We start from the raw sequence: 71,626 nt of genomic DNA on the forward strand, positions 1-71,626 counted from the left end.
GGAGACTGTGGAGGGTGTATTATAATACATGGATAGAGATGGGCAGAATCGCAGATATACCTGAGATCGGCGGATCCAACCGGATTTAAAAAAAAACAAAAACCTGGTTTGGGCCGGATATCTGGCCGGACACTGGCCCCCATATGAGTCTATGGGGACCCAAATCAGGTGCTTAAGAGTGATTGTAGAAGGAATAGGGGTATCGGAACAGGCGCGTTATATTCACAGAGTCTCTCGTGCGGCTCTAACACTACTTTCAGGGCCACTCATTGACCTCATGCATATGCACTGCTTCCCCTGCCCACTGGCAGTCCTCGCATCTCTGGTTGCAGTCAGATGCGCCCTCACCCTGTGTGACCGCGTTTTTGACAGCTTTCAATCAGAGATACTGTATGTGTGCGTCTCTATTGCTGTAAAAATAAATAAAATTTGGGCAGGGTCCCCCCACATTATGATACCCAGCGCAGATAAAGCATACAGCTACAAGGCTGCAGCCTCCAGCTGTACGCTTAACTTGTCTGTGTATCCGATTGAGGGACCACGTGTCTTTTAAAAAAAAAAAAATATTTAAACAATGAAAAGAATCTGGCGTTCGGTCCCGTCCCCCCCAATTTTGATACCCAGCCATGATAAAGCTGACAGCTGGGAACTGCAATTCTCAGCCTGGGGATACCCAGGCTTATTGTCCCCTCGCAGTCTAAAAATAGCAGCTTTCAGCTGCCCAGGATTGTCACATCCATTAGATGCAAAAATCCCAGCACTTTACCCGGCTCATCCCGATTGCCCTGGTACAGTGGCAGTCAAGGTAATAAAAGGTTAACAGCTCAAACCTGCCACTAAACCCAAGATTAGTAATGGGAGGTGTCTGAGACTCCCCCATTGCTAGTTTGTAAGTGAAAAGAAATAAAGGATTTTTTCAGTGTTTGTGTTTATTTGAAATAAAGTACAAAAAAAAATCATCCTCTTTCACCCCTTTATTAACCCCCAAAACACCTAGGTCTGGCGTAATCCACACAAGGTCTCACTATGATTCCAGCTCTGCTACATCTGAAGTGACAGCACACAGGCATAGAACATGACCGCCCTCTGTGAGCTTCAGGGAGAGAAGCAGCTGCAGTGGTGACATCACTCAGTTTACTTTACAGCGGTTACAGCTGAAGGAGATTCCCATGGTCCTCCAAGTGATCGCAGGTGACCTGACCTCAGATGGCCTCATTGATCTGAGTAACTTCACCTCAGATCATGTTATCATAATTTATATTCCTGTAGATAGGATATAAGGCTGTGTGCACATGTTGCAGATTTGGTTCAGAAATATTCTGTTTGAAATCTGTACCTTCTGCCAGAAAAACGCACCAAAAAAAATGCACGTTATTCTGCGTTTTAATGTCATGCATTATTTTTTTTTTACTGAAGTCAGTGGGTGCAAGGGCTAAAAAAATGCAGGAAAAAAACAATTGACATACTGCAGATTTTTATTCTGCACCAAATCTGCAAGCAAAAAATAAGCAATGTGCGCACAGCACTTCAGAATTCTCATTGACTTTGCTGGCAGCTAGACCTGCAGATTTGGGTCATAATCTGCACCAAACCTGCATCAAAAAATGTGCACACCAAGCCTTATAGTTATTACATTCGTGCACATACGAGGCGGTATTATAGTAGTTATATTCTTCTACATATGGGCAGTATTATAGTAGTTATATTCTTGTACATAGGGGGCAGTATTCTAGTAGTTATATTCTTGTACATAGGGGCAGTATTATAGTAGTTATATTCTTGCACATAGGAGGCAGTATTATAGTAGTTATATTCTTGCACATAGGGAGCAGTATTATAGTAGTTATATTCCTGTATTATAGTCGTTATATTCTTGTATATAGGAGCAGTATTATAATAGTTATAGCCTTATACATAGGGGCAGTATTATAGTAGTTATATTCCTGTACATAGGGGCAGTATTATAGTAGTTATATTCCTGTACATAGGGGCAGTATTATAGCAGTTATATTCCTGTACATAGGGGCAGCATTATAGCAGTTATATTCTTGTACATAGGGGCAGTATTATAGTAGTTATATTCTTGTACATAGGGGCAGTATTATAGTAGTTATATTCTTGTACATAGAGGCAGTATTATAGTAGTTATATTCTTGTACTTAGGAGCAGTATTATAGTAGTTATATTCCTGTACATAGGGGCATTATTATAGCAGTTATATTCCTGTACATAGGGGCAGTATTATAGTAAACAAGATAAATAACTCCAGCACTCTTGTGGTATCCAGTAAAATTGTAAAAAAAAGTCTTTATTCAAAATTCATTAAAAATCCAGCACAAGGGACAGGAGAATGTACAGTGACGCATTTCGAGCATGTAGTGTGCTCTTAATCTTAGCAATTGACATATGATACAATGCCAGCTCCCCATCATATGTTGTGCACAGGCTAAGGAAAGACGTTTCAAGACTATTCATCAGTCCAATTAAAATCCATGTTGACATGCAGAAAAAGAATTGACTACTTAGTCGTAATAGCACAATACATAGTGATGCAACTTAAATAGTGAAACATTTTTAATTATTCACTTAGTTATGTTGCACTACTATTCATTTGTAGTAATATTCATACATTCATTCCTACATTGTATCAGGCCCCAGGTTTATGTAAAATCTTACATGAACATGAGTATTAAATGTATCTCTCGTTGGGGTCCAACACATGTGAGTAATCTGTCTCTGAGTACATCCAGCAATAATGGTAAAAATAAAAACCAACGATACTTGGATTCCACTTATAACTACTGTACACTAAAAACATCACACCAATATATGAGCTGAACAATAAATGAACCTGCAGCAAGGGAACTATATTTCTTTATCACTCTAAAATGGTGTATAAAGGCAGACATGAATCGTATTTTTCGTTTTATAAGACGCACCCCAAATTTAGAGATAAATAAAGTTGAAAAAATTTAGGTCTGTCTGATACTCCGGTGTTGTCTTACCAGAGGGGGGCGGTAGCAGTGGTGGAGTGGAGGGGCGGTGGTGCTGGTGGGGTCTGTACTGGCAGCGGTGGGTCTGTACTGGCAGCGGAAGCTGTAGTGTCTGTGTGGAGCAGGCCGGTGTGGCACGTGCCCCAGGTGCTCTGTCGGTGGTCCAGGCTTCAAAGAAATGGCGCCCGGAGCCGTGTGTTCGCAGATGGAGCTCTCAGCCAAGAGCTCCATCTGCGCACACGCTGACTCCAGGCGTCATAATTTGAAGCCAGAGCATCTGGGACATCTGCCGCACAGCCACCGTAGCTTTCGCTGCCAGCACAGCCAATGCAGCCTGTACAGCCAGCCGGCTGCCCATATAGAGAGGAAGCCAGCCGCCTGCCCGTACAGAGACAGCTATCCGTGAACCCATACAAAGAGGCAGCCGGCCTCCCCTACAGAGAGGCAGCCAGTCGGCCTCCCCTACAGAGAGGCTGCCAGTCGGCCTCCCCTGTAGGAGGGGCAGCCAGTCGGCCTCTCCTACAGAGGGGCAGCCAGTCGGCCTCCCCTACAGAGGGGCAGCCAGTCGGCCTCCCCTACAGAGGGGCAGCCAGCCGGGAACCCATACAAAGAGGCAGCCAGCCGGCCTCCCCTACAGAGGGGCAGCCAGCCGGCCTCCCCTACAGAGAGGCAGCCAGCCGGCCGCCCGCACAGAGAGGCAGCCAGCCGGCCGCCCGCACAGAGAGGCAGCCAGCCGGCCGCCCGAACAGAGAGGCAGCCAGCCGGCCGACCGCACAGAGAGGCAGCCAGCCGGCCGCCCGCACAGAGAGGCAGCCAGCCGGCCGCCCGCACAGAGAGGCAGCCAGCCGGCCGCCCGCACAGAGAGGCAGCTAGCTGCCCACACTTACTGCCCCCGACGCCAATTCTCCACCTCCCGGTAAATTATATTCGGATTTTAAGACGCACCCCTCATTTTCCTCCCAAATTTTTGGGAAGAAAAGTGCATCTTACAATCCAAAAAATATGGTATCATTAGTGCTTGCACCATAAGATAAATTGGAGTAATGTGCGGAATGTGTAATATTGCATTTGGGTCATCATGAATATTTTTGGGGGATCATCCTTTAATTTCTTAACCTGATCCACCCGTTCTCATACACAACAAACACTGCATGAAGGGGCTGTGTGAAGGCAATTGTGCTGGTGTGGATGTGGGTGATGGGGTCACTCAGCTCATAAAATGACACCTTTCCAGCATCATAATTAAGATCTATTCTGATTTGTTCACACACAATTGTGTGATCTATTTTGCTTTCTCTACCATTGTGTCTTATAGAGTATTTGTCACCATCCCTCCGTAGACCCAAAGATTTCATATTGTTGCCAATAAAAGATTTGGGCCCTCTCCTCTCCACATTGGCATAAGCTACACCAACTCTCCACCCCCCTGACTTGCAAGTATCCATATCCCAGTAATGTCGACCTGACGTAAAACTCCTGGTGCTTAATATTTTGGCATTATCAAATCTTTCAGGTGTTTCCGGACGGTTCTGGTGGACTTCTGCACACGATACAGTTTTCAGGTCTCCAGACACACAGATATTGTTGGAAGCAGAGTTGATGTCTAACCATATCTCAGTAGCTTTGTTAGCTGGGAAATATTTTGTCTGGCCCACACCATCCATGATTTCAGACAAACCCATGTCTATCATCTTTAACACCCAACTCTCATCGATGTCTCCAGAATTGGTGATTTTATCAACTCTCTCATACAAGTCCGTCATCTTAAGGTCAGCAAAGTAATTTCCGTCAGTTTTTTGGTCATGTAAGAGATTTAGTGGATCGGCCGAGTTGCACAATTTCTCCATATGACGCATCTTCCTGGACAGTTCCATCCTTTTTCCGTCCAGTTGGCGGTTCAGATCGGAGATTGAGAGTGATGTCTTCTCTTTCTGCCTGGCAATCTCACCCAGGACTCTGTTAGTTATGACATCCAGCTGTCTACTGATTTCCTTAAATGTGATGTTAACAAATTCTGTTAAAGTTGATGATTTTGCCGTCCTGTCCTCATTGTGCGTCTGAAGATTTTGGATCTTTTCATCAACTTCATCCCTCATTAAAGTTCCTTTTGCTATTAAACTTCTCAGTTTGTCCATTTTCTTCCCAGATGCTTCATTGATATTGATCACCTGGTGTTCTCTGTGTTCCCCATTCAGTAAGCACGAAACACAGATACAAGACTTTTCATCACAGCAATAATATACGAGGGCTTTCTGGTGAGAGGGACATTTCTTCATCCTTAGGGAGCAAGAGGGCTCCATCAAGACATGTTCTTGAGACTTGCTGTGGACTCTCAAGTGGTTCTCACAGAGTGAAACCTCACAATTCAGGCAGCATATAACAGCGGGCACAGGCGCGTGTATACAGCTAGAGCAGAATATTTCCGTCTCCGGTTGTGCTGGTTGAGTAGAATGGTAGGTTTCGGCTATGTTACATAGCTTTAGGTTGCTTTGCAATGCAGGACGCTTCAGATATTCTCTTCTGCAGTCAGGACAGCTATAAAGTTCTGTCTCCTCCTGTGATTCCAAAACCCGATCAATGCAGACCCGGCAGAAGTTGTGCCCACACGTCAGCAATACCGGATCCGAGAAGATGCTTAAGCAGATAGAACACGTTAGCTCGTCTTTCAGGGCTGCAAACGCCATTGTAGAAAACAGGGTAGTAATCTTGGTGAGGCGGGTCCTAGTTGGTTTGTTCATGAACACGTCATTCTAAGGCCTCTATTAACTCTTTGTTCACCTGAGTGTCTTCACTTCTCGAAAACATTGATATATGGAATTTTACCTTGATTTGGAGAAGTACACAACATCAAAATATACCTGAAGTAAACCATATTAAAAAAAAAAAATTGTGTATGTATAACACACAGACATATTACAGTACTGTTCAAAATCTTTAGGCTGGTGTGGGGAAAAATGATGCAAAGTAAGAATGTGTTAATAGTTTATTTTTTAGCAACAAAATGCAAGGTGGGTGTATTAAAGGCAACTTGTCACCAGTTTTTTCACTATTAAACTAAAAGAATCCCCTTCTGCAGCTCCTGGGCTGCATTCTATGAAGGTGCACCTTGGCCCTGACTCCCCTTGAAGACCCCAAAAATAACTTTTTATAAAACATGACCGTTAGGTATACTAATTACCTGTGTGGCTCAGATGGGCATGCTCATTTTCTGCTCCTGTCCCCCCTCCTGCCGCTGTTCGCCGTCCTGCCCACTTGATTGACGTGATGACGCCTCCGTCATCATCCACGTTGCTCTTTCAAATCTCGCGCCTGTGCAGTTATGTCCGCTCGTGCAGGCGAAGTTCGCTCTGCCATATCGCGCGAGCAGAACAGAAAGCATAGCTGCCCTCGGGCGTGCTGGTGAGCTAAATGTGCAGGCACGAGGATTAGGTCGGATACGAGGATGACGCAGTGACCCCATGTGTGGAGCCCCGAGGCTCGGTGTCGGTGCAGCGGCGCATTACCTTCAGAGAATCCACGCGGCTGGATCTTGTCACAGGTAGGAAATCCTCTATTTTGATTGTCGTGACGCCACTCTCAGAATTGCGGTCAGTGGAGACCGCCACTGCAGGTTAGGGGTGCCTGGGGCTGATAGTAGGTGCAGTCAGTTGTAATAGCCTCCTGAGAGTGAGGCATGCCCCAGGGTCCCATGTAGGTGTGTGGAACTACAAGTCGCAGAATGACTCACACGCACAAGCAGGATGTCTTTCAGGGGTTTTTACTCACTGATGGTGGCTGGGTGAGTAACCCGGGCGTAGCTGGGATGAACCAGGCTGGAACCAGGTGTCCTTCAGGCTGACTGGTGAGGGTGGCTACCAACTCGCCTTCCTTAGCCCGTTGTGTTTTGGGGTAACCCCTGCTTGAAGCCCTGCTGGGGTCGCCCAGGGAAGTTGCTGGTGCCTCTCTCCCCTTCTTTTGGCCCGTTTGCTTGTAGCCTGGACCAGGTCACTCCGGCTGCTTGCCTCCTGTGAGCTATGGGCCCTCACTTTGGCTACGTGGCTGCGGACTCTGTGGTGTTGTCTTGGGGGTGTAAAGTGCCCCCTCATGCAGGTTTGACAAAGGACAGGTGGATCTATCCCTGCACCGGGACCTGTTACCCGTTTGGGCCTGGTATCTCCCTGACAGTCTCCTTACTCTCCACTCCGTTGCTCTCTCTTTAGTCGTGGGTGGATTTCGGGCAGCACTACCAGGTGACCGATCTCCCCCGTCGGTAGTCACTGCGCGTACGTTGTCAGAATTGTGTAGAGCTACAGGGTCTGCTTCTGCCCTCCCTGAACTTCACCACTCAACTGTCTTCGGCTCACTCTTCCCTCCTCTCCTGTTCTTGCCTACGTCACCTAGCAACCAGGCTCTCTACCACACCCCTCGAGTGGAGATGGAGGCTTCGCCCCCTCCTGGGATCCCCAGGGGTCCTCTCAAAGGTAAATGTGTGAGACCTGATCACTATGCGCCTGTGTAGTCACACCTCGGTCAGCCTTCTGGATTACCTGTTTTGTACTGTCCCCAGCATGGGTGCAGTACTCAGTGGTGCCTGACCAGGTCAGGGGCGCCACATTCCCCCTTAGTTATCACCAGCACGTCCTCGGGCTGCAAGACAACATTTTAAAATGCGTAAAACAGTAAAACATGGTAAAGCGTTTTAAAACCATCAGGTACCATACATCACCACCCTCCACCCACAAGTCCGTTAACCCACCCTAAACCCTCTCAGGCGGCAGGTCACCGGTTTCTTTTGGTAACCAGGTCTGGGCCATCAGCTTCCCCAGACCTTTCTTCCCATCTGCCTCTCCCGTTGGCCGCGCCTTCAGCCACTTCTGGCAGGATGTAAAGGCGGCTTTCATGGTCTGGTGGTTTCAGGGTATACCTGGCCTGGTGGAGCCGCGCCTTCAGCTTCTTCTGGCAGGATGCAGAGGCGGCCTCCACAGTTGGTGCTGACCAGGTACCCTCTTTGTGGTGGAGAGCCAGGCCCCATAAACAGGCGTGCTCCCTGGTAGTGGTTGTACCTCTGGGGTAACTATAAACACTGCGAGAGTTTGTGGCTATAGACAGTTCATAGCCTATGGTCCATACACGAGGTGCAAAAGGATTTTCTCACATCAGTTCATGTGGGCACATTTCTTAAACTTTTCTATAACGTTGCAAACTTCAAACTTTAACTTGCTGTACTTTCGTATTTAACTTTACTTTTGTTTACCAGGGCTCTTGCCTATTGGGCTTTGGCACCTGTCGTCATCATCTGTTGTAGAGATAGCAGGATCTCTGTAGGGGTTCCTGGTACATGGTATGACATCCAGTGCGTACCACCCTCTTTCTCCTTGATGTTTTGTGAACTCGACCAAATCTCCCTTCCGTAGGTCTCTTCCTGGGTGTCCTCTGGGCAAATGGGCTCTAACGTCTCTCCTGCTTACAAATATGCCCTCCTTTACACCAGATGCTACTATAAAGCCATATCCAGACCTTAGACTGAAGTCTTCTACAACTCCTCGACAAAGTGGGCCTCTGACCTGCGATTTGGCTCTTCTCAAGGACCGCTTTTCCTCTAAGTCTCTGGCCGTGACCTCGTCCTTCTCCTCGGGAGACTGCTGTGCAGGTGGATCCCTTGTCCTGCTGCGGCGCCGTGTCCTGCGGGCTGGGTCCTGCCTGGCTGCCACCTCACCGCTTGCAGGCTCCCAGGTGAGGTATCTGGACAAATCTTCCTCAGCGGAGGATATCGGGCCCTCTTCATCCCAGCGGGAGTACGGCAGCATCTCTGGCTCTTGGACTGGTGCTGCATCCACTGCTGATGGCTCTGGGGTCAGCTTCTCAGCTTCCTGGCCTCCCCTCCCCCTTAGTTCTTCTGGGCACTCCTCTTGTGGCAGCGCTAGGGATGGATTTTCATCAGCAGGCCAGGGCGGGGGACCCTTTGGCATGAATGTTGCAGGAGTCTTCCTGTGAGTATGCGGAGGGAGCAGATACCGGTCCACCATCTCCTTTGGGAAGTGGGCCTCTAGATCGGCCTTCAGCCTCCAGTATTCGGGGTCCTCCCCCAGCAGGGACTTCCTAGCAGGGACTTCCTTGGGCTGGGGAGCGGTGTCTGCTCTGACCTGGCAGGCCGGGGTAAATAATGGTACAGTCTTGTCTTGGCGGGCCGAGCCTGGCGCGGCAGCGGCCTGGTCTTGGCGGGCCGAGCCTGGTGTGGCAGCGGCCTGGTCTTGGCGGGCCGAGCAGGGCATCGCTGCGGCGGCCTGGATTGGCGTCGCAGCTGCGATGGGATCTGTGCGGGCCGGGCTGGGCGCTTCTGCGGCCTGGATTGGCGTCGCAGCTGCGATGGGATCTGTGCGGGCCGGGCTGGGCGCTTCTGCGGCCTGGATTGGCGTCGCAGCTGCGATGGGATCTGTGCGGGCCGGGCTGGGCGCTTCTGCGGCCTGATTCAGCGTTGCCGCGCCGGGTGCCTCTTCAGGGACCGCGGGCGTGGCAGCAGGAGTCGGGGCACTCGCGCTGGCAGGGGCAATATAGGACTCACCCATCAGCGCCACCATCGGGACCTGAGCCGTCCTGTGGGGCACTCGTAGCGCGGCTCTCTCCTCATAGGCCTCAACTGCCTCAGCGATTTCCTGCAGCTCCGCACGTCCTTCCCGGATCTGCTGCACGATCCTCGCTTCCAGTCGGTTACTGAACTGGGCAAGCTCCCAGGACCACCAGGCAGCGGAACCTGGCTCTGGGCTCCTATCTTCAGACGCCATCTTCACCGTGTCGTCGCTGCTCTGCAGATCTTTCCTCAGCAGCAGGCTTCCGGCTCCCTTTATTTTCCGACGTCTCTGAACGCCTCCGCTCTCATCACTCGCGAGGCCAGGACCCTTCAGGGGATCTCTGGGTAGCCACACCTCTTCGTGGGCGGTAACTTCTCCCAGCGCGGGCTGCTGTTGTTTTTCAGCGCGCTTTTCATGGTGGCAATATGGCGGCGCTTCCAATTTTCCAAGCGGACCGCCCAGGCACATGGTCACCTGTCTGAACAGGTCTAGTCCTTATCCTGTTCGTGACGCCAGAAGTGTGGAGCCCCGAGGCTCGGTGTCGGTGCAGCGGCGCATTACCTTCAGAGACTCCACGCGGCTGGATCTTGTCACAGGTAGGAAATCCTCTATTTTGATTGTCGTGACGCCACTCTCAGAATTGCGGTCAGTGGAGACCGCCACTGCAGGTTAGGGGTGCCTGGGGCTGATAGTAGGTGCAGTCAGTTGTAATAGCCTCCTGAGAGTGAGGCATGCCCCAGGGTCCCATGTAGGTGTGTGGAACTACAAGTCGCAGAATGACTCACACGCACAAGCAGGATGTCTTTCAGGGGTTTTTACTCACTGATGGTGGCTGGGTGAGTAACCCGGGCGTAGCTGGGATGAACCAGGCTGGAACCAGGTGTCCTTCAGGCTGACTGGTGAGGGTGGCTACCAACTCGCCTTCCTTAGCCCGTTGTGTTTTGGGGTAACCCCTGCTTGAAGCCCTGCTGGGGTCGCCCAGGGAAGTTGCTGGTGCCTCTCTCCCCTTCTTTTGGCCCGTTTGCTTGTAGCCTGGACCAGGTCACTCCGGCTGCTTGCCTCCTGTGAGCTATGGGCACTCACTTTGGCTACGTGGCTGCGGACTCTGTGGTGTTGTCTTGGGGGTGTAAAGTGCCCCCTCATGCAGGTTTGACAAAGGACAGGTGGATCTATCCCTGCACCGGGACCTGTTACCCGTTTGGGCCTGGTATCTCCCTGACAGTCTCCTTACTCTCCACTCCGTTGCTCTCTCTTTAGTCGTGGGTGGATTTCGGGCAGCACTACCAGGTGACCGATCTCCCCCGTCGGTAGTCACTGCGCGTACGTTGTCAGAATTGTGTAGAGCTACAGGGTCTGCTTCTGCCCTCCCTGAACTTCACCACTCAACTGTCTTCGGCTCACTCTTCCCTCCTCTCCTGTTCTTGCCTACGTCACCTAGCAACCAGGCTCTCTACCACACCCCTCGAGTGGAGATGGAGGCTTCGCCCCCTCCTGGGATCCCCAGGGGTCCTCTCAAAGGTAAATGTGTGAGACCTGATCACTATGCGCCTGTGTAGTCACACCTCGGTCAGCCTTCTGGATTACCTGTTTTGTACTGTCCCCAGCATGGGTGCAGTACTCAGTGGTGCCTGACCAGGTCAGGGGCGCCACACATGCACAGTGCCAACCATAATCTTGCGCATGCGCAAATAGCTCACCGGTGAGCGCGAGGGCAGCTATGTTTTCTGGTCTGCCCGCGATATGGCAGAGCGAACTGTGCCTGCGCGAGCGGACATGACTGCAATTCTGGTGTTTTTGATTATTTTTTATTTCTCATTATGCTGTTTACCAATCAGGTTAATTTTGTATTTTTATGGTTTACACTTTTACAAACTCAGCGATACCAAATGTGTATTTTTTTTTTATCAATTTTTTATGTGCTAAAAAGGTGTGATTTTAACTTTATTTATTTAGTTTATTTATTTTTTAGATATTTTTTTAAAACCTTTTTTTTTCAATTTTACACTGTATTTAATAGTCCCCTTAGGAGATTTGAACCTGCAATGGTCTGATCACTTGCTCTATATACAGTAGTGCCGCAGTATTGTTGTACTGTGGAACCTTGGTTAACGAGAACAATCCGTTCTGGGAGTGTGCTTGTTAACCAAGTTACTCATTCAGCAAAGCAAGATTTTCCATAGGAAATCATTGCAATGCTGACAATTCGTTCCACAACTTGTTAAATGTCCCATCCTGGTCCCCTATTGTGCCATTCCACACACGCACACACACGTACAAACACACGCAAACTCACACACACGCACACACACATATTATGCTCACCTTCCGTTCCATCGCCGGCCTGCTGGGACTTGCTGTTCGCTGGTACGGGCTGTGAATCAGGTAACCATCACGACGAGGGAGGAACTTCCGCACCCAGAGCGCTGACGTCAAAGGCAAGAGCCGCTTGCCTCTCATTGGCCAGCACGCTGCCTTTGAGTAGCGGCTGAAAGCGGAAGTTCCTGCCTCGTCGCGATGCTTGCGGATACACATCATGGAGCGGCGAACTACAGGACCCAGGAGGCCGGCGATGGAACGGAAGGTACACATGTTATGCTCACCTTACCTTTCGTTCCATCGCCAGCCTCCTGGGTCTTGTAGTTCGCCGCGAGGATTCCTCCCACGTCGCAATGCATCGGCGAACTACAAGAACCATGAGGCCGGCAATGGAACGGAAGGTCAGGTGAGCATAATACTGTGTGTGTGCGTGCGTGTGTGTGATTGTGTGGACTACAACAGCGGGTCAGAGCGCGGTGGATGTACGGAACCGGAAGTGTGTGCGGTGAGGATTTTGCTGATACAGCAAAGCTTTCTCGTAAAGCGGGTTACAAATTTACAGAAAGCTTTGCTTGTTAAGCGAAATTCTCGTTAACTGGGTTACTCGAGGTACCACTGTATATCAAAGAAATCAGTCTCCTATGATTGCTGGTCAGTGGTTTGTCATAACAACTCACCGATGAGAGCTAGGAACATTGCGCCCCCCCCTACACACTTTGAATGCCGTTAACAGCCGCAAGCGGTGCTCCGCTGCACCCGCGGCTGTTAGAGACAGGTGAAGGCAGAATGATTCAGCCCTCATCTGTAGGGAAAGTATGGAAACAACTCATGACAGACATAGCACACATGAGTCTTATAGGGAATCTGTCATTTGGTTTTGAAGTGCAATACTAATCTTATCTTTAACCCCTTAAAGACCGCGGGCCGTAATATTACGTCCTAGCGGTCACAGTGTTAATCTCCACGGGCTGCTGCAAGCAACCTGCAGCGATCAGCGCACATATCAGCTGTTTTGTACAGCTAAAATGTGTGCCTGCAAAGACACGAGTGGAATCATGTTCCGCTCATGCCTTTTAACCCCTTAAATGGCACTGTCAGTATGTGACAGCGCCATTATAATCGCGATCGGCGCTAAAGCTTTACTTACAGGCCGACACCAGAAGTCATGTGACGTGATCACATGGATCTGGTGGTTGTCATGGTAGCACAGGGTCATCTGATGACTCCTGTGCTTACATGACTAAAGTTCTGTAAGCAGCAGCCGAGTACTGCTTATTACAAGAGATGATCATTTCTCCCGGTCTGAGCGATGCTGCTCTGATCGTGAGAAATGACAAGCGATCACACAGCTGATCTTTATAGCCCACTAGGGGAACTATTAAAAAAAAAAAAAGATTTGAAAAATTATTGAAAATTAAAGGGTTAAAAAATATACACACATTTGGTATCGCAGTGTTCAGTAATGCCCGATCTATCAAAATATAAAATCAATTAATCTGATTGGTAAATGGCGTAGCGGCAAAAAAATTGAACCGCCAAAATTATGTTTTTTGGTCACCACAAATTTTGCACAAAATGCAATAACAAGCGATCAAAACAAAACATCAGCTCGAGACGCAAAAAATAAGCTGTCACTGAGCCCCAGATTCTAAAAAATGAGAATACTATGGGTTGCGGAAAGAGGGCTCAAAACGTACACCACTTTTTTTGGAGAAACGTCTGATTTTTTTAACCCCTCAGATAAACGTAAACCTATACATGTTTGGTGTCTACAAACTCGTACCATCCTGAAGCATCACACCAACACATCAGATTTACTATATAGTAAACGCGGTGAATAGAATATCCCAAAAACATTTGTGCAATCACACTTTTTTTGCTATTTTTTTGGCAGTTTTCCAGTACACAATATGGTAAAACTCATGATTTCATTTAAAAGTACAACTCATTCCACAAAAAATGAGCCCAGACATGCCTATATTGACGGAAAAATAAAAAAAGTATGGCTCTCGGAAGAAGGGTGGCAAAAAAACAAACTGGAAGCGCAAAATCGTCCAGTTGTTAAATAGGATAGGATTAAAGGTACAGTCACACTAAAGGCCCTGTCACACACAGAGATAAATCTGCGGCAGATCTGTGGTTGCAGTGAAATTGTGGACAATCAGTGCCAGGTTTGTAGCTGTGTACAAATGGAACAATATGTCCATGATTTCACTGCAACCACAGATCTGCCAAAGATTTATCTCTGTGTGTGACAGGGCCTTAAGCGAAGCTCCAGCGATCCCACCAGCAATCTGACCTGGCAGGGATCGCTAGAGTGTCGCTACATGGTCGTTGGTGAGCTGTCAAATATGCAGATCTCCACAGCGATCAGAGATCAGCCACCAGCGACCCGTGTAACGACGCTATGCTTGGTAACCATAGTACACATCGGGTTACTAAGCAAAGCGCTTTGCTTATAGTTACCCGATGTGTACCTTGGCTACGTGTACAGGGAGCAGGGAGCCGGCTTCTAGAAGCTGCGGATGCTGGTAACCAAGGTAAATATCGGGTGACCAAGCAAAGCCTTTGCTTGGTTACCTGATGTGTACCTTGGTTACCAGCGTCCGCAGAAGCCGGCTCCCTGCTCCCTGCACATTCAGTTCGTCACTCTCTCGCTGTCATACAGAGCGATGTGTGCTTCACAGCGGGAGAGCAACGACCAAAAAATGGTCCAGGACATTCAGCAATGACCGGCGACCTCACAGCAGGAGCCAGGTCGTTGCTGGATGTCACACACAGCGACATCGCAAGCAAGATCGCTGTTGCATCACAAAACCTGTGACTCAACAGCGATGTCGCTAGCGATGTCGCTTAGTGAGACGTGGCCTTAACATTAGTATTATACAACAAAATCACCTGACAGATTCCCTTTAAAGGGGTTAAAGCATGACACACCAAACAGATACAAGAAAAGTAGTGTCAAAAACACAATAAAAACTCATCAAATACTGATCGTGGGAACGTAGCCCTAGAGTACCAAATACCACAGCCGAAAGTGAGTGTAGAAAGGGGGGAGGGAATAATTCAGGCGCTGACTTATTTCTCATGAAGCTAGAACTCCATCTATGTAAGGCAAAGGTTGCAGAGGTAGAAGTTTCGATTCTCTGTAATGGGTGTGTAGGTGTTGACCAATGAGATGATTTTGCAGCGTGTTTTTTTTTATGCTTTTAACTCTTGATGTTGTTCCCTAAGCGGTACTGAATGTATCCAGAGGTTTCAAGCAATGGCAAAGTAGTGATCCCTATGCTGCTCTCTTGGTTTTTAGGACCAGTTGGTTTATAATCTATACTTGACTGCGTGGAATAAAGGCTACTTTACACACTGCGATATCGGTCCCGATATCGCTAGTGTGCGTACCCGCCCCCATCTGTTGCGCGACACGGGCATATCGCTGCCCGTGCCGCACAACATCGCCCAGAGCCGTCACACATACTTACCTGTCCGGCGACGTCGCTGTGACCGGCGAACCGCCTCCTTTCTAAGGGGGCGGTCCGTGCGGCGTCACAGCGACGTCACTGAACCGCCGCCCAATCGCAGCGGAGGGGCAGAGATGAGCGGGACGTAACATCCCGCCCACCTCCTTCCTTCCGCATAGCGGCCGGGAGGCAGGTAGGGAGACGTTCCTCGCTCCTGCGGCGTCACACGCAGCGATGTGTGATGCCGCAGGAACGAGGAACAACCTCGTTACTGCTGAAGTAACGATAATTGGGAATGGACCCCCGTGTAGCCGATTAGCGATTTTTCACTGTTTTGCAACGATGCAAAATCGCTAATCGATGTCACACGCAACGGCATCGCTAATGCGGCCGGATGTGCGTCACGAATTCCGTGACCCCAACGACTCCGCATTAGCGATGTCGTAGCGTGTAAAGCCCGCTTTAGAGTGGATATTTCTAATCCACCTGGGGTTTTCTTCAACACTTATTTGTACCTTGATAAAGAGCGTTGTACAGCGTCGGACTGGAGTACCCTGGGCCCACCAGAAAAAAAATCATTTTTGGAGCCCACCATGTAGCTACATAGAAATAAAGACAAGACCGTCAATTATGTGGTAAAACGTGCTAATGTGACGCCCCTGGCCTATCAGGGTGTCACAGGGTATTGTGCAATCTGCCCTTCTGTGCAATAGCCACCTCCTCCTAAGTTATGGGTCCCCAACTGTATGGTGTTGCCAACATCAGTCAATTAAAGTCCTAGGTACACTCTGCACCACACCCACCAGACACAGCAGCGGACGGCCTGAGCGGAATAGGGTCGCCCACTTGGGGGGGTTGGTAAGGGGAGGTCAGGAGTGTCAGGAGTAGGCCAGTGTAGTGTTGGAGGTGAAGGAGAGAGGTAAGGAGCCGGGCTCCTTGGAAGTGACTAGTTGGCAGATGGTGGTCTGGGCCTGGTAGGAGCTGGACCCCCGGTCGCAGGGGATCGTGACAAGGGGCACGGAACTGTCGAGGAGGTCAGCCGGTGGCCTTGTACCATCACCGGGCTGGGCCCACGGCACGACGGGGTACGTAGACCCTAGGTCAGGGAGTAGCTTCAGGCAACCTGACAATTTACCCGACGAGAACGGAGCCTTCAAGATCTGCTCTCCTCCCGCTCCAAAATCGGGGTACTAGCGCAACGAGGGGGATAGGACTTTCCACTAAAACAGTCCAGGAAATGCCAAGCGTGAACCCTGAGAGCAAGCTCCCTTAGTTAGCCACACTGAGTAGCAGGACCCGACTAGTTCTATGCTACCGGGGCCAACAAAGAAGTGAACTAAGTGCCAGGAGGAAGGTGACAGACCATCAGGCAGCACCATCGAGGACGGGACCCAAACTAGCTCCCCCAGCGGTAGCGGTGTCCAGAACTTTGGTTTATCCAGTTGTCGGTATCAGCTTTATGGACTGAGTGAGTATGAAAGTGACCCCCTTCGCTCCCCAACACCATCACCGAGTCCCGGGGCATCCCCCCCTTCCATCACCCTCGGGTACTCCCAACGGCAGCGGTGGTACTCCAAATTACCAGATACCACGGGTGGCGTCACAAACTCTTTTACTAACCCTTGTAAATACCCCCTTCATTTGAGTGGCCGCACGACCCCCGGGTCCGGAGACCCTCGAGCCACCGAGCACCCGGATCCGAGCAGCCCGGCTGCTACTACGAGGGCGGCACACTAATATCAGCATATAATACAAGGTAGTACGCTTCTTAAAGCACATCTCCAGATTTTTGATTATTCTATTGCTGGAGTGGTGCTTCTAATCTAAACTCCCTAATCTGTCCTTATACACACTCTCTGCTGTCTTCACCCTCTATTGCCGAAACTCTCATCGGTCTCCAACAGTTTGTGACCTGCTGACAGCTCCAGTGTTTCATGGCTCTCATAGACTTGTATTGAGTGCTTGTGATGTAACTTCCGGCTTCTGGCCAGTTAAAAGATACTGGGACTGGATGGAGCTGCGGGACTGGAGTGGTGCCGAAGAAGAGAGAAAATACTGGAGTGTAAGAGTAAGACCAGGGGCCGGGATACTCGGTGAACAGCAACATCACTGCTTGTGTGTGAGTTCTTCTGTGGTACTACACACTTACCCTGGGCCCTGGGGCCAGCCTCACTCTCGGGAGGCTACAACATCTAACTGCATCTAACCTCAGCCCCAGGCATCCCTTGAACTGCAGTGGCGGTCACCCCCTGACCGCAAATACCGAGAGTGGCGTCACGAATTCCCCATTGAAGTTAACCTACCTGTGACCAGAAGATTTCCAAACCTGTGGAGACCCTGCGACGACCTGCACCTGAAGGTAATGCGGGGCTACACATCAGCGCTACACATCGAGGGACATTTATCATTGAGTTTGCATCAAAGTACGGGAGCCAGCTTATTCCTTAACATTAAAGCATCACTCCAACGTTGCTGTTTTCTTTTTGTCAGGTACCAGGGCTCCTACCTCGGCACCTGCTCAAATTGGGTTCTCTCCTCTGCTGCAGCTGCACACAGCTCCAGCCCACACACCTCTCCAACTTGAACTCTGAAACTGTTGTGTTTACTTTCCTGCTTCAGGCTGTATGAACTCCTCGGTGGGCGTCTTCCAACCGCCTGGTTCCGCCCCCTGGTGTGTCCATCAAACCCTGAGGGGGGTGACTAGGGTTTAAGGGGCACTTTGCACACTACGACATTGCAGGTGCGATGTCGGTGTTGTCAAATCGAAAGTAACGCACTTCCGGCGTCACTCTCGACATCATAGCGTGTAAAGCACTTTTGATACGATTAACGAGCACAAAAGCGTCGTAATCGTATCATCGGTGTACCGTTGGTCATTTCCATGAATTGGGAAAGACCGATGTTACGATGTTGTTCCTCGTTCCTGCGGCAGCACACATCGCTGTGTGTGAAGCCGCAGGAGCAAGGAACATCTCCAACCTGCGTCCCGGCCGGCTATGCGGAAGGAAGGCGGTGGGCGGGATGTTTACGTGCTGTTCATCTCCGCCCCTCCGCTCCTATTGGCCGCCTGCCGTGTGACGTCGCTATGACGCCGCACGACCCGCCCCCTTAGGAAGGAGGCGGTTCGCCGGCCAGAGCGACGTCGCAGGGCAGGTGAGTGCATGTGAAGCTGCTGTAGCGATAATGTTCGCTACAGCAGCTATCACCATGATATCGCAGCTGCAACGGGGGCGGGGACTATCACGCTCGGCATCGCAGCATCAGCTTGCGATGTCGTAGTGTGCAAAGTGCCCCTAAGTGTTTGGCTGTATGTTACCTATGAGGGACAGGTGTAATGCGGGGCCCTATCTGTGACTACCTGGCCCGGCCAGGGCGTCACAGATGCTCAGTCAGTTAGAGGTAATATGGGAAAAGGGGATCAGTCAGGGGTAATACAGGGAGAGGGGCTGAGTCAAGAGGAATACAGGAGGAGGGGGCTCTGTCAGTCAGGAGTGATACAGGGAAAGAGGGTGCAGTCAGGGGTGATACAAGGGGAGAGGCCTCTGTCAGTCAGGGGTGATACGGGGAGAGGGGATCAGTCGAGGGTGAAATGGGGAAAGGGGCTCAGTCAGTCAGGGGTGACACAGGTAGAGGGGCTCAGTCAGCGGTAATATAGGGTGATCGGGCTCTGTCAGTCAGGGGTGATACATGGAGAGGAGCTCAGTCAATTGGGGTGATACGGGGAGAGGGGCTGATTCTGGGTGTAGTATTAGGGTCAGAACACACAGCGAGTAATATAGAGCGAGTAGAATGCGATAAAAAAAAAAATCGCATTCCACTCGAACCAATATTTCTCTATGGGGTTGCTCGCATGAGCAATTTTTTTCTTTCTCAACCCTAATTGGACCGAGAAAACAATCGCAGCATGCTGCGGGTAGAATGCAATTCTGTTTCACTCGCACCCATTCAAGTCTATGGGGCGAGAGAAACATCACATTGCACTCGCATTACACCGGTGTAACGCGAGTGCAGTGCAAGGATTGCATCAGCCTGCAACGCAGGAGATAGGGAGATAAATCTCTCCCTCCCCTCCGCCACTGTGGTCTCGTTGCACGATTTGACCACAGTCACATGACAGTCGCATGATACTCGGCTCCAGCTGTGCTGCGAGCGTGAGCCGAGTGTCATGCGAAGACTTGCACAAATCCCCGTTTGGCCTCAGCCTTAATAAGGAAGTTTAAAATGAAAGAATACCTAAGTAAGGCTGCGCGCACATCAGCGGTATTGTGCCGCACTGCCGGATCAAAAAATATTCCTGGCTTGTAAAGCTAGTAAAAAGAAGGATTTAGGCTGCTCTCACATCAGCGGTATTCTGCCGCACTGCTGGATGCGGCACAAATGCAGTACAGTTCTATACAGTTCAATGGAACCACGGCAAGCTAAGGTCACATGCGGCTTTGACAGCATGTGACCTTATCTTGCCGCGCTTCCATTTAACTGTATTGAACTGTACCACATTTGTGCCGCATCCAGCAGTGCGGCAGAATACCGCTGATGTGAGAGCAGCCTAAATCCTTCTTTTTACTAGCTTTACAAGCCAGGAATATTTTTGTCAGACCAGACTTGTCTTTCCTTCTTGACCCTCTGCATTCAGAAAGTTAAGTGGACTTTACCCGCTACAATTTATCTAACGATGTGTCGGCGGGGTCACGTCGTAAGTGACGCACATCCGGCATCGTTAGTTACATTGTAGCGTGTGAAACCTCCGTGCAATTGCGATTGAACATTAAAACGTTTCTCGCATGCACGTCGTTCAATTACTAAAAATTGAACGTCGGGTTGTTCAATGTTCCCGAGGTAGCACACATTGCAGTGTGTGACATCCCGGGAACGATGAACTGCAGCTTACCTGCGTCCCGTGGCTCCCGGCGGCAATGCGGAAGGAAGAAGGTGGGCAGGATGTTTACGTCCTTCTCATCTCCACCCCTCCGCTTCTATTGGCTGGCTGCCGCGTGACGTCGCTGTGACGCCGAACGTCAATCCCGCTCCAGGAAGTGGATATTTGCCCCCCACATTGAGGTCGTGTGTAAGGGTAAGTACGTGTGACGGGAAATAATCGTTTGTGCGACACGGTCAACAAATTGAACGTGCCGCACATACGATGGGGGCGGGTACGATCGCATACGATATCGTATGTGATATCGTAAGGTGTAAAGCAGCCTTTATCCTTTCCTGGGTGTAGGGGAAGTTTTTCCCCCAAAGCAAATGATGCCATAAACATGGTTTTTGTCTACATTCATCTAATTTTAAGGCTCGTTTGATATAGTTAATAAGGAGTTAATGGAGGGAAAATCATGAGCCTGACACACAAAACTTGAACACTCCTTGCGGAAGCTTTGTGTCTCTCCTCCCATCTGCACACAACTATGGCCTCTGCTGATCTGAAGGACGAGTTGACATGTTCCATCTGCCTGAACCTCTACTCCGATCCCGTAACACTGAAATGTGGACACAACTTCTGCCGGGAGTGCATAGAAAGTGTGCTGGATACACAGAAGGGATCTGAAGCCTATTCCTGCCCTGAATGCAGAGCGAAGTTTCAGGAACGTCCTGTCCTGCAGAGGAACACCACGCTGTGTAACATAGCGGAGCATTTCCTTTCTCAGGAGGAGCATGAGGATGTGTTTTGTACATACTGTATTCACACACCAGTGGTGGCTTCTAAAACGTGTCTTATGTGCGAAGCTTCTCTGCTTGTAGGTAAAGTAAAGGGTCAATGATGCGACACAGTTCCTCTATAGAAGATAGTTTCCTTGACAGACTGTCCTCCTTTATTTCGAGCTGTTGAATCAGATTGGAGACCGACAGTGACACCTGCTCTTGTTGCTTCGAGATCTCATTCAGAACATGTTTCTCCAAGTTATCCTGCTTCATCTTGAGGTCTTTTAACTTGGCACAGACTCTCTCCACAATACTCAATCCTTTTTCTGGGATGTGCTTTAGATGGTTCTGGAGACATTGGACTTTCTTTTTAGTCTCCTCTCTTTCTTCGATGAGACGTCCGTGAACAATCTGTAGCTTTTCTTTTTTCTGTTTACAGGCCTCATTTAATAAGTCAACTTGGTGTCCTCTGTGCTTTTCACCCAAGCAACAGGAAACACATAAACACTCCGCATCCTCAGTGCAGTAATACGTGAAGACCTTGTTGTGATGAGAACATCGTCTGTTCCTGAAGGACTTTGTTGGTTGGATTAAGACATGTTCTGGGGACTTGCTGTGTACGGTCAGGTGAAGATCACACAGACAGGGATGACTTTGCTAATAATATGGGGGTTAATGACAACCTAAAAGAGATTAAAGCTGATGATTTGGTTGAAGATCTGATAATCAGCACCTTGAATTCTGGTATGGTGGACATAATGTCGGGCCTACAGAAAGGTTATTACGTTCAAGAGGCTTCTGGTGTATTATTGGATGTGAACACTGCTTCTAATAATGTGCACATCTCAGATGACCTGAAAACTGCGTCTTCGTCAAACATAAAACATGATCGCCCCAAGACCGATCCCAGAAGGTTTGAGGATTCTACAGTTTTAGCCATGAAAGGATTTTCTACAGGAAGAGTTTTCTGGGACATAGAAGGAAGTAAGGAGGGAGCCTGGAGAGTGGGGATGGCCTATCCAAGCATAAGTAGAAATGGAAAACAGGCTTGCATTGGAAATAATAACAAGTCGTGGGGTTTGCGCAGCCTTAATAAGCAGTATTCAATAAGACATGGCGAGAAAGAAATCAAATTATTATTCCAACCTTCCTGCTACAAAGTGAGGATCTATCTGGATTATGCGGCTGGACAGCTGTCTTTTTATGAACTGGGAAATTCAATGAGACATTTATATACTTATGATGCCACCTTCACAGAAGCGCTCTACCCAGTGATTGTTGTGTGGGATAATGGTTGGGTGAGGGTGCTAAATTAATCTTCTTGACTGCTCTCTTATGCAAAAAGCAATATTAATACTATGAAGGTCAAATGACAATGAGATTAAATCTGAATGCTGTGGCCAACACATGGTGCAAAATATGTTTAATTTCTTACAGCTTAAAGGGGTTGTCCACTACTTCAACAATGAGGGCCTACCCTAAGGATAGGTCATCAATGTCTAATTGGCCGAGGTCCGGCACCCGCACCCCTCGTCGATCAGCTGTTCTCTGTGCCGCCGGCAGCAGGTGGCCGTAAATGCTTAGTTCCGGAGCTGCCCTGTCTGTGGATAGTGGCCGGTTACTGCACATCCGCCTTGTATTGATCTGTATGGTTAGCGGATGTGCAGTACCCAGCCGCGGCTTTAGTTAACAGAGTAGCTCCAAAACTGAGCATTTCCTGCTGCCACCGCCGCCACTGAGGACAGCTGGTCGGAAAGGGTGTGGGGTGTCAGACCTCAGCCGATCAGACATTGATGACTTATCCTAAAGATAAAAGTAATGGACAATCTCTTTAAATCATATAGTGGATGAATGTGTGAAATATCAAGTGAAATCCATCTAAAAAGTTAAAGGGAACATGTCATCAGAAATTTAGCTTTAAACCTAAAGGTTTCCCCCTCTGCAGCTCCTGGGCTGCATTCTAGCAAGGTTCCTGTACTTTTTGTGGCCCCTTTTAAACCAAATTAAATAATTTATAAACTTCTACCTTTTGCTATGTAAATTTTGTAAATTGTCCATGAGGGCGGGCTCTCTGCTGACCGTTGCTGTTCCTCCAGCAGATTTACGCCGCCCCCAACTCTGAATTTCATATCTCAGGACGCCGCCCCTTGGCGCCCGTGGTCCCGCGCATGCGCTGTGCGACTGTAGCGGGACTGTGCACTGTGTGCACGTGTGACCGCTGGTGACGTTTTGCGCAGGCACGAGGTTATGGGCGGCGCTGTGAGTGTCATCAGCAAGTGGCGCCCATAACCTCGTGACCGCACTTTCCCCTCTTCCTCCAGCGTTCTGCGCAAGCGCTTGCTGGCCACATGACCCGACGTCACCTCTTTCCCATCTTGCCCTGCTGCAGGGTAAGATGGGAAGGAGGTGACGTCTGGTCATTTGGCCGGCGAGCGCTTGCGCAGAACGCTGGAGGCAGTGGGGGAAAGCGCGTCCACAAGATTATGGGTGGGCACTTGCGATGCAATCACAGAGCCGCCCATAATCTCGTGCTTGTGACACACGTCACCAGCGATCCTGGCGTGGGCGGCACCTCGGGCGCAGTGGGCGGCGTCCTGATGGATGAAATGGAGCGTGGGGGGACGGCGTCAATGTGCTGGAGGAACAGCAACGGTCACCTGAGAGCCCGCCCCCATGGACGATTTACAAAATTTACATAGCAAAAAGGTACAAGTTTATAAAGTATTTAATTTGGTTTAAAAGGGGCCACAAAAAGTACAGGAACCTTGCTAGAATGCAGCCCACGAGCTGCAGAGGGGGAAACTTTTAGGTTTCAAGCTAATTTTCTGATGACAGGTTCCCTTTAAGTGACTTTATATTGCTTTAAATTGCTTTGTTTTGCACTACAGTCATAGCATATATTAAAGTTCAGAGCTAAATGAAAACAATCAGCAAGTTTGTCATTAGGCTTGCTGCTTACAGCCATTTAGAGCGTCTTTGATTCTGGGATAGCTAAGGCCCCCTTACATCTAAGGCTGCTTTCACACCTCCGGTTTCTGCAATGCGGCACAATCCGGCACTTTGCAGGAAAATCGCAACCGTTTTTTTTTTGCTGCCGGTTGCGATTTTCCTGCATATACTTTAATTAGTGCCGCATTGTGCCGCATGGCCTTGCGTTCCATCCGTTTTTTTCCGCATGCGGCAGATTTAGCCGATGCGGCGGCCGGATGGAACGTTGCCTGGCACGTTTTTTCGTGCAGCAAAAAAAAACGCATTGCGCCGCATCCGACCGATGCGGCGCAGTTTTCAATGCATGCCTATGGCGGCCGGATGCGGCAAAAACCGCATCCGGCCGCCGCATGCGGTTTTTGCCACTGCGCATGCTCAGTAGCATGCCGCAAGCGGCAAAAAACGGACGGGCCGCATGGGAAAAACCTATGCAAAGGATGCGGTGTTTTCACCGCATCCGTTGCATAGCTTGCACAGCCGGATTGAGCTGCACAGCTCAAGCCGGATGTGTGAAAGCAGCCTAAGATGAAAGTTGGCCAAATGTGCTGATTTTGGCAAGACGATCTAATGTGTTTGGGGGCATCCCAACTCTCCATTGATGATGTTGGGGGGAGGGAAGGACCAGGCAATTGGAATTTCAGCTTTTGATCCTTTTATTTTCATGGAAGATGAGCAGCTGTCACTCATGCTCTCTTTTTCCATTGAAAACATGCACACTCAGCTGAACTGAGCACGCATGTGTATGGGGAAGATGGTTGTGGAGGCCATTATACTGTGTGTGGGGCACTTTAGGGATTATCATACCGTGTGTGGGCTGTTGAGGCATCATACTGTGCGAGGGTGACTGGGTATGTCAGATTGTGTTGGGTTTCACTATGGGGACCTCAGGACCTCATAGTATGTGTGGAGGGACTGTGGAGACATAAAGTGTTGGAACATCATAATATGTGATGGAGCATTAGGGACATCATACAATATGGCTGGGGGACTTTGGGGCACACTGTTTTGTGGGCACTATGAAGGACTCGTACTGTACCAGTGGAGAAATTTACTATGAAGGTATCGTACTCTGTGTGTGTACGAGAGGCATTTTTGGGGGCAGCATACTCTATGGGGTTGTTTAAAGGTGTATTGTTGTGTGTGATAACATGAAGGGACTTCAGTAGGAGCACAATTACTGTGTATATGCTGCAATACATTTCCACTCCCAGATTTTAATAGTTGGGAGCTATGCCCTTCTTTGATTGCACCCTTTTGCCATGGCCTTGCCAAATCCACCAAATAGAAATGCACGTCACAATTTTCAGATATAGTGTATGTTTCTAAAATCTTTAGAAAACCATGTAGAATTTCCTTTACACTTCATACATACTTGCTACTTAAGGGTGCTTTACACGCTGCAACATCGCTAACGATATATCGTCGGAGTCAAGTCGTTAGTGACGCACATCCGGCGTCGTTAGCGACATCGCAGCGTGTAACACAAATGAGCGACGATCAACGATCGCAAAAACGGCAAAAATCGTTGATCGTTGAAACGTCGCTCCTTTTCATAATATCGTTGGTGGTGCATGCCGCTGGTTGTTAATCGTTCCTGCGGCAGCACACATCGCTATGTGTGACACCGCAGGAACGACGAACATCTCCTTACCTGCGTCCACCGGCAATGAGGAAGGAAGGAGGTGGGCGGGATGTTACGTCCCGCTCATCTCCGCCCCTCCTGTTATTGGGCGGCCGCTTAGTGACTCCGCAGTGACGTCGCTGTTACGTCGAACGCCCCTCCCCCTTGAAGGAGGGATAGTTCGGCGGTCACAGCGACGTAGCTGAAAAGGTATGTGCGTGTGACGCTGCCGTAGCGATAATGTTCGCTACAGCAGCGATCACGAACGACGGGGGCGGGTGCTATCGCTGGCGATGTCGCAGCATGTAAAGCACCCTTTAGTGTTAATATATCACATAAAATGCCAATAAAATACCTTAAGCTTGTTGGTGTAACGTGGGAAGATGTGTAAAAGTTCATGGGGTATGAATACTTTTTCAGTGCACTGTATCTGGATTATGCAGCTAAATAGTCCCTCTATAAGCTGGGAAATTCAACAAGGCTCATACTTAAAATGCCACCTTCACAGAAGTTCTATAAGTAGCGATTGTCATATTTGATAATGGTTGGCTGAGGTTCTTAAGTAGACTTAGCACAAAATGCCATAAATGAGGCAGCTACGGGCAACATAGACTCATCATGTTCTGAGAAGAGCTATGTGAGATGTAGGATTTTATAAATACATTGCTTTAACTGTTTTGCACTGATCCTGAGTCGGTGTGTATTGTAGCCCAGAGCTGCATAATTCTACTGTTTCATGATAATCTTGCCGACAGTTTCTAGACACAACCCTTGTCTGCCAGTTTTTTTCAAGAATTATTATCCATCTAATATATATATCGCTGAGTGTATGCATGTGTTTGTGTGTGTGTGTGTGTGTGTGTGTGTCTCCTAAAGGAATGTGCACCGTCACATTAACATTCATGACATTTTGCACAGCTGCTTCATTTGACTCAGGGAACATCATAGACTATGTTTTGATGGGAAAATTTAATCCTGCATATTTCAGTTATTTGCCAAAAAACCTGCTTACATTAAACACAGCGGAGCTGGGAATGGGTTTGTTTTAGACTCCTATTATGGACAGAGAAAGACACACACACACACACACAGAGAAAAGACACATACACAGAAAAAGACATACACAGAAAAAGACACATACACAGAAAAAGACATACACAGAAAAAGACACGTACACAGAAAAAGACACATACACAGAAAAAGACACACAGAAAAAGACACGTACACAGAAAAAGACACACAGAAGAAGACACATACACAGAAAAAGACATACACAGAAAAAGACACGTACACAGAAAAAGACACGTACACAGAAAAAGACACACAGAAAAAGACACGTACACAGAAAAAGACACACAGAAGAAGACACATACACAGAAAAAGACACATACACAGAAAAAGACATACACAGAAAAAGACACGTACACAGAAAAAGACACATACACAGAAAAAGACACACAGAAGAAGACACATACACAGAAAAAGACACATACACAGAAAAAGACACGTACACAGAAAAAGACACGTACACAGAAAAAGACACATACACAGAAAAAGACACACAGAAGAAGACACATACACAGAAAAAGACACATACACAGAAAAAGACACATACACAGAAAAAGACACAGAAAAAGACATGTACACAGAAAAAAACACATACACAGAAAAAGACACATACACAGAAAAAGACACATACACAGAAAGAGACACATACACAGAAAGAGACACATACACAGAAAGAGTCACATACACAGAAAGAGTCACATACACAGAAAGAGTCACATACACAGAAAGAGTCACATACACAGAAAGAGACACATACACAGAAAGAGACACATACACAGAAAGAGACACATACAGACACATACACAGAAAGACACATACACAGAAAGACACATACACAGAAAAAGACACATACACAGAAAAAGACACATACACAGAAAGAGACACATACACAGAAAGAGACACATACACAGATAGAGACACACACAGAAAGAGACACATACACAGAAAGAGACACACACATAGAAGAGACACAGACCGACCTTACCTGTATTCTAATTGTGTCGGGTTTTATGAGATAAAATATTGGCTGTTTTGATATTTATCAGGAGGCCTATAGCAACCAATCAAATCTCTGCTTCTTTTTTGCTACAAGTCATTAATAGGAGCTGTGATTGGTTGCTATAGGCAACAAAGGATATTCTTAGTATAAGAAGCTTATGTGTCACTTAACATGATTTTGGTGGTGAGAGGGGAGTGTGAGAGAGAGAATGGCAGAGGGAGAGAGGTGGAGTGAAAGAGAAACAGAGAGAGACTTAATGGCCATTTACACGCTGCGACATCGCTAACGATTTATCGTCGGGGTCACGGTGTTTGTGACGCACATCCGGCGTCGTTAGCGTCATCGCAGCGTGTAACACGTACGAGCGACCTACAACAATCGCAAAAGTGGTAAAAATCGTTGGTTTTTGAGAGGTCGTCCAAACACCAAAGATCATTGTCTGGTGAGTAACGAGGTTGTTTGTCGTTCCTGCGGCAGCACACATCGCGGTGTGTGACACCGCAGAAGCGACAAACATCTCCTCACCTGCCTCCGCTGGCAATGCGGAAGGAAGGAGGTGGGCGGGATGTTATGTCCCGCTCATCTCCGCCCCTCCGCTTCTATTGGACGGCTGCCGTGTGACGTCGCTGTGACGCCGCATGACCCGCCCCCTTAGAAAGGAGGCGGATCGCCGGCCACAGCGACGTCGCAGGGCAGGTAAGTAGTGTGACGGGTGTTAGCGATGTTGTGCGCCACGGGCAGCAATTTGCCCATGACACACAACCGATGGGGGCGGGCACGATCGCTTGTATAAAGCACCCTTTAGTTAACACCGGATACTACAACTAGTATGCTTATAAAAGTAACTATACTCACCCACGACTGCACCAGCACTGTCTTTCCTTGGTCTTTGGTAGGCTGCTTTGGTGATGTCACCATTATAGCTTATGACCACTGCAGCCAGTCACTGGGTTTTGCAGTGATGCACTGTAGTCAGAACGAGACTGAGTGACTCCAGCGGTCACTACTGCAGCCTGTCAAAGACTGGCAGCAGTGAGGAGCGGAAATGATGGTGCAGTGGTGAGCAATGCTCATTTGGTTTATACACTGGACAAGCATAGGGAGTAAAACAAAAATACAGGTAAAACCCCCTTTAAAGAATTTTTTTTTTTACAAAGCCAGATGATCAGCAGAACAAACTGTCATAGAAATGTTCCCAACACTGAGCAACACAAAAGGTGAAGATACAGTATTTCAGATCTGAAATGCAAGGCTGTGAGTGCAGCTCCTCAGCCTAATATATGATACAGGGTGTAACTCAGGATCAGTGCAGGATAAGTAATGTAATGTATGTACACAGTGACTGCACCAGCAGAATAGTGAGTGCAGCTCTGAAGTATAATACGGGATGTAACTCTGGATCAGTACAGGATCAGTAATGTAATGTATGTACACAGTGACTCCATCAGCAGAATAGTGGGTGCAGCTCTGGAGTATAATACAGGAGGTAACTCAGGATCAGTACAGGATAAGTAATGTAATGTATGTACACAGTGACTGCACCAGCAGAATAGTGAGTGCAGCTCTGGAGTATAATACGGGATGTAACTCTGGATCAGTACAGGATCAGTAATGTAATGTATGTACACAGTGTGACGGGGTGTACAGCAGAGCAAGGAGAGACAACAGGCCGAGGAACGATCCAACAGGTTTATTCACAAGAACACTGGAACAGCACACGATAAGTCCACGTAAAACAGATTCGGGGGCCCTTCCCGACAATCCTCGGACCGGATTACAAAGCAATCGTCCTTACAGTAGTCCAAAGAGTTCCACACAATCCCACGGGCCGCCACACAGGCCTAGCTCCGTCCGTGTCCACAGCCACACAGGCTGGAGCTCCTGCTCCCTTCAAGTTTCAGCTCACTCTGCCTGAATCTCCCAGGTAAGCAGAGTTTACACTAGTTGGACTCTAGGCCCACCTCCCCCTACTCCCAGGGATGGAAGTGCCTCAAGAGGATATAACCTTGCATTTTAGGGGGTGATTACCTACAACAATAGAAATGTACACAGAAGTAGTTCAAATAAGACAATGAACCCAGCTTGAAATAGGAATCTGTACAGCATATACAGTGAGAGGGTAAATTACATCTTCACAATCCCTCCCCCTCCCAACTTGTGTACGTACTAGGGACCTCTACAGGTCACTGGTTAAGTACACACAGGCAGAGCGTTACTTACATGTGGCTTCATGCAGCCACGAATTGGCATCGTAGCTCTCCCACATCATTGCCCAGGAGAACAGCTGCAGGCAGACCACCCATCACCCCAACCACACATCGCCTGACCCCAAAACCAAAGCTCAGATCCACAGTGGCTGTGGGAATAGTCCTCCATTGTCCACCAGCCAGTTCAATGACAATCCCAGGTCCTCTATGGATTGCCTCAGGCCGAACCACTCGGGGATCAGCCAGTGTGAGGAAAGCACCCGAGTCACAAAATCCAACAAGTCTCTGTCCATCCAGCACAACCTCCTGCAAGTGCTTACCTCGATGAGCAGAAGTCGTCATAACTGCAGGTCGCACCCCGTAAACTCCTGGTGGTGCAACATGGGGGGCTGAGTCACTAGGCCAGTCCTCACATAGCGGTGCCACATCTTCCTCCATGGCGCTGGGCTGTAAATAATTAACAATCCGATTGGGCGCAGGATCAGTCCACATTTGAACAGCTGGGCAGGAGACTTGCCGATGCCCTGGCTGTCCACATTGATAGCATCTGAGCTGGGTCTCCCTCCATCCAAGGCGTCCTCTTGGGTAAGGGGTAGGGGAACTTGGAGGCCGGCTCCCACCTGAAGGTGCTGTAGGGGTTTGAGGATGATTCCTCCATGGCCTGGCTGGGCATGAGGCCTGCAAATGCCCGGGATGCCTACAAACATAACACCTGCGCTCTGTTACTTCCTCTCCCCGGCGTATTCCAGAAAGTGCAGTAGAAGCAACTGGAGGCACATTAACACGGGTATCAACATGTGGTGGCTTAGAGGAACGGGGAACAATGGGGACAGAATAACTGGGGGCATCCGGTGTTGTGGAGCTGTTAGGCGTCTCTCCATCCTCCAACAGAACCCTCCACTGAGGCTTGATGGTGAGAGCCTCATCAGCGAGAGCAGCAGCTTCCTCCACTGTCGCTGGTTTTCTCTCACGCACCCATTCCCGGATCTCAGCGGGGCACTGGGCAAAGAATTGTTCTTTTAGGATGACCTGCAGGAAGGTCTCCCAAGATAAGGCCTCCTCTGCCTCCAGCCAGCGATTACATATTTGTTTGAGTCTATGAGCATATATCTTAAAAGACACTTCCCCATCACAGGCTAAAGCACGGAACTGAGTCCTGTAAGTGTCTGGGGTCACAGCATAATGTTCTAGAATAGTCTGTTTAATATCCGCATACTCACAGTTCCACCGAGGGTCCATAGCTCTATAGGCTTCAGCAGCTCCCCCCTCTAGGAGCCCAACCAGATGCCGGACACGCTCCCTGTCCGGGACTTCCATTAATCGACACTGATGCTCAAAGTCCTGGAAGAAGCCCTCAATGTCGCCTGCAGCCTCATTAAACGGCTTAAAGTCTTTGCGGGACACCCTGGGAAGTTCCCTCATGATGGGTGCTGGGGTTACAGTCTGTCTGGAACCTCTCGCGGCTTCCACAGCGAGCTGCTTATCCAGCAATGCCATCTCCTCCATCCTGCGCTCCTTCTCTTCAGCTCCACGCATGGCCTCCCTCTTATCTTCTATGGTGGCCTCATCTCCAAGCAGTGCCATCTTTTCCTTGTACCACACAACCCATTGACTTTTTTGGGTATTCACCTCCGGCTGCCGTCTTTCCTCCCTTTGCTGTGAGGATCCTTCCTCCACATCATTTTGCGAGCAGACTCCTTCTAGCGCCTCAATCAGCTGCTCCTTGGAGAGTCCTTTGAAACGAACTCCTACTTCACGGGCCTTTGATTGCAGGCTCCCCAAAGTCCAGGTCTTGTACTCTGCAGTGCTGGTTCCTGATGTTGAGCCATTGTCCTCCATTCCTTCTGCTCTGATCCCAGCGCTGCCAACCAGTTTGTGACGGGGTGTACAGCAGAGCAAGGAGAGACAACAGGCCGAGGAACGATCCAACAGGTTTATTCACAAGAACACTGGAACAGCACACGATAAGTCCACGTAAAACAGATTCGGGGGCCCTTCCCGACAATCCTCGGACCGGATTACAAAGCAATCGTCCTTACAGTAGTCCAAAGAGTTCCACACAATCCCACGGGCCGCCACACAGGCCTAGCTCCGTCCGTGTCCACAGCCACACAGGCTGGAGCTCCTGCTCCCTTCAAGTTTCAGCTCACTCTGCCTGAATCTCCCAGGTAAGCAGAGTTTACACTAGTTGGACTCTAGGCCCACCTCCCCCTACTCCCAGGGATGGAAGTGCCTCAAGAGGATATAACCTTGCATTTTAGGGGGTGATTACCTACAACAATAGAAATGTACACAGAAGTAGTTCAAATAAGACAATGAACCCAGCTTGAAATAGGAATCTGTACAGCATATACAGTGAGAGGGTAAATTACATCTTCACACACAGTGACTGCACCAGCAGAATAGTGGGTGCAGCTCTGGAGTATAATACAGGATGTAACTCTGGATCAGTACAGGATAAGTAATGTAATGTATGTACACAGTGACTGCACCAGCAGAATAGTGAGTGCAGCTCTGGAGTATAATACAGGAGGTAACTCAGGATCACTGCAGGATAAGTAATGTAATGTATGTACACAGTGACTGCACCAGCAGAATAGTGAGTGCAGCTCTGGAGTATAATACAGGATGTAACTCTGGATCAGTACAGGATAAGTAATGTAATGTATGTACACAGTGACTGCACCAGCAGAATAGTGAGTGCAGCTCTGGAGTATGATACAGGAGGTAACTCAGGATCAGTACAGGATAAGTAATGTAATGTATGTACACAGTGACTCCATCAGCAGAATAGTGGGTGCAGCTCTGGAGTATAATACAGGATGTAACTCTGGATCAGTACAGGATAAGTAATGTAATGTATGTACACAGTGACTGCACCAGCAGAATAGTGAGTGCAGCTCTGGAGTATAATACGGGATGTAACTCAGGATCAGTACAGGATAAGTAATGTAATATATGTACACAGTGACCATACCAGCAGAATAGTGAGTGCAGCTCTGGAGTATAATACAGGATGTAACTCAGGATCAGTGCAGGATAAGTAATGTAATGTATGTACACAGTGACTCCACCAGCAGAATAGTGAGTGCAGCTCTGGAGTATAATACAGGATGTAACTCAGGATCAGTACAAGATAAGTTATGAGTGACTGCACCAGCAGAATAGTGAGTGCAGCTCTGGAGTACAATACAGGATGTAACTCAGGATCAGTACAGGATAAGTAATGTAACGTATGTACACAGTGACTGCACCAGCAGAATAGTGAGTGCAGCTCTGGAGTATAATACAGGATGTAACTAAGGATCAGTACAGGATAAGTAATGTAATATATGTACACAGTGACTGCACCAGCAGAATAGTGAGTTCAGCTCTGGAGTATAATATAGGATGTAATGATTGGTACAAAATAATTAAATTACAATTTAATGAATATGATGCATTTACCAAGTTATTCAGTTTGTATATCCACACCTGTTACTTCCTGTACAGAATTATTCTACACAAAGTTTAAGTAAAATGTTAAATATTTTTTTAAATGATTTGTAACTTGTTAGATCAGATATAATCAGAATATTCACCTATTTGTTATGGGAACAATTTAGCTTATGTAGTCAGCATAGTGGTGATTAGCTACTGGATTTCTGCCAGGAGCAGGTGACATTGGCTTACATCCAGTTGTGTTAAGCAGTGGTTTATAGTGGTTTGAATTATCGGCCTGTACTTGTGTTCTGTAGAACAACATTTGCCTCTGCCAATTTCCTTTTTTCCTTTCTTTTTTTTTTTTCATCTCCCCTTCTTTGAAGACCCATAACTGTTTTATTTTTCTGTCCATAAAGACGTATGAGGGTTTGATATTTGCAGAACAAATTGTATTTCTGAATGACCCCATTTATTTTAGCACATAGTGTATTCAAAATCGCAGAAAAAAAAACACATTCACATTTTGTGCTAAAATTTAGTTGGCAGTGTGATTCTCCTCATCGGTAGCATTACGATCATACTTGTCCAAGCTTTTTTTATTTTAGTAGTGAAAAAATAAAATCAACTTTGCTATTAACTTGCACCGTACATGTATGGCGGATGTTAGGAAGGGGTTAAATAATCTTGTCTTAACACTGTATAAAATGGCTTTAGAAATAGGAAAATATTCAGTGAACAGCTTAGCCCTACACCTTGTGACTTACACCTTGATATTTTTTTGTATGAACAAATTGAGGCATAATTATCAGTACTGATATATTTTACAAAATATAAACTTAGGGTACACAGCAGTGGCGTATCGTCAACGGAGGCAGATCCCACTGCTGCTTTAGGGCCCGTGAATCTGGGAGGACCAGTGCCAACACCGACATCGGGGCCCCCCTCCAGGCATCACACTTTCAACTGGATCGGCATCCTGGATGGTACGCTCCACTGTCTGCTCCCTCCTCCATCATTCTCCCTCTGTGTCAATGTGGCGCCCCAGGATCTGGTCGCCACAACAGCATTGCCCCTCCAAAGGGTTAATGCTGAGCCTGGAGGTAATTGGGGGAATCCTTGGCCAGTAAGTTCAACATCCAACGCAGTTTCTCCCTCAGGCCAGCAGGGGGAGCTCTGAACCTGGAGTTCCAGGGAGCATTCCTCAAGTCTGACCTGAGGGAGGAGTTAGTGGTCAGTCTGTAGAGAGAGAGCAGAGAGTGCAGACGCAGAGTAGTGCTGTCTTGTGGAACTGGGGCCTGGAGCTGGAATAGCTTGGCCCAGTGAAGCAAGATTTGCAGAGAGGCACAGAAGAGACTCAGACATCGGAGTCTGTGGTTGCCAGGGTATACAATCCTTCCCTGGTGGCCGAATCCGGAGGGCAGGAGAGCTGCAAGCCCCCTGGCCCATCAGCAATCTGGAGGTACAGCTGCATTCCAAGGGCCCGGTGTGGACTCCAGCAGAGAAGCACCCGAGAGGGCCTGCGCAGCCTACCACACAGAAAAAGGGACGAACCACCGGTCCCAGCAGCAAGAGGGCCATTGCTAAATTCAGAGTGCAGGGTCCTGTAGAAGAAAAGAAAGAACAGGGAGTAGGCCTCATACTCAACTGGCCAAGGAGATCACCCCCAGGCACTTCCAGGCCGGCCGGATCATCTTTACCACTTGTGACGGTCTCCCTGGACTACACTGTTGCCAAGTAAAAGAGGAGAAGGTAAAGAGACTACTGTTTGTGCCTGTCTGTTTCACTGCCTGTCGGCCCTGCACCGTCGTATTATTCACACAACATCACACCATAGACTCTCACGAGCACCAACTGTTGCCCCGGGGTACCGCTCCACCTGTGGGGAGCAGGACCATCCAAGCTGCCATTCCATCAGCCCCGGAGGCCCCATACAGCAGCGGCGGCTTAATAGCCGCAAACCACAGGTGGCGTCACGACAACCATAAACTTTATTCACCAGCCATATTTAATTGACACCCACCAGGGCCACGGAGTCGGGCCCCGCCACCACTGACGACCCCCGGACTAGTCCGGCCCGGCACCGGGTGTCCCATAGCCTGGGGTGGGCGAGTCATCAGCTCTCTGATGTTTCAGCGCAGCGGGCGCAGTGATGTCACTACTGACTGCCCGCTGTGCCGAGATGTGCAGGTTATGTTTGTTTGGTTTTTTTGAGACCATGATTACACTGGTGAAATGTGTGCATTATATATTATACATGGCGAACTATGATGTGCATTATAATATATAGAGGACTATAGGGTGCATTATAATATCTAGAGCAGGGTTCCCCAACTCCAGTCCTCAAGGCCCACCAACAGTGCATGTTTTCAGGATTTCCTTTGCATTGCACTGCTGTTGGAACCAGCACCTGGGCAGGTAATTACATTAACACCTGTGCAATACTAAGGAAATCCCAAAAACCTGCACTGTTGGTGGGCCTTGAGGACTGGAGTTGGGGACCTCTGATCTAGAGGACTATGGGGTGCATTGTAATATATGGAGGACTGTGGGGTGCATAATATTATGTCGAGGACTATGAGGCGTGCATAATATATAGAGGACTATGAGAGTGCATTATAATACATGGAGAACTATGGGGTGCATTATAATATATAGAGGACTATGGGGGGTACATAGTATTATATGGAGGATTATGGGGTGTGCATTATAATACATGGAGGACTATGCTGGGCATTATGATATATGGAGGTCTATGGGATGCATTGTAATATATGGAGGACTATGGAGGGTGCATAATATTATATGGAGGACTCTCAGTTGTGCATGATACGGTATATGGAGGACTTTGGGGGTACATTATAATACATGGAGGACTATGGGGTACAGTAAATATATTGAGGACTATGGTTGGCATTATAATATATGGAGGACAATGGGGGAGCATTATAATATATGGAGGACTATCGGGGTGCATAAAATTATATGGACAAATATGGGATGCATTATAATATATAGAGGACTATGCGGGGTGCATTTTAATATTTGAAGACTATGAGGTGCATTATACTCTATTGAGAGCTATGATGTGCATGATACTATAAGGAGGACCATGGGGGTGTGCATTATACTATATGGAGGGTTATGAGGTGTGCATTAAACTATATGGAGGACTATGAATGTGCATATGGAAGGCTATGTGGGGGCCATCATAATATTTGGAGGGCTATGGGGAGGCCAATATACAATTTGGAGGGTTATGTGGTGACCATTATAATATTTACAGGGGCATAAGCCTACATACTTTCTGGAGGGCTATTTGAAGAACATTATTCTTTATACCGTGTGAAGGTTTGTGTGGGGTCCATCATACTGTGCGCAGGGATGTGTGGGGGTCATTTTACTGTTTGAAGTGCTAGTAGAGGCCATTATACAGTGTGGAGTGGTGTGGGGGCAATTATGCTGTATCTACAGCCATAACACTGCATGGAGGGCTGTCTGAAAGTCACAGTTGGCGGATCATACTGTTTTGGGTTCACCATATTTTGCCCGGAAAATTGAGGAGTACAGTAGGGTCATCAAACTGTGCGTGGGGAGGAATTTTCTTGTGGGGCAGTATTATTAGCATCATACTTTATGGCTGCTGAAAGGGGAATTTAGGGGCTTCGATAAGAGAAGAATTACTTTGTAAGGGCTGTAAAGTTGTGGGATATGTTATGTGACACAGACGAATATTTACTTATTTTTCAGGGGTGGGATGCCCAATTTGGAACTTCTGCTATGGGGCCTCCTGATTTCTATGTACGCCCCTGCTACACAGTGTTAAAATGTTGAAGATTGATCAAAATATACAATACGGTTCAATAAATTGCGTGTACACCTATTAGTTGGATCTACTTTGTACCAGAAATTTGTACATCCATTTTGGTGCACTGGCAGAAACAGACAGTGAAAGGCCTCTGTGCAAAACAGTATATTGGCCATTTGCAGCCAAATAGCTCCTCATAATGCACAACTTTTCTTGCTTCGGAGATGGGTGTAGCTCCCTTTCCTTTTGGACCTCTGTGCTGCTGCAATAATGGTATGTCCTCCCCTGTTTTGGTGCATACAGACTATTATTTCCCTTGTCTGTCCCGTCCATTTAGTCCTGTTGGTTTCCCCTACCTGTTGGTTCTGTCCGGTCAGTGCTTGTGACCGTGCCTGTCCGTGCTAGCCGAGCCTCCAGCCTCAATTACCTCGGTGGCACTCGCCACACCAGAGACTGTACCTGTCCGCCTGGCCATGCCTCCAACCTCAGCTACCTCTGTGGCCCTCGCCACACCAGAGACTGTGCCTGTCCATCTCAGCCATGCCTCCAGCCTCAGCTACCTCGGGGGCCCTTTCCACACCAGAAACTGTGCCTATCCACCCTAACCGTGCCTCCAGAATCAGCTATCTCGGTGGCCCTCACCACACTAGAGACTGCGCCTGTCTGCTCCGGCTGTGCCTCCAGCCTCAGTTACCTCAGTGGCCCTCGCCCCACCAGAGACTGTGACTGTCTGCCCTAGCCGTGCCGCCATCCTCAGCTACCTCAGGGGCCCTGACCACACCAGAAACTGTGCCTCTCCACCCTGGCCGTACCACCAGACTCAGCTAACTTCGTGGCCCTCGCCACCCCAGAGACTCTGCCTGTCCATCCCAGCCATGCCTCCAGCCTCAATTACCTCGGTGGCACTCGCCACACCAGAGACTGTACCTGTCCGCCTGGCCATGCCTCCAGCCTCAGCTACCTCTGTGGCCCTCGCCACACCAGAGACTGTGCCTGTCCATCTCAGCCATGCCTCCAGCCTCAGCTACCTCGGGGGCCCTTTCCACACCAGAAACTGTGCCTATCCACCCTAACCGTGCCTCCAGAATCAGCTACCTCGGTGGCCCTCACCACACTAGAGACTGCGCCTGTCTGCTCCGGCTGTGCCTCCAGCCTCAGTTACCTCAGTGGCCCTCGCCCCACCAGAGACTGTGACTGTCTGCCCTAGCCGTGCCGCCATCCTCAGCTACCTCAGGGGCCCTGACCACACCAGAAACTGTGCCTCTCCGCCCTAGCCGTACCACCAGACTCAGATAACTTCGTGGCCCTCGCCACCCCAGAGACTCTGCCTGTCCACCCCCTCCGTGCCTCCAATCTCAACTACCCCAGTCACTCTTGCTGTACCAGAGACTGTGACTTTCCACGCCGGTCGTGCCTCCAGCCTCAGACAACCTGGAGGTCCCAGCCTTGCTGGCTGTGCCATCTGCCTCTGCCACTCCGGTGGTCTCTGTCTATGATTGAGACTCAGCCCTGTCTACTCCTGTGTCTGCCGCTGTCCTGGGGGTCAGCTGCCACAGTCCCAATCTTTACCCCACAAAAGGGATAGGCCCAGGGTCTCCCTGTGGTCCAGTTAGTTCCCTTTAGCTTGCCGCAGTACCATCCCCGGTAGCGAGCGTGACACTATCCTATTAGATCGTATGGGGAAAGTGTCTTTTAAGGTCGGATACTATATGATTATATATACTGTATATAATTCTTCATTTTAATTTGCATATAAATTATTACAAAATACACAGAAACAAGTGAGGTTACATTTCTATGATTAGGATGAAATGAATATAAAGAGTTAACAGGGAGTGGAAATCATAACAAAGTTTCTAAAGTTGGATATATAAAACTTGAACACTCCTTGCGGAAGCTTTCAGTCTTTTCTCCCGTCTGCACACAAGTATGGCCTCTGCTGATCTGAAGGACGAGCTGACCTGTTCTATCTGCCTGAACCTCTACTCTGATCCCGTAACACTGAAATGTGGACACAACTTCTGCCGGGAGTGCATAGAAAGTGTGCTGGATACACAGAAGGGATCTGAAGCCTATTCCTGCCCTGAATGCAGAGCGAAGTTTCAGGAATGTCCTGTCCTGCAGAGGAACACCACGCTCTGTAAGGGCTCCGCCACACATCCGTGAAAACCACGTCCGTGTAAAACGGGCCGTTTTTCGGGTCCGTTTTCCGTTTTTTATGTCCGTGTTTATGGTATGTGTGGCCTGCGTGTGTATCCCGTATGCTAGCCGTATGTGCGTGTGGAATGTCCGTGTGTGCGTGAGTGAAATAACTGACATGTGTATGTGTTGTCCGTGTGAAATGTACGTGTGTGATGCAAAATGTCATTACTACATGTCGGAAGACAGAGTAGCGGGATGAGAATGAACTCGGGTGAACTTCACCCGACTTCATTGTCATGCCGCGGCTCTGTCTTTGTGCCGTGTACTGATTAGCGGTCACCTGTGAAGGATTCACCGGTGACCACTAATCCCCCGAGTGACTGAAGTGTCCCCCCCTCTCTCATACTCACCGTTCCCCGATCCCCGGCGCTGCACGGCGTTCACACTGCTCCGGCGGCTTTTTCTAATTTGAAAAAGCCGGCCGCCCATTAATCAATCTCGTATTCCCTGCTTTACCCGCCCACCGGCGGCTGTGATTGGTTGCAGTGAGACACGCCCACCACGCTGAGTGACAGGTGTCACACTGCACCCAATCACAGCAGCCGGTGGGCGTGTCTATACTGTGCAGTAAAATAAATAAATAAATAATTTAAAAAACCGGCGTGCGGTCCCCCCCCATTTTAATACCAGCCAGATAAAGCCATACGGCTGAAGGCTGGTATTCTCAGGATGGGGAGCTCCACGTTATGGGGAGCCCCCCACCCTAACAATATCAGTCAGCAGCCGCCCAGAATTGCCGCATACATTATATGCGACAGTTCTGGGGCTGTACCCGGCTCTTCCCGATTTACCCTGGTGCGTTGGCAAATCGGGGTAATAAGGAGTTATTGGCAGCCCATAGCTGCCAATAAGTCCTAGATTAATCATGTCAGGCGTCTAGGAGACACCTTCCATGATTAATCTGTAAGTTACAGTAAAAAAACACACACACCCGAAAAAAATCCTTTATTAGAAATAAAAAACACAAACAAATTCCCTCATTACCAATTTATTAACCCCGACAAACCCTCCATGTCCGGCGTACTCCACGGACCTCCAGCGTCGCGTCCAGCTCTGCTGCATGCAGGTGACAGGAGCAGCAGAAGACACCGCCGCTCCGGTCACCTCCACGCAGCTAATGAGATGAGTAGCGCGATCAGCTGCTGTCAGTCAGGTAACTCACGGCCACCGCTGGATCCAGCGGTGGCCGCGGGTAACCTCAGTGACAGCAGCTGATCACGGAGACGGACTAACGGACATAACCAAAAACGCAAGTGTAACCGCTGAGATATAGTAACATTGGTGCACGTTTGGCCGTGTCTCCAGTATACACGGAAACGGACCAAACACGCACGTGTTTCACGGATGTGTGTTTCAAGCCTAACATAGTGGAGCATTTCATTTCTCAGGAGGAGCATGAGGAGGTATTTTGTACATACTGTATTCACACACCTGTGGTGGCTTCTAAAACATGTCTGACATGCGAAGCTTCTCTGTGTGATCTTCACCTGACTGTACACAGCAAGTCCCCAGAACATGTCGTAATCCAACCAACAAAGTCCTTCAAGAACAGATGTTCTCACCTTAAGAAGCCCCTCGTGTATTACTGCACTGATGATGCTGAGTGTTTGTGTATTTCCTGCTGTCTAAGTGAGGAGCACAGAGGACACAAAATCAGCTCACAGATCGAAGCCTTTAAACAGGAAAAAAAACAACTGAAGATTATTGAAGGACGTTTGATCCAAGAAAGAGAAGAGATTAATGAACAAATCCAGAGACTTCAAGATCAAATAATGCACATCCGAGAAAAAGCAGCCGGTATTGTGGAGCGAGTCGGTGTTCATATCGGAGACATCAAGAAGAAGCTGGATAGCTTGGAGAGACATGTTCTGAATGAGATCTCCAAACAACAAGAGCAGATGTCACTCTCGATCTCCAATGTGGTCCAACAGCTGGAATCAAAGGAGGACAATCTGTCCAGGAAACTGGCTACTATAGAGGAGCTATGTCGGATGACTGATCCTTTACTTTACTTACAAGCCGACAAAGATGACTTTACTGATATGATGGGGGATAACGATCCAAACCTAAAAGAGATTGAAATTGATGATCTGGCTGAAGATCTGATCTTTAAGAACCTGAATTCTGTGATGGTGAACATAATGTCAGACCTACAGGAGGGTTACTATGTGCAGAAGGCCTCAGGCATAGTACTAGATCTGAACACGGCTGCTAATGACGTACACATCTCCGATGACCTGAAAACTGCTTCCTGGTCAAAAATAAATCAAAGTCGTCCTGAGATTGAAAGCAAAAGATTTGAGGATTCAAATGTTTTAAGCACCAATGCTTTTTCAAAAGGAAGAGTTTACTTGGACATAGAGGTGAGCAAAGAGGGAGCATGGAGAGTGGGGATGGCCTATCAAAGCATAAGCAGAAAAGGACAGTATTCCTTTATTGGAAATAATAGCAAGTCGTGGGGTCTGCGAAGCTGTGAGAATCAATATTCAATAAGACATGACCAGAAAGAAATTCCATTAGCTTGTCGACCTTCGTGCTACAAAGTGAGGATATATCTGGATTATGCGGCTGGGCTGCTGTCTTTTTATGAGCTGGGTGACTCCATGATGAGACATTTATATACTTACAATGCCACCTTCACAGAGCCGCTATACCCAGTGATCGCTGTATGGGATAATGCTTGGGCTAGGGTCTTAAATTAAGCTACTTTCAAGATATCCTAATGCACATGCAATGTTAACAATGACCATGATTGGTTTTTAAATGACAATTTGATATGTTCTGAATGCTATGGGCAGCATATGGTACCAATTAAAAATGATACCTTGATTATGAATTGTGTTATAGCCTATTTCTTGTAGTGGGATCAATGTGTAAAATATGAAGTGTGATCCATCAAAAATGTGTATGTTTATTGCATTAAGGTCCATTTATGTATGACAAGGAACCAGCATAGTTTGTCCTCTTCACGATATGTGATGGACATTTAGGTCATATGTCATCTCACTGACTTTGATGCGGGCTCACACATTGAGCCTGCATCTTTCCTGACAGATGATGGCTGAATTATGCAGCTATTGCCTGCCTCTAACAGTTGATAATCTGTCAATTTTTGGCAGTTGCATTTAAGATGCATCGTGGGGTACCGATGGGTTGCCATAACAGCCAAGAGACTGCTGAAGACCCTTGTGCTAGTCATGATAGTTCCCCTGTGAAAGCCAGCGTTTAGCTTTCATTCATGGAAGACCGTGATTTCCACTATACATCTCTCCCTGTGTAAAGATTAAAGGGGGCTTTACACGCTGCGATATCGTTAGTGAATTATCGTCGGGTCACGGTGTTTGTGACGCACATCCGGCTTCATTAACGAGATCGCAGTGTGTGATACATACGAGCGACCTTAAACGATCGTAAAAGTGGTCAAAATTGTTTGCCGCGGAGAGGTCGTCCTGAAACCAAAAATCGTTGTCTACTTATTAGCGATGTTGTTCCTCGTTCCTGCAGCACCACACATCGCTATGTGTGACACCGCAGGAGCGACGAACATCTCCTTACCTACGTCCACCGGCAATGCGGAAGGAAGGAGGTGGGCGGGATGTTACGTCCCGCTCATCTGCGCCCCTCCGCTTCTATTGGACGCCTGCCGTGTGACGCCGCATGAACTGTACCCTTAGAAAGGAGGCGGATCGCCAGAAAGAGCGACGTCGCAGGGAAGGTAAGTCCGTGTGACGGGGACTAACGAGGTTGTGCACCACGGGCAGCGATTTGTCCGTGTCGCACAACCGACGGGGGCGGGTACGATCGCTTGTGATCTCGCTAGCAAGATCGCAGCGTGTAAAGTACCCTTAAATGTCTTGGGAACAACATGATTCTGTATGACGACAGATATAGTAGAGATTATGTCCCCAGACGTTTCACATTGGCCCATATGTACAGGCATTCAAATGAATACTGATCAACTTGTGTATATTTGATTGGCACTAGTGATGAGCACTGAAATGCAAATTGAGCAGGTCGGACGGTCGAATGGGCTAGACTCTAGTAAGAAGTATAATTTTAAGTCAATGGGAATCTCAAGTATTTTTCCTGAAGACTCTAACAGGAGGGGCGGGGGTGGGGCTAGAAAATCGCTGGAATGGATGGAAACAGTACGAAAATGGAATGTGAACAGCATGGGGAAGTCGCCTGGACACATCTGACTCCCAGGTCACTGCTGGGGACTAAATAAATAATTACAAATAATGATGTGGGGCCCCCTTTATGTTGATAAACTTTCAAGGTAAAGCAGACAGCTGGGGGCTGGTATTATCAGACTACTAAGCTCCAAGGTTATTTAGCCCTTTCCAGCCTAAAAATGCCAGCCCGCAGGCACCTCAGAAGTGGCACATCACATGGTGCTTTGCCCAGCTCTTTCTATTGCCCTGGTGCAGTGGAAAACGGAGTAATATTTTTTGGGGTTGATATCAGCTGTGTAATGTCAGCTGGCATCAAGCCAAGGGGTTAGTAATGGAGAGTTGTCTATCTATTATTTCATGTTTTGACTTTATTTTATTACTGGGTTAGAAATGGGGGTGTCTGATAAATGCCTCTCCATCTAACACCAGGGCTTGATGTCAGCTGACCTGAACCCCCCAAAATATTACAACGATTCCCACCTCACCAGGGCAATTGGGAAAAGCCAGTCAAAGCAAAAGAATTGACACATCTAATGTGATGTGCCAATTCTGGGGCGGCTGTGTGCTGGTGTTTTTAGACTGGGAAGGGCTAAATAACCATGGACCTTCCCAGCCTGATAATTTCAGCCCCCAACTGTCTGCTTTACCTTGGCTGGTTATCAAAAAATAGGGTGGACCCCTGTCTTGTTTTTAAATTATTTATTAGGTTAAACAAGGCTAAAAACATCCTTTATTGCTACATGAATGGCACAAAAGGGTGCAAGTGTACAAACCCTCTGACCCTATCTTTTATACTGAAGGGTCTAATGAGCATGGGAAAAGGTCATTATGAAGGGAGATGAAGCTGTGACTTCTCTATACACAGCTGAGAAGTCATTGTAATCCCTCCTCTCCTAGTATGGACCCTTGCTGAAAACTCTTCCTGAAAGGACAGTCTGTATTAAAAAAAATGCTCCAGTGACCACTGTGAAAATTGCATATGTCTTTTTTTTCTTTTTTTTTTAAACAAAGATTGTGATATTGGGAAAAATGCCATAATTTAAATGAGCTCATTATGAAGGCTTCTTAACCGAAACGCATAATCTTTCATTATCTTTTGGGACTGCATTGAACATATTGCCTGGATTTTTTTAATATTTTTTATATGAGACTTTAAATAAAAGTTAATTTTTATCCCACACTTGGATATGATCCCTCGCTGGAGTTTTTTCTCTACCATATTGGTGTTGGCAGCTCCTGCTTCTCCGGGCGTGGATCATCTGAGGATCTCTTCTAATCACACGACAGAACTGGTGAGCTAATATATCTTTTTGCTATTTATAATTTAGATGACAATAAAAAATCTATGGAGCACAAAAAAAAACAGATTTAAACAATAGATCATTTTCTGACAATAATTTATTTTTAAGATGGGTAGATAAGACTGTGGTTCCACCTCTTGATCTAAAGCTTGACGTCTCTTATGGTGACAGTCTTATCTTTGGATCGGTATCTTTCTATTTCAGTATGTGAGCCACTTTTAGGATTTATGCCTAATTTTGTTAACTCTTATGATTTTTCCTTTCCCATTTTACAATGGGGAAAAATAAGTATTTGATACACTTCTTATTTTGCAAGTTTTCCCACCTACAAAGAATGGAGAGGTCTGTAATTTCTATCGTAGGTACACTTCAACTGTGGCAGAATCCTCAAAAAAAATCCAGAAAATCACATTGTATGAGTTTTAAATAATTAATTTGCATTTTATTGCATGAAATAAGTATTTGATCACCTACTGTAGAAATCTGCTGAGTTTTGGGGTGACAGTTAACAATTAACTAGATCCTTAAAAGGGGGTATTTACAATGACATATATAAGGGAAACCCAACTAATGGAAAAGTGTACAATGAATGGGAAAAGGTAATAGGAGAGGGTAGTGGAAGATAGGAATTGGGAAGACTGACCAAGCCTTGAAGGACGGAGCCTTCAAGATCCGTTCTCCACCCACTCCAAAATCGGAGTACTAGCGCAACGAGGGGGATAGGACATTCCCACTACACAGTCCAGAAAATCCCAGGCGTGAACCCTGAGGGCAAGTGACCAACTAGAAGACTAGGTGCCAAGGTAAAGGTCACAGACTAACAGGCAACACCAACAGGCACGGGATCCAGGCGTGCTTCCTCTCAGCGGCAGCGGTGTCAAGAACTTTGGTTTACCACGGTTGTCGGTGTCAGCGTTATTGGACTGAGTGAGTACACAAGTGACCCTTATCGTCCCAACGGCACCTCCCCGTCACCATCACAGAGTCCCGGGGCATTCCCCCTACGGGTGGAGGGGTTAAACACCTGGCTGCCCACACCATCGGCACCGGGTACTCCCAATCGCAGCGGTGGTACTCCATCTTACCACGCACCACGGGTGGCGTCACAAACTTCAAACAAAACACCCCGTGTAAATATTCCCCTTTTATTTCGAGTGGCCGCGCGACCCCGACCCCCGGGTCCGGAGACCCCTTGAACCACCGCGGATCCGGTTTCGAGCAGCCTGGCTGCTGACGCGGGGGCGGCACACACCCGTAAAGACTTTTTCTGCAGTTCACGAGCTGATTCCCGTGGACCGCAGTGCTGGAGCGGCAGCGGCATCTTGCTGGCTGCTGGCCCTTTAAAACCCCGCACAGCGCGTTCAATGCTGAACGCGCCTGAAGGACTACGTCCCCACGCTGGCACTGGCTACTTGAGGACGTACTTTGTAGGGGTAGAGGTGCGGTCCAATCCAACAGAAGAGGAGCGACTGTCCCATCATCCCCAAGGTTCTACTGTGCTCGGCGGCAGCGCTGTGTGTGCCCGGAGGCAGCGCTGTCTGTGCCCGGCGGCAGCGCTGTCTGTGCCTGGCAGCAGTGATCCCAGCCTCCCCCAGGTCTGCCTGTGCTCCCAGCCTCCCCCCAGGTCTGTCTGTGTCCCTAGCCCCCCCCCCAGGTCTGTCTGTGTCCCTAGCCTCCCCCCATGTCTGCCTGTGCTCACAGCCTCCTCCCATGTCTGCCTGTGCTCATAGCCTCCCCCGGGTCTGCCTGTGCTCATAGCCTCCCCCGGGTCTGTCTGTGCTCATAGCCTCCCCCAGATCTGACTGTACTCACAGCCTACCCCAGGTCTGACTGTGCTCACAGCCTCCCCCAGGTCTGACTGTGCTCACAGCCTCCCCCAGGTCTGACTGTGCTCACAGCCTCCCCCAGGTCTGACTGTGCTCACAGCCTCCCCCAGGTCTGTCTGTGCTCACAGCCTCCCCCAGGTCTAACTGTGCTCACAACCTCCTCCAGGTCTGACTGTGCTCACAGCCTCCCCCAGCTCTAACTGTGCTCACAGCCTCCCCCAGGTCTGACTGTGCTCACAGCCTCCCCCAGGTCTGTCTGTGCTCATAGCCTCCCTCATGTCTGTCTGTGTCCCCAGCCTCCCCCAGGTCTAACTGTGCTCACAACCTCCTCCAGGTCTGACTGTGCTCACAGCCTTCCCCAGGTCTGACTGTGCTCACAGCCTCTCCCAGGTCTCACTGTGCTCATGGCCTCCCCCAGGTCTGTCTGTGCTCACAGCCTCCCTCATGTCTGTCTGTGTCCCCAGCCTCCCCCAGGTCTGACTGTGCTCACAGCCTTCCCCAGGTCTGACTGTGCTCACAGCCTCTCCCAGGTCTAACTGTGCTCACAGCCTCCCCCAGGTCTAACTGTGCTCACAGCCTCCCCCAGGTCTCACTGTGCTCACAGCCTCCCCCAGGTCTGACTGTGCTCACAGCCTCCCCCAGGTCTGACTGTGCTCACAGCCTCCCCCAGGTCTGATTGTGCTCACAGCCTCCCCCAGGTCTCTGTGTCCCCAGCCTCCCCCACATCTGTCTGTGCCCCCAGCGCTCTCTGTGCCCCCAGAGCTTTCTGTGCCCTCGATTCTCACCAGTGATCTCTGTGCACCCAGTGATCTCTGTGCCTGAGCCTTCCCCAGTGATCTCTGTGCACCAAGTGCTCTCTGTGCCCCTAGCTTCACCCAGCGCCCTCTGTGCCCCCATCCTCCCCCAGGTCTGTCTGTGCCTCCAGCCTCTCCCATCGTTTTCTGTGGCCATAGGGCTGTCTGTGCTCCCAGCGTCCCCAGGGCTGTTTGTGCCCCTCCGGCATCCCCCAGAGCTGTCTGTGCCCCTCCGGCATCCCCCAGGGCTGTCTGTGCCCCTCCGGCATCCCCCAGGGCTGTCTGGGCCCCCAGCTATGTATATAACCCTAGCAATGTTTGTGCCCCCAAGCTATGTCTGTGCAACCCAGTGATGTGTACATACCCTCAGTGATGTCTGTGCCGCCCAGTGATGTATGTACCACCAGTGATGTCTATGCCCCGCTGATACCCTAGTGATGTATATTCCTACCAGCCCTCCCCAGCAATGTTTATGCCCCCCAGCTATGTCTGTGCTCCCCATCAATGATGTATTTACCCCCCAGCGATGTCTATGCCCACAGCCACGTGTATGTCCTGCAGCTTTTCTAGTGATATATATACTCCTCCCAAGTGATGTATTTGCACTCAGCATCTTCTTTGATGTCTATGCCCCCAGCATCCCTAGTCATGTCTATGTCCCCCAGCCTCCCCAGTGATCTATATTCCTCCCAACCCTCCCCTGTGATGTATATACCCCAATCTCCTCCTGTGATGTATATACAGCAGTGCCAGCCAACTCAAACCTGGAAAAGCAGTTGTGAAAAGCAACAAGATCAATATCGCCTAATATTATAGCTGCACCAAAGAGTAGAAGCTCCAGCCGCCACAGTGAGTTAATTGTTTGACCAGATATATTAGGGTAATTTTCAAGTTGATAGTTTTGTGCGGCCCCTGAAGGTTGGTAGAAATTTCCAAATGGCCCCCGGCAGAAAAAAGTTTCCCCACCCCTGGTTTAAAGGCACAATGTCCGTTTCACATGTAGATGCACTCTTTACTATATATATATATATATATATATATATATATATATATATATACTAGCTGTACTACCCGTCTTCGCCCGAGTTAATAACTGCTGTTAACAAAATAGAATGTATTCACAAAAATGTATTCTGCACTCAAAAACCACAAAACAAATAGGTGTATTTTAGGGCGATTATGTGGCGAGGTTGGTGTATGTGTGGTGAAATGTGTGCTGAGGGTGGTATATATGTTCAAGTACGTGGTAGTGTGTGGTGCATTTTGTGTGTGTGTTCATATCCCTGAGTGTGGTGAGTATCCCATGTCGGGGCCCCACATTAGCAACTGTACGGTATATACTGGCAGCTGTCAATTTGCCCCCAACACTTTCTCTCCCATTCTCTGTCTGTCTCCCCTTCTGAATATATCTCTCTGTCTCTCTCTCTATCTCTTTGTCTGTCTGTCTCTTTCCCTGTCTGTCTCTGACTGTCTCTGTCTCTTTCACTGTCTGTCTCAATCTCTTTCCCTGTCTGTCTGTCTATCTATCTCTTTCCCTGTCTGTCTCTTTCCTTCTCTTTCCCTCTCTTTGACTGTCTCTCTCTTTCCCTCTCTTTCCCTGTCTGTCTCTTTCCCTCTGTCTCTTTCCCTGTGTCTGTCTCTTTACCTGTCTTTGTCTGTCTCTTAACCTGTCTCTCTCTTTCCCTCTCTTTCCCTGTTTGTCTCTTTCCCTGTCAGTCTGTCTCCTCGTCTGTGTCTGTCTCTTTGTGTCTGTCTCTTACCCTGTCCATGTCTGTTTCTTACTCTGTCTGTGTCTGCCTCTTTCCCTGTCTGTGTCTGTCTCTTTCCCTGGCTGCATTGTGACACGCCAATATTCCATATAAGGGCGTGGCTGCATAGTTACATAGTTACTTAGGTTGAAAAAAGACCTAGGTCCATCTAGTTCAACCTTCCTCCACCAGTTCTACATTTAGTCACTAAGTTATTTATAACCAACAATGTTTTGTGTACTGAGGAAATCATCCAGCCCTTTTTTAAAAGCTGTTATAGTGTCTGCCATTACTACCTCTTGTGGTAGTGTATTCCACAGTCTGACCGCTCTAACTGTAAAGAACCCTTTCCTATTTAGGTTTCGGAATCGCTTTTCTTCCACTCGCAGTGAGTGCCCCCTGGTCCTTAGTACTGTCTTTGGAAGAAATAAGTCATGTGCCAGTCCTTTATATTGACCACACATGTATTTATACATATAAATGAGATCTCCTCTGAGACGTCTTTTTTCTAAGCTAAACATATCTAACTTTTTCAACCTGTCATCATATGGGAGGCCTTCCATTCCTTGTAATAGTCTAGTTGCCCGCCTTTGAACTGACTCTAACTTCTGAATGTCCTTTTTAAAATGTGGAGCCCAAAACTGGATCCCGTATTCCAGATGTGGCCTTACAAGTGATTTATAGAGGGGTAACAATACGTTGGGATCACGGGATCTAATCTCTCTTTTTATACACCCTAAAATCTTATTTGCTTTAGCAGCTGCTGCTTGACATTGAGTGCTGCTGCTCAGCTTATTTGTAATGAGAATACCCAAGTCCTTCTCCTGTTCTGTAGTCCCGAGTTTACTTCCATTTAATGTATACGCAGCTATAGGATTACTCCGTCCTAGGTGCATTACTTTACATTTATCAACATTAAATCTCATTTGCCAAGTATCTGCCCATTCTGACATCTTATCCAGATCTTTTTGTAATATTGTACTATCCAGGTCAGTTTTTAATATCCTACATAGTTTGGTGTCATCGGCAAAGACTGACACTGTACTATCAATCCCATCCACAAGGTCATTAATAAAGAGAGTAAAAAGAATCGGTCCAAGCACAGATCCCTGCGGCACCCCACTGCTGACTATAGCCCATTTAGAGAATGTACCATTTATGACTACTCTTTGTTTCCTATCTTTTAGCCAATTCCTTACCCAGTTGCATATTGTGTCCCCTAGTCCTTGCTTCTGGAGCTTTAGTATAAGGCTATTATGTGGTACAGTATCAAATGCCTTTGCAAAGTCCAAATAAATCACATCAGCTGCATTCCCAATATCCAGGTTTGAACTTACCCCCTCATAGAACCCCAACAGGTTGGTTAGACACGACTTATCTTTCATGAATCCATGCTGTTTGTCAGTTATCATATTATTTTCTGCAATATATTTTTGCATGTCATCCCTTAAAATGCCCTCAAAAACTTTGCATACTACTGATGTCAGGCTTACTGGACGGTAGTTGCCTGGATCTACCCTCTTACCCTTCTTAAATATCGGTATCACATCAGCAATCCTCCAATCCTGAGGCACCAACCCTGTTACAAGTGAGTCTAAAAAGATGAGATACAGCGGTCTGTCGATTACGGAGCTCAATTCCCTCAATATTCGTGGATGAATGCCATCTGGCCCTGGGGATTTGTCAATGTTTAATTTACTCAGACGTAGGCGTACTTCATCTTGTGTTAAATTAATTATATCGGGTGGTGGACTTTGATTTTTCACTTGTTGAATGATCCCTGGTACAGTCAGTTCCTTGGTGAACACAGATGAGAAATGCCTATTTAATATCTCAGTCTTTTGTTTGTCCTCTATAACTAACTTGTTATTATATTATATGCGTATTCTTCTGAAGTTCTGGCTGCACTGTGGCTCCCAGCTCCATTCGCTTTAATGGAGGCAGGTTTTTTGGCGAATAACTGTAAAGCGCGGGGTTAAAATTTCCCCTCGAAACATAGCCTATGACGCTCTCGCGGTCCATACGTGTGAGTGTGCAAAATTTTGTGACTGTAGCTGCGACGGTGCGGATGCCAATCCCGGACATACACACACAAACACATATTCAGCTTTATATATTATATATATATATATATATATATATATATATATATATATATTTATATATATATATATATAATTTATATAGCGCTGTTAATTCCACAGCACTTTACATACATTGGCAACACTGTCCCCATTGGGGCTCACAATCTAAATTCCCTATCAGTATGTTTTTTTAGAGTGTGGGAGGAAACCGGAGAACCCAGAGGAAACCCACGCAAACACGGGGAGAACATACAAACTCCTTGCAGATGTTGTCCTTGGTGGGAATTGAACCCAGGACTCCAGCACTGCAAAGCTGCAGTGCCAATCACTGAGCCACCGTGCCGCCCAGTAGCACCAAGGACAATACACCCAGTACTTACAATTGCCTTCCTGCTTCAAAGGTTCACAACCCCCCTCACAAGGCATGGAGCTCATGGATCCAACCTCTCCTTCGTGGCCAAGATAAAAGAGCTTTCTTAGGAACCAGGGACAAAATTGTAGACCTGCACAAGGCTGGGGATCGGCTACAGGACAATAGGCAAGCAGCCTGGCGAGAAGTCATCAACTGTTGGCGCAAATGTTAGAAGATGGCAGAAACACAAGGTGACTGTCCATCTTACTTGGTCTGAGGCTACCTGTAAGATTTCACTTCGTGGGGTAAAAAAGATTCTAGAAAAGGCAGGAATCACCCCAGAACTACACGGGAAGACCTGGTCAATGACCTCAAGAGATCTGGTACCATAGTCTTAAAGATTACAGTTAGAAACACACTACGCCGTCATACACGGCATGCAAGGTCCCCCTGCTCACGCCAGCACATGTCCAGGCCTGTGTGAAGTTTGCAAATGACCATCTGGATGATCCAGAGGAGGCATTGGAAAAGGTCATGTGGTCAGATGAGACCAAAATAGAACTTTTTGGTATCAACTCCACTCGCCATGTTTGGAAAAAGGTTGAGTACAATGCCAAGAACACTGTCCCAACCGTGAAGCATGGGGGTGGAAACATCATACTTTGGGGGTACTTTTCTGCAAAGGAGACAGCACCGTATTGAAGGGAAGATGGATGGGGTCATGTATTGCAAGATTTGGGCCAACAACCTCCTTCCCTCAGTAAGAGCATTGAAGATGGGTCATGGCTGCAAACTTGGTCTGGAACTACAGGAAACATCTGACCTCTGTAATTGTAAACAGAGGTTTCTAAACGAAATATTAAGTTCTGCTTTCTCTTGTAGAAAATACTTCATGCAATAAAATGCAAATTAATTATTTAAACATCATACAATGTGATTTTCTGGATATTTTTTTTATTCTGTTTGTCACAGTTGAAGTGTATCTACGATAAAAATTACAGACCTCTCCATTCATTGTAGATGGGAAAATGTGCAAAATCAGCAGTGTATCAAATATTTAAATTCCCCACTGTATCATATATGAAAAAATAAATATGAGCTTGTAATACATGCATTAAAGTATTTCCATATCTTCTATTAATACCACCATTATAGCCAACAAATCACTGAAGCTTGATTTAACATTTGGGGTATGTGCACACACGTTCAGGATATGTAGCAGAATTTTCAGCAGCAAATCGTGATGTGCTGGCAAGAAAAATGCTGCACAAAATATATACATTTTCGATGTGTTTTATAAATGTGTTTTTGTTGCAGATTTTCCCCCACTCATTAGTATGGGTGAAATCAGCAATCTCTCTTCGACACTGTGGATCACCAGGTCCTCCTCACTATGCTCAGCTCTGTTGGCCTCACAGACACCGCTCTCTCCTGGTTCTTCTCCATCCTCTCTGATCACTCCTTGACTGTATCTTTTACCAGCTCCTCATCCTCTCCTCCCCCCTTACTGTTGGGTTCCTCAGGGTTCAGTCCTTGGCTACCACCTCTTCTCACCATACCCTGACCCTATTGGATAAATCATCAGCAGATTTGGTGCTCATGGTGCTCTATGCTGATGACTCCCAATCATACACCTCTTCTGACATCATCCCCATCTTAATACAAACTACCAGTGATTGTTTTGCATCATGACTTCCCTCTTTCTAAAACTAAATCTTTCTGAAACTGAACTCCTTATGTTTTTCCCCTCTACTAACTTACCTATACCTGATATTTCCATTTCTGTGTGGTTATGTGGCACCCCTGAGGCTCGGGTCGCCACAAGGTACTGCACCTCAATTAAGGTGCGGTATCTATATCAGGTAAGGGGGGAGGGGGGGTTAAACACCAGTGTTCCACATCCACACACTACATACAGCATAGGAGCCTTCTCATAGGGTAGGATGGCTCAGGGTAGGCAGGGGGGTGGCCATCACGATACATGGGACTTCCCTGGTCACTGAAGCCAACCAGCTGGGGGTGTGGTCCACCTGGGGTAGAAATAGGCGCAATACACTCACATCAGACAGATCCGTCGGGACCAAAGTTCTGACAAGACTTCTCTGGAAAACGTGGACTTCACAGGGCCCAGGAGCTTGGAGCAGAAGCTTAGCCAGGGTACCTAACTACAGAGGGGGACACCCTAGAAATAGGACTCTCTCTCTCTCCTTCTTTCTCAAAACACCGGTGTTAGCTCCTTACCTACTTGGGATTGACCGGAGCCCATAATATAACAGCAGTGACCAGTGCGACCGGGTTGGCAGTTGAAGTTGTGAGTAAACTACACCTTGAACCCGCAGAGACTGTGTTGGCTCGTCCTTACCGGCGTCGCTGCCTAGCACTTAAGCGCCAACGGCCATTGAAACCCTCATCATCCACCCGGGGCCTGCTCCGCCTGTGGGGAGCGATACCATCCCAGCTGCCATAACACCTGCCCCGGTGAGGAACCAGGCAGTGGCGGCTACTCCCTGGCCACATACCACAGGTGGAGTCACGACAAACTCCCAAATACCCCACTTCCCCCGCAATTTACTGAACGCCTCGGGGCAATGGAACCGGGCAAGGCCACCCATGACATCGCCTGACCTGACCCGAAAAGGACTGGCAACAAGTAGGTTAACCACCTGCCCCGTGGGGCACTACAGTTACTACAGTTCGTCGTTTTGGGGTTATATTTAATTTAGATCTTTCCTTCACTCCCTATATCGAATCATTTGATCACTTGTGTCACCTACACTCCTAAAAATCCCTCAAGAATCTGACCTTTTCTTACCTTTGAATCTACATAAACTCGTACTGTTGCTTCTTGTCTGATTCGCTACAACTCTCTACTACTAAGTCTCCTTCTTACTAAACTCTCACCTCTCTAATCTCTCCTGTATGCAGCAGCCAGGGTCATATTTCTGTACAGCCTCTACAACGATGCCTCCACCCCGCATTACTCATCACACTGTTTGCCCATAAGCTACAAAGTACAATATAAGCTTATCAATATCAGCCACAAACTCTACAAAGTTCTGCACCCTCCTACATATACTCCTTCATCTCTGTCTCCCACTGACCCGTGCTCTCTATTCTGCTAATGATCCAAAACCAACATACTCTATAATCTAAACTTCAAATTCCGATCTCCAAGACTTCTCTCTTGCTGCGCCAGTTTTCTAGAATGCACTACTCTAGATAATCTGGTTAAATCCCAGTATGCACAGTTTTAAGAGTGTTCTAAAAACACATTTCTTCCTACTGACTTACCACCTCACCTCCCTAATCTAACCATTCCCTTTTCTCCCTTTCTAAACTTCCAGCAAAATCATTTCTATCATCTTCATAGCACAGTGTATCTATACTGTTAAGTAAGACCTTCAGAGCTGCAGAAGAACAAGTTTAGATCAAGGTTCAGGCCTCCCTATCAGCTACATTATTCCAAATTGGATTACATCATGCTGGAGAATGAAAACAAGACACAGCACAGCAGTGTATCTCAATATTAAGCCCTGATGATTATTAGCATTTCTATACAATTTATAGTACTGTATTCAGGGGAAAAAATAAGTAGCATGGTGTCTTCTAACCAAAAGAATAGTAGTGGTGTGCAATATAGTTAATCATAGTTAAAGAGAACCTGTCACCAGATTTGGTGACTCTAAACTGCGGCCACCACCAGTAAGCCCTTATATATGTGACACCCTGGCAAAACCAGGATGTCACAGAGCCTGCACAAATCCACCAAAATGCAGGCCATTCTCCTCTTTGTCACCAACACAGTCCCCACACAGGTATACACCAGCCAATCAGGCCCTAGTCACTCTTCCCCATTGCCAGGCAGCAGCGCTGCTACCAACTCTCACCGCAACCCACGGGTGGCGTCACTGACAAAGACTCTATTCCCTGTAAATAACCCCTTTTCACTCGTGGGCGACGGACGGCTGCGTGAGCCCCAGATCCGGCTACCACTCGAGCCACAGTAACGAACCCGGATCCGAGCGCCTCGAGCGGCCCCCCTGTCGTGGTCTGTCCCCCGCTCGCGACATCTTAGCGTCACGAACAGGATATTTACCCCATCTACTAACCTGGGTGAAGTGCGCCTTTTCCGAACTGTAAACCGTGAAATGCTCAAAATTTTTGGACTGCCACCATCTTGCCCGCCATATTTGGCGCCAAAAACCACAACCTCGCCATCTTCTTCCCCTAAAAGGGCGCAAATCTGAAGCCCTGCCCCCTGAGAACGCGGGCGGAACCCGGTGATTCCCAAAGCAGGAAGTTGCAAAGGACAGTGGGTCCCGCGAGACTGCTGTCGAAAACCAAGGGGGAAGGTGAAGGAGCGACATGTAACCAGAACTGTAAAGTGCAGGGACGCCAGAACTCTGCAGAAACCCGTTCCTGGACACCGACGCGGCAAGATGTCCCAGCAGCCTGGCAAGCAGAGTACGGAGGAGGACCCAATAACTGGGATCTCGGGCCTTGCACTCACTACCGCCTCGGCACCCGTCCCGGCCCCGAGCCAGGCCGCAACCCCGATGACATTTCATGCGGCCCCGAGCCAGGCCGCAACCCCGATGACATCTCATCCGGCCCCGAGCCAGGCCGAAACCCCAATGACGTTTCCCCCGGCCCTGAGTCCGGCCGCATCGGTAATTACATCGGCTCCGACTATCCGCCCGGTCGCTACGGAGGCGGCACCCGTCTTTAAGTCTACCTCAGCTATAGCACAAACCGCTCCCAAGCACCCTGCACCAGCTGAGGAGCAGCCGGAGTGTACCTGCAGAGAAGCGGAGCAGGCCACTGATCGGTGGGGCCCACGACAGTATGAGAGGCCGGTCGTAGCCGACGCCGAGAGCATCCAAGTGGCCCTGGCTCTTGAGCAGGAGGAGGAGCACGGGAACCGTGCCCCATGCTGGGAGGCACAGCCACAGTAAGCTACCCGAATGTTCTATTGTTTACAAGTTAAAAGTTACTAGATGACTGTTTAAAGACGACTGCACCCTTGTTGAACATCCTCATGTTCCGTGAGGAGGCCATCTGGATCCCCAGGTGGAGGGTGGCAGAAGAGTTAAAGTTAAAGGAAGGCAGCTGCACAGGAGGCTGCGCTGGCAGCGGTTGTAAAATGTTGTTCTATGCACTTGGTAGCGGAACTCGACTACCTCTTTTCCTCGGGACAGTTTTGTAACGTTAAAAGTGTTTTTTTTTTTATTTTATGATGTGCCTTCCGTCCGGGGAATGAAATGTTTTGAAATTGTTTACTTGTTACCTTTTTCAATTGCAGAAGCAGAAAAATAAACGTCAGTGACCGGACAGCCCGAGGATGGGCTGTATTCTACCAAGGGGGAGTGTGACACCCTGGCAAAAAAAAGGTTGTCACAGAGCCTGCACAAATCCACCAAAATGCAGGCCATTCTCCTCTTTGGCACCAACACAGTCCCCACACAGGTATACACCAGCCAATCAGACCCTAGTCACTCCCCCCCCCCCCAGGACAAGGGGAGGGATTGAAAAGCGCTTAGGAAGTGACAGAGCAGAGTTTAGTTTCAGTTTCAGCTGTAGTCAGTGGATAGCTGACAGGAGGGAGTTGGAGCTCCCTGGAGAGGGTGGTAGTCGGGGTTGGAGCCCCGGACCACTGGACGACTGAACTAGCCACGATGACTACGTGGAAGTGAGGGCCACAGGTGACAGAGATCCGGTCGCGGGGAACCTGAGGCCGACCGGGGCAGGGTTGTAGCCCGCCGGTGCCAAGAGAGGCGATCCGGTCCGGAGGCCGTTCAAGCGGACTAGTCCAGACAAGAGAGAGACAGACAGAAAGTGCAGAAGAAAGGGCCCCTGGCTGTATATCTGTATGTGGGACCCGAATGCAACCGCTGGAGGCTACCGGTCACTGGTAACTTGGTTTACAATACAGACTGTGTGTGGTTACTGACCCTCCAAATCATCAGCAGGTCATCCAGCACCACGACAACCGAACTGTGAGTTTCCTGCTCCCTGCAACCCCTCACCGTTCCCTGGGCCCCGGGACTACATCTCCCCTACCCGTGGAGGGGATCCCACCTTGCTACCCCGCTCCAACAGTCCCGGGCATCCCATCACTAGGCAGCGGCGGTGCTACCAACTCTCACCGCAACCCACGGGTGGCGTCACTGACAAAGACTCTATCCCTGTAAATAACCCCTTTTCACTCGTGGGCAACGGACGGCTGCGTGAGCCCCTGATCCGGCTACCACTCAAGCCACAGTAACGAACCCGGATCCGAGCGCCTTGAGCGGCCCCCCTGTCATGGTCTGTCCCCCGCCCGCGACATATACCGCATTCCAGAATGTAGTTTATAGTCACCAAATCTGGTGACAGGTTCCCTTTAATATTGAAGAGAAGAAGATTCAGTTCCTTGCTTAAGTTTCATTTTCTGAGAAAGCAGCTACATATTTGAGTTAAGTTTCGTTTTACTATGAATCAATTTTACGCAGGATGGGAGGATGAGAATAGAAAAGATACAAATGGCCTCTTTGCTTTTACAGGTATTCCCCTTTTTCTCATTCTCATTCACCATTGGGGAGGGCGGCTTCTCTAAAGTACTGTGATGGCAGAGGGGACCTTTCTCTATTTTTCACCCATTCACCCTACACCCTGAGAATTCAGAGGTACAGACCGCTCCCTTGTGGAGAAAAGCCTGTGTTTGGTTATGTTGTTTGCATTACTCCTAGTAATTGGTAATGTTTGATTAACTTATTGTTACAGTCATCTTTCAGGATCTCGTTCTGCATTCCCACCAGGAGCAATATCAGAAATGGCAGATTCATGCTCAGTTGTCCTTGATAGATGTTCGGTCTGGAATTGAGTAAATGATATTTATAAGTTTATGTGCAACAGTCAGTTCTTGCTGCATTACAACCATATAAGAGGTTAGGCTTTCATGGCTCAGCTGTAAAGACAGAGCGAAATAAAGTCCAGTCCTGGACGCAGCCAAAGAGTATGTCAAAGGTTGACAGCTGCTCTTCCCTTTGGGCATGGTCGTGATGGAGTATAGGACTGTGGCCAGACTCTGACCAAGGAAGCTTGGTTTCTGTTAAACACTTTTTACAGGTCATGTGTAGCACCCACGGGGCAAGGGGTTAAACTTGTCGCCGGGCCGGTGATGTCGGGTCTGGAGATGTCATGGGTGGCCCTACCCGGCTTCATGGCCCCGAGGTGTACAATAAAGGGGGGATGATGGAGGTTTGTCTCGTGGCGCCACCTGCGGTACGCGGCCTGGGAATTAGCCGCCACTGCTGTCGCTGTCCTCCGGGGCGGATGTTATAGCAGCAAAGATGGTTCTGCTTCCCGGGCCCCGGGGAGGATGAGGAGGGGGAATAGTGGCCGTTGGCGCCAAAGCGCAGGGCAGCAGAGACAACAATTAAAAAGCTGAGTCAGCTACTGTGGTTCCAGGTGTTTTACTCACTGTCTTTAGCTTGCCCGGGAGATACCGGTCACCGCCGTGATGGGCCCCAGTCGATCCCGGATCCGTTGGAATTCAGAACCGGTACAGTGGACAGTTGGTACTTCTTCCATGCACCTTTAGAGATGGATCCCCGTGGCCTGAAGCTTCTTTGGGAGCCCGGTTCTTGAAAAGTGTTTGCTCCCATCCCATATGCAGGTGCCATGGTGGGGCCTGACTTAGATCACGACTCCGGACCCTATGTAGCACTGTGCTCCGGGAACTGTGGTAGCCAGAGGGACAAACAATCCCCCTGTCCTGTAGATTTTGGTGATACTACGTGAAGTCTGTTCCACCCTAGGATTCTGCACCCTGCTCTGCGCCGGTCCCGAGGGAGCAATGAAGCTCTCCCCTCAGTGACTGTATTGACTTCGGCGTCCCACCAGAGCCACTTGTAAACCCGTCTGTTCCCTTCCTCTCCTGCTGGAGACCCTTAACTGTTGTGTTGCTTTTTACACCCCCTGGTGGCTGCTTCTCCCCTGATTCCCTGTCACTACTGGGTGGCAGCCCCCCATGTTTGGTGACGGTTTTAAGACCCGACCCTAGCTGGTCCCCTCTGTTTCAAATGGAAGAGAAATAGCAATCCTTTAACGGATGCATTGCACATAGACTCCCATGTTATAAAAAGGGATCCGGCAGACATAATTTTGCCAACGGATCTTAGCAGGATCCATTCTAAAGGAAGATTACAGAACATGGAAACTTAGCCTTAGGTTTTGTGCCCACGTTGCTTTTTTTATGTGCACATAAAAATGCATGTTTTGTCAGGAAAAACGTATTTTATTGCATTTGCGCGTTTTTTTCTTATGTGTTTTTTCCTGCTTCTTTTTTTTACTCTTTTTCTTTTACAACTGCAAAGGTTCAGGCGGGTTCTCCAGCTAATGTTACCCAGATCTCTCTGCTCGGAGTGGTCCCCGCGCCGCATCCAGCAGTTTAACCTCCTGAATGCCATGATCAGTGCGATCGCAGCATGCAGAAGGTAGGGAGAGGCATCTCTTACCTCTCCCTGGTGATCGGGTCCCTGTAATGCGATCACAGGGACCCGATCGCTGCCATAGTAACCCGGGGTCATCACCATAATGACCCGGGTTACTGAGCTACGGACAGCCTTACACACCATTGCTGTATTCATGGTGTGTGAAGCAAAGTGCTGCAATATAATCCTCTGTAGTGATTAAAGGTATTATTTTATTAAATTAAAGGCTTATTTTACTTATTTTCATTCATTACACTATTGGGCTACATTGGGGCAGGTAAGTAGATAGTAACTACCTACCTGCCCTGCTGTCAGCCCCTCTCCCCCCAGCTCAGAGCAGTAATGTGACTGCTCCTGCCGTGATTTTGCGGTTTCCTGTGATGTCACGACGACTGGGCATGGGCTTATGCTGCCTTGTCGACAGGCATCACAGCCGACATCATGTAGCTGCCCTGCTGGGCAGGTACATGGCGCCGGAGTCCCTGCCCCCCTCCCCACATTCCATAGTGCAGGGGTCTTGCTGCCTGTACGCTTCATGCAGCCCCTGATGCTGCTGGCGGCGTGCAGGCAGTATCCCTTTGCTGAACGCTGCCTGTGCAGGTGCCCGTGCAGTCAGTGCTCTATAGCAGATGACTGATTCCTGGGCGCTCTGCAGATGGGAGCAATGTATACAGCTACTGCAATGATCAGCCGCTAGCCAGAGGGCAACAACGGATCATTGCAGTAGCTGTATACAGAGTTTGGCTCTGCAGAGTGCCCTGAAATCTGCATCTGATATAAATCGCTGTCAGCGGCCTCTGCAGAAGGCTGTGCAGTCAGCGATTTATAACAGATGACAGATTTCCGGGAGCCGAGCTCTGTATACAGCTATTGTGCCGCCCCTGCAGCAATCGAACTGCTCGGATCCGGGGTTGCTGTGGCTCGAGGGTCTCCGGACCCGGGGGCTTGCGACCACTCAAATGTAAAGGGAGTATTTACAGGGGATAAATGTTTGTGACGCCACCTGCGCGTTGCGGTAAAGGAAGGGGAGTACTGCCGCTGCCGAAGGGAGTACCGGGGCAGATGGTGTGGGGCAGCCAGGTGTCAGTCCCTCCGCAGGTAGTGAAGGCCCCGGAGAGTGGGGATTTGGTAAACGGGTGGCTTGGCCTTGGAAAGCAGCGTGCAGGGGTCAGATTACTCACTGCAATAGTCGTGCTGGATTCGGTGGACTAAACAGACACTCACACAGATGGTAAACCAAAGTCTCTAGGCACCGCAGTCTCTACGAGGGGAGCCCGTCCAGGTCCCGCTCCACCAGTGTCACTTGGTAAGTCTGGAACCCTGCCTCCGTGCATAAATTGATTGACCATTGTGGCCCCTCGGCTTGAAGCTTTCGGGGCCCGCTACCCTTGTGTATGGCAGCTGTGCGCTTGATGGCTGGCCCTTGGGATTTCAGTGGGTTGTGTAGTTTGGAGAACCCTCTCCCCCACGTTGTGCTGATGCCTTAAATCTCTGAGCTCTTGGGGAAAGTTCATAAAGAAACTATCCTCCACAGGTGAATTATCAGGCTGCGTGAAGCTACTCCCTGATCTAGGGTCCAGTACCCCGCCGTGCTCGGTACCGGTCCGGTTACTGGACTTCTGGTGCTGACCGTTCTCCAGAACTAAGTGTGTTACACCCTCTCCAATACCCTGCAACCGGGTCTGCGACTCCTGTGGTCCCAGACCACCGTCTGCGACCCAACCTGTCGCTTCCCTGGGAGCTCCAACTCCCTAGCTCCACACTCTTTGAGGGCTAACTCGAAACCACTTGTCTCCCCTCCCACTAGTCTGCCTGACCTCTAGGTGGGTGGCTCTGCTCAAACCTGACCAACCCACTGGTGTGTCTGTACAGGTCTGGTGTGAGGTGTGGTTGGGATTTGTACTGCGTGTGTTAGTGACACTGTTGATGGGAACCTGGAACCATGGGGGGTAGGCCCTGTACCCTGGGGGACAGGATGCAGTTCCCTGTAGCACCCTGATGTAGTAAGGGGCGCTACACTTGTACCGCCCTGCACTCGGCTGCAGCCGAGCTGCTCGGATCCGGGCTCGTTGGTGGGTGGCTCGAGCGTCTCCGGACCAGGGGTCACTTCGCTCTGTAAGGGGCGCTGGCGCTACTTAGGGGGGTGGTAGGTTGGTGTACGGCCGAAGCCGTGTTTAAGTTCGTGACGCCACCCACGGGACGTGGTGAAGGTGTAGACACCACCGCTGCAGTTACGGGGCACCCGGGGGAGATGGTTATGCAGCAAGATGTTAACCCCTCCGTGGGCAGGAATGATGGCCCCGGGGCCCGTTGGGGAGAGTAGCCGGGCGGTGCAGGGCGGCGCGCTGCCGGATGGCACTGTTGTACTCAGTTATTGACACACACAAGTCTCTGGTAAACAAAGTTGATGGTGGTCGGTGCCCGCAGCCGGCTGCGTCTGGTCCCCCACCCGGTTCGGTGGTCTTGGCCTTTCTCCTGCACCGTGTTGTGAATGTGTAGACTGCCTGTGCTTCAGCAACGGGAGTTCACTCCCCGGCTTTGTGTATATTGGAGGAGCCCGTTTGCCCGCAGACGCTGGCCCGTGGGATCTCTCTGCCTGTGCGGAGGCTTTCTATCCCCCTCGGTGGGCTGTTGTCTTCAGTCGGGACTTGGGTGGGAAAGGACCTATAGTCCAGACCGTAATCAGTAGATTTGACTCGGTCCAGTGGCTTCTGGACCTCGTTCAGGGTCTGAGTACCCCGCTTGTGCTCCAGTTTCCAAGTCGGTTCCCCGGGTCGGTATCGGCGGGCCACTACCCTGTCCCGGTCCACCACGGTTCCACCGAGCCGTCTTCCCGGCTCCTGCAGGCTAGGCCACCGTCTGCCTCCTAGCCGAGGTACCAGAGCTACGACCCTGGCACCTGTCAGTTTCCGCTGCAGACCTGTCACCACAGGCCTGCTACACTTGAACTCCGACTTGAACTAACACTAGACTGAACTCAACTGTCTGTCGTCAAAACTGCACTTCCTGCCTCAGGCCCTCTGGACTCTTAGGTGGGCGTCGCCAACCGCCTGGCTCCGCCCCCTGCTGTTTCCATCAAGCTCTGAGGGAGGTAACTAGGTTTTATAGGGTTGGCTGATGTTACCTTTTTTGGGGGACAGGTGTTGTGTGGGGCACTATCTGTGACTACCTGGCTAGTCCAGGGCATCACACACTATGATCAATCAGAGGCTTGCAGCTGATCACTGGTGAAGCTGCATAGAGAGCGCGTCCTGCACCATGCCTGGAAATCAGTCCTCTGCTATAAACCGTTGACTGCACGGCCCCTGCACTAGCAGCGATCAGCAAGGAGGAGGCTGCGGCCACAAGAGGCAGGACACAGGGCACCGAGGGAACGAGGACAGGTTAGAAAAATGTGTTTGTTTTTTTTGTGTGTGAAGAATGGTAGACTAGGGGGCAATTCTACAGGAGAGAGCACTGCTAGAAGAAGAGGAGCCCAAGGGGATATTACTATAGTATGGGGACAGGGATGGGCATAGTACTATAGTATGGGGACAGGAATGGGCACAGTACTATAGAATGGGGACAGGGATGGGCACATTACTACATTATATGAGCAGTGGATGTGAGGATCACTGTTCTGTACTACCAATGAGTGGATATACAGAGCAGTGATATCTCATCTGTGACAGAACAATCACCTCACATCTACCACACATACTGTATAATGTAGTAATGGATTGGTTAGTGCTGGGCAAAATACTGACAGGGAATGAGTGTGCAGGGGGCGGGGCTGGACAGTGAGGCCGGGCGGTGCCAGCTCTGACTGTGAGGTTTGGCACAGGAAGATATCATGTTTGGTTGAGCTGCATATAAACAAAGCGTCTGCAGAGAATAAAGGGATAATTCAAGATTCAAGACTCAAGAGGACAAAAAGTTAGAAAACAAAAAAATAATGTAGTGGTGTTTTATATGACAATACAGCACAGATTAGCTTAAAACTTAGCTTAGAAACGCAAGAAATAACCGCAGAAACCATTGACATGCTGCTTCTGTTTTCAGCAACAAAATCTGCTAGAAAAAAGAAGCAGGGTGTGCACAGCAAGTCATGATTCTCACAGACTTTACTGGGATGCTTTTTCCTTGCTTTTATTGATTAAAAAAAGCAAGGAAAAACGCATGAAAAATGTAAAAAAAAACGCCACGTGGGCACATGCCCTTACTCTCTAATATCTTATTTTTATCCTTGTTTTGGGTAAAGGGTTATTTAATAAAAAAGCTGCAATACTGGATTTATGGTTTAGTGGGTTTTTTATATTTATTTACTTTTTCTACTGTGAAGAATAAATAATGTCTAAATTTTAGTATGTGGGGGAATGAGTGCCTTTTTTACCACAATATACCATCCTTCAATTGCCTCTATAATAATGTAGCGCCCCTGAAGCCATCAGAGTGCTACAAAGTTCTGCATCCCCACCAAGATGCCGGGCCTACCCCCTAGGGCCCCGAAAGACCAGTGCCGGTAACACCAAAAACCCAGGTAATTCCAGTTTTCCCCAACAATCCCCCACACAATGGTACTTAGCTAGGGTCGGACCAATGGATGGACGCCTAGAGGTGGAGCCAGACCAGTCCACTAGTTGACCAGTTGGGAGGGGCAGACTGTGGAGAGTAGTCAGAAAGAGAGTAGCAGGAGAGAAGTGAAGGTGGATGTGAGGAGACGTTCTGACTCAGGTTATCAGTAACCTGGTACCCAGGAGAGTACTTGCCGGTGGAGTACTCCCGGAACTACACACCGATGGGGTACAGGACCCTAGGACAGGAAAGAGCTGAGCTCCAAGCCGACCTGTTAACACTTGCACAGCGAGGGGACCATCAAGGACCTCGCTGACCCTAAAAATCTAAAGACTCAGTAGCAAAGGGAGAACCGGAGACAGGACCAGAGACTCTAACCCCACAGGGTTCACGCTACCGTCAGGCGGACAAAAGTAGACAAACCACCTCTACGCCACGGGGAAAACTGTGAAACCAGCCTGCCTCGGGTAACCTGTTACCACCAACCAACAGTGAGTAAAAACTAGTTGCACTATACTTCTGTGTGGACTACCTTCTTCCGACGCCCGTCACATCAACCATCCTCTGGGGCCCGGCCCTGCTTGCAGAGGGCCTACCATCCAGGCTGCAATTAACACCAGCTCCAGTAGTGACATTCTGCAGTGGCAGCTCCACATATATATAGCCGCAACACCGCAAGTGGTGTCACGTTTGAACACTAACCTAAATCCCCTGTAATACACCCCATTACAAAAAGAAACCGCAAATTCCAGCGGATCACAGGCAATAGGTAGATTAAAATATCTTGTTTATTTTCACATTAAAAATGGATAGACGGTATCCACAGATACAAAACGTCATCCAACGCGTTTCGACATAACGCAGTGTCGTAGATTCTTATTCACGGATAATCCATGAATAAGAATCTATGACACTGTGTTATGTCGAAACGCGTTGGCTAAGTTTTGTATCTCTGTAGATATTGCTGTCCATTTTTAATGTGAAAATAAAGAGGATATTTTAATCTACCTATTGTCTGTGATCCGCTGGAATTTACTGTTTCTAATCTGGATCCCTATACCTGGGATGTCCGTGCAGGATCAAGATGTCTACTCCTTTAAAGCTTTGAACTAGGAGCGGTGAGCTGAAATTGCGTTTTCTCCATTACAAAAAGGGCCCAGGGCACGGAACCGGGCAACGTCCACCCCACTGATAGTCCCAAGACATATACCGCCCGGAACCGAGTACCCCATATCCCTGGGCACAACAATAAACTGTAATTTTTTTTCTGTTCTTTATTGGATAATATCTGTCGGGGCTATGCGGACACCAAGCTTTGGGGGTTTTGCCTCCGGGCACCATCATATACATTATATGGTTGCCTATTACCTCTAATCTTGGCAGCCTTATCTAGTGATTCTGCCCACTTTTAGTATAGGATACTGCATCTGTGGTCTCCCTCACAAATAATCCTCCCTCCCTCTTTTTTTGGAGCTTTGTACTTCTCTCAATAGACTTCAGCCAAAGTACAAGAGGTTAATAGCGTAGACATTGGCTCACGTGACAGGTTTTTCTCCATTTGAAAACCTCCCTCCCCGTAGGTCTAAGTTTCGTTTCTCCTCGTCAGCCATGGCGTGCGCATTATTTGGAGACAAGCTGCTCTGTTCGATTTGTCTGAGCGCATATGAAGATCCTGTGCCGCTGCGTTGTGGACATTATTTTTGCCGTGTGTGCATCGAGATGGAACTGGAACTGGAAACCCAAGAGGGATCTGAAGATTTTACGTGTCCTGACTGCAAAGTGGAGTTGCAGGAGCATCCGCCCCAACCCGAAAATGTGACCCCGTCTAGCATTACAGAGGGATTCCTTTCTACCGGGACGGAGCAGCAGGTGTGTGCTGGATTGTTCTGTACTTACTGTATTCACGCCGTAATACCTGCTGTGAAATCCTGTCTGCATTGTGAAGCGTTATTGTGTGATAGTCACTTGAAAGTCCACAACAAGTCAGAAGAACACATGCTAACTGATCCCATCGTGTTCAAGGAAAGCAAAAGATGCCCCATCCATGATAAGGTCCTTCAATATTACTGCCCTAAGGACGCCACCTGTATCTGTCTCCTCTGTCGTCTGGCTGGGGATCATATTGGACATCCGGTGGAGCAACTAAAGGAGGCCACCAAGAAGAAAAAGAAGAAACTGCGAAATGTTCAGAAAAAAATGATTCAAAGGAAAGGAAAAATTGAGGAAAAGCTTCAAAGGTTAAAGGAACAGCAAAAAGAATCACATAAGGAAACGGCTGGAGAAATGGAAAAAGCTACTGCCTTGTTCAGAAACATCAGGAGCAAGCTGGATGACCTGGAGACGAAAGTCTTGACTCATTATGTCTCCAGACAGGACAATCATGGTTCATTCATTTCTGACTTAATCCGTAAAATGGAAAAAACAAAGGATGAAATATACAGCAAAATAAGTCACCTTGAGGTACTATGTAATATTAATAATCCATGGCCAATTTTACAGGAACCACTGTCTAGCCAAGAGGACGTTATTGTTGCCCAAGTGGAAGCCACCTTGGTGGAGAGTAAAGAGCTCCAAGCTGCAGATGGTCTGGAGTCGGTTGTGATTTCGGAGATGTTGTACAAAGGGTTTACAGATATAATGATGTATGCCAAGAAGAACATTTTTAGTCATGAAGAAACTGACTTATTTCTGGACTCAAGAACAGCCGGGATCAACTTAGAGATCTCAGATGATTTAAAAATGGCCTCCTGGTCACAGATAAAACAGATACGACCGGGACAACGGGACAATTTGGAACGTTGTCAGGTGTTAAGCACAAGCCAGTTCTCATCAGGACGACATTTCTGGGACGTGGAAACCAGTAAATCGGGGACATGGAGTTTAGGTGTTTGTTACCTCAGCATGCCCAAGTCTGGGGATGTGGCCGAAATAGGAAGCAACAACAAGTCCTGGTGTCTGTCAAAGTTCCACAATAGTAACCAGTATTCAGTGGCACACAACGACAACGAAGTCCTGATCGAGCAAAAAAATCCAAACAACAAATTCCGACTATATCTGGATTATGAAGCTGGACAACTATTCTTCTATGAACTAACTGATCCCATTAGACTTTTACACGTTGTCACCACTAAATTCAAGGAGCCCCTTCGTGCTGCCTTCTACGTCTGTAATGGTTGGGTTCGAATCGCGTAAAGGAAGGTATCACATCTTTCAGTTGTGTTAACTTGTGCTTCAAAAGGGACCTTTTAATTTAAACATAATTTTTCACCAGGTTTTTGCCACCTAATCTGAGAGCAGCATGACGTAGGGGCAGAGAACCTGATTCAGCGATGTGTCACTTACTGAGCTGCTTAGTGTAGTTTTACTAAAATCACTGTTTGGTCAGCAGTAGATTATCATCAAAGGACTACTTAGTGTGCTGCCAGGTAGTTTGGAATATTCATGAGCTCTGTCAGCAGAGAAAATAGCTCAGTAAGTGACATATCACTGCAATCAGGGTCTCTGTCTCTAGATTATGCTGCTCCTAGATGGGGAGCAAAAATCTGGTGACAGATTCCCTTTAAACTGAGTACCTCGACTGATTGTTGCTGCTCCACTGATTCTGGTACAGTTTTTCATTTTCTTCTGCGCCCCTCCATTCCAAAGTTGTGCCCTATGGAAGGAAAGATGCACATTTTCCCTTACTTAGACTGGGCATAAACCAGAGCTGCCTTGTGGGTGTGGCCATGTTTTGATTGGTCAGTGTCTTGGGAAAAAAAAGAGAAGTTCTGTGGTTTATGCCCAGTTTGTTTAAAGGAAAATTTGCATCTTTATTTCCAGGGGACATAACTTTTGAATGGAGGGACACGGAAGAAAAAGGAAAACTGTTCCAGAATCAGCGGACCTGCGTCAATTGCATTGGTTACATAGATTAAATTAAAAAATCCAAAGAAAAGTTCCCTTTAAATGCTTTCTATATGGGGTTCCAGCGCTATTTGCGATAAAAAAATGTCAGCATCTTCAAAAACTGGATGGACATCATGTCAGTGTACTCCAATGCTTGCAAAACTATTACTCCCAACGAGCTCTGTGTATATGGGGCTGAAAATAGTCTTGTCATCTACAATCCGAGGAACCTCTGAACCTGGCCAAGAAAGATCATAACAAGGTCAAAGAGAGCTTCAACATTTTCTTTTGGTACTTTAAAAAATGCTTTTCATTTGCATAAAAAACAGCTGGAAAACAAAAAAACAGCTGGAAAAATGCAATGTGTGAACATAGCCTTATGTATTTACCTGTTTGTTTGTTTTTTATGTTCATTGTGGACCGGGTTTGAGGTTTGCTGATATCTACATCCGACTCATCAATTGCAATTATATTAAAAAGACGTTAAACTAGTTGGGACAAATGTACTCCAGTTCCCCACCCTTTACTTGGAGTGATTTTATTATTTTGATGCCAATTTTGTGTCATTTTAATGGGACGTGGAGCGAACAGCACAGAATAAAAAACGTTATGGCTCCTGAAAAGGGAAGAGATGAAGCTGAAGACATTAAGCGGTTAACATGTCATTGTTTACATTATCATTTTGTATAAGATTGTAACAAAGGATCTTTTATTTTTTTTATCCCCAGAAACAGCGCCACTTATGCTCACAGGTTATGTCAGATATTACAGTTTAATTCTAAAGTAATCCCACTGCAATACAAGACTCAATCCTTGAAAAGGAAGTGGCGCTGTTTATAAAAAAGTTTCTTTCATGGGCCTCTCTGAAAGGGAAGCTGTCACCAGCATTTTACTACCTCAGTTGAGACCCTGATTCCAACGATGTGTCACTTACTGAGCTGTTTGCTGTCATTTTAATAAAATCAATGTTTTCTCTGCTGCAGATCTAGCAGTTATACAGAGCTCATGCATTTGCTGGACTAAATGGCAGCACACCAAGTAGTCCTGTAATGATAATCTGCTGATTAAATAGTGATTTTATCAAAACTACACTAAGCAGCTCAGTAAGTGACACATCACTGGAATCAGGATCTCTGCCCCACCATTATGCTGTGCTCAGATTAGGTGGCAAAAGCCTGATGACAGAGTCCCTTTAAGACATCTGATCAATAATTTGTTTGTACGTGTAGTATGTTTTTTTAATATGTAAATAGAAATGTTAAACTAAAACGCTATCAACAAGAAATCACATTGTGTGTACTTATATTAGTACTAGCTGTACTACCCGACTTCGCCCGGGTTAATAACTGTTGTTAACAAAACAGAATGTATTAACAAAAATGTATTCTGAGCACAAAAACCACAAACAAATAGATAGAAATGTAATTATTAAAAGGCAAAAACTAAGCTAATAGAAGCATTTCATAAAATATATTTCAACACCACAGATATTCCACACAGATTTAACTAAATTGGCCAAGTAATGTGCTCCGTCTGTCACTTTCCAGGTCTGTCTCTTTCCCCATCTGTCTCTTTCCCCGTCTGCCTGTCTCTGTCTGTCTCTTTTTTTTGTCTGTCTCTATCTCTCTGTTTCTTTCCCCATCTGTCTCTTTCTAGGTCTGTCACTTTCCCAGGTCTGTCTCTTTCCCCTTCTGTCTCCCTGTCTCTTTGTCTGTGTCTTTTCCTCTCTGTCTCTTTCCCTGTCTGCCTGTCTCTTTCCTTGTCTGTCTCTATTTCTCTGTCTCTTTCCCCGTCTGTCTTTATCAAGGTCTGTGTCTTTTCCCATCTTTCTTTGTCTGTCTCTCTGGCTGTCTCCTCCTTTCCTGTCTGCCTGTCTCTGTCCCTGTCTGCATGTCTGTCTGTCTCTTTCCCCATCTGTCTCTTTCCCCATCTGTCTCTTTCCCCGTCTGTCTCTTTCCCCGTCTGTCTCTTTCACCGTCTGTCTCTTTCCCCGTCTGTCTCTTTCACCGTCTGTCTCTTTCACCGTCTGTCTCTTTCCCCATCTGTCTCTTTCCCCGTCTGTCTCTTTCCCCGTCTGTCTCTTTCCCCGTCTGTCTTTCCAGGTCTGTCTCTTTCCAGGTCTGTCTCTTTCCAGGTCTGTCTCTTTCCAGGTCTGTCTCTTTCCAGGTCTCTTTCCAGGTCTGTCTCTTTCACCGTCTGTCTCTGTCTGTCTCTTTCCTTGTCTGTCTCTCTGTCTGTCTCTCTCTATCCGTCTCCCTACCGACATCTTATTACCTCACATATAAGCTTCTTATACTATGAATGTCTTTTGTTCCTATAGCAACCACTCACAGCTCCTACTAATAACCTGTAGTTCCAGGCTCCATTTACTTTAATGGACGCATGTTTTTTGGAGAGTAACTGTAAAGCGCGGGGTTAAATTTTCCTGTCAAAACATAGTCCGCGACATTCCCTGGGTCACATGAGGTGTCTGTGCAAAATTTTGTGATTGTAAATGCGACGGTGCGGATACACTTTTCGTTTCACTTTTTCCCCATTATGTAGATAGGGGCAAAATTGATTGGTAAATTGGAACGCGTGGGGTTAAAATTTCGCCTCACAACATAGCCTATGACGCTCTCGGGGTCTAGATGTGTGAGTGTGCAAAATTTTGTGGCTGTAGCTGCGACGGTGCAGATGCCAATCCTGGAGACACACACACACACACGCACGCACGCACGCGCACACACAGACACACACACCTCTTTATATATTAGATGTGCTGAAGGTTCTGTGTTAGTATATCGATTAAATAAAAGAGTTTGGGAAAAGTCCTTGATTCAATCAGTTTTGTTTAAGTGGGATTGCGGTTGATCACAAAGATTCGCAGAACCTTGGTTCAGCAGTTTCGTTGGTGGTGCATGGCCACCTGCAAATCTCCTTTTCCTAGTCGTCCCAGTTCAAAAAGAAAGTCCATGATTCAAACAGATTTTTTAGGCAGGACTAGAGTTGATCAAAAAGGTTTGCAGAACCTTGGTTCAGCAGTTCCTTTTCTAGTCCATGGCCACCGAAGAAGAGCTCTAGCCAGTGGTGTAGCACCAATAGAGGCAGGCCACGCGACCCCTCGGGGGCCCGTGAGTCAGGGGGGCCCAGTGCCAGTGCTGGGACCGGGCCCTCCACTCCTC

General features: G+C 48.2%; 4 protein-coding genes across 4 annotated transcripts; 3 read left to right on the plus strand and 1 right to left on the minus strand.

Moving 5' to 3' along the window:
- Nucleotides 1-3,890: 3,890 nt before the first annotated feature.
- Nucleotides 3,891-5,677, minus strand: LOC142310409 (E3 ubiquitin/ISG15 ligase TRIM25-like). The gene has a single exon (XM_075347932.1). The coding sequence runs from the start codon at nt 5,675-5,677 to the stop codon at nt 4,097-4,099; it is 1,581 nt and encodes a 526-aa protein (XP_075204047.1). The 3' UTR covers nt 3,891-4,096.
- Nucleotides 5,678-20,720: 15,043 nt separating this feature from the next.
- LOC142312820 (nuclear factor 7, ovary-like) lies at nt 20,721-22,491 on the plus strand. The gene is made up of 3 exons (XM_075351806.1): nt 20,721-21,059; nt 21,395-21,480; nt 21,530-22,491. The coding sequence occupies exons 1-3, from the start codon at nt 20,721-20,723 to the stop codon at nt 22,269-22,271; spliced, it is 1,167 nt and encodes a 388-aa protein (XP_075207921.1). The 3' UTR covers nt 22,272-22,491.
- A 16,504-nt stretch (nt 22,492-38,995) lies between these two features.
- On the plus strand, nt 38,996-42,060 carry LOC142310411 (nuclear factor 7, brain-like). The gene is made up of 2 exons (XM_075347933.1): nt 38,996-39,218; nt 40,628-42,060. Exons 1-2 carry the CDS (start codon nt 38,997-38,999, stop codon nt 41,969-41,971), a joined length of 1,566 nt encoding a protein of 521 aa, XP_075204048.1. The 5' UTR covers nt 38,996; the 3' UTR covers nt 41,972-42,060.
- A 24,125-nt stretch (nt 42,061-66,185) lies between these two features.
- LOC142310412 (nuclear factor 7, ovary-like) lies at nt 66,186-69,747 on the plus strand. Its single transcript, XM_075347934.1, has one exon. The coding sequence runs from the start codon at nt 66,186-66,188 to the stop codon at nt 67,767-67,769; it is 1,584 nt and encodes a 527-aa protein (XP_075204049.1). The 3' UTR covers nt 67,770-69,747.
- The last annotated feature ends 1,879 nt before the right edge of the window (nt 69,748-71,626 follow it).

Source organism: Anomaloglossus baeobatrachus, chromosome 5 (genome assembly GCF_048569485.1).
Source record: "Anomaloglossus baeobatrachus isolate aAnoBae1 chromosome 5, aAnoBae1.hap1, whole genome shotgun sequence".
NCBI classification, from domain to species: domain Eukaryota; kingdom Metazoa; phylum Chordata; class Amphibia; order Anura; family Aromobatidae; genus Anomaloglossus; species Anomaloglossus baeobatrachus.

What these genes read in the sequence shown, in the direction of transcription:
- LOC142310412 (XM_075347934.1), top strand. Translation starts at nt 66,186, where the DNA reads ATGGCGTGCGCATTATTTGGAGACAAGCTGCTCTGTTCGATTTGTCTG.
- LOC142312820 (XM_075351806.1), top strand. Translation starts at nt 20,721, where the DNA reads ATGGCCTCTGCTGATCTGAAGGACGAGTTGACATGTTCCATCTGCCTG. An exon ending in CTTCTCTGCTTGTAGGTAAA is followed by an intron (nt 21,060 to 21,394) that starts GTAAAGGGTCAA and finishes TTCTGTTTACAG; the next exon opens with GCCTCATTTAATAAGTCAAC. An exon ending in CACTCCGCATCCTCAGTGCA is followed by an intron (nt 21,481 to 21,529) that starts GTAATACGTGAA and finishes CTGTTCCTGAAG; the next exon opens with GACTTTGTTGGTTGGATTAA.
- LOC142310409 (XM_075347932.1), bottom strand. Translation starts at nt 5,677, where the DNA reads ATGGCGTTTGCAGCCCTGAAAGACGAGCTAACGTGTTCTATCTGCTTA.
- LOC142310411 (XM_075347933.1), top strand. Translation starts at nt 38,997, where the DNA reads ATGGCCTCTGCTGATCTGAAGGACGAGCTGACCTGTTCTATCTGCCTG. An exon ending in CCACGCTCTGTAAGGGCTCC is followed by an intron (nt 39,219 to 40,627) that starts GCCACACATCCG and finishes GTGTGTTTCAAG; the next exon opens with CCTAACATAGTGGAGCATTT.